This window comes from Sciurus carolinensis, chromosome 5 (genome assembly GCF_902686445.1).
Source record: "Sciurus carolinensis chromosome 5, mSciCar1.2, whole genome shotgun sequence".
NCBI classification, from domain to species: Eukaryota; Metazoa; Chordata; class Mammalia; order Rodentia; family Sciuridae; genus Sciurus; species Sciurus carolinensis.
This window is the reverse complement of record NC_062217.1, coordinates 75,485,687-75,557,775: the sequence shown is the minus strand read 5'-3', so window position 1 is coordinate 75,557,775 and position 72,089 is coordinate 75,485,687. Positions and strand designations below refer to the sequence as shown.

General features: G+C 35.0%; 1 pseudogene; it reads right to left on the bottom strand.

Moving 5' to 3' along the window:
- Nucleotides 1-45,844: 45,844 nt before the first annotated feature.
- On the bottom strand, nucleotides 45,845-47,351 carry LOC124985616 (RNA-binding protein Musashi homolog 2-like; annotated as a pseudogene).
- Between the last annotated feature and the right edge of the window lie 24,738 nt (nucleotides 47,352-72,089).

The following is a 72,089-nucleotide window of genomic DNA, read 5'->3' as shown; positions in this document are numbered from 1 at the left end:
ATTTCCTCAGGCGGTGAGTCACTCTGCACAAAGTCACATACCCCAGGCTGTCTGAAACAGTCTCTCATGACTGCCAGTTCCTGGAAGTCAGACTTCCCTGTCCCATGGCTCAGCCAAGCCTGATTCTGCTAGTCATGCATGACTTCCCACATATACTCATGCATGTCTATAGGGGACGCACCCTATAATGGCGGCTGCACCCTCATGGCAACCTCTTCCTCATACGTGGCACTGCCTGACCCGCCAACAGTTTACCTGGACTTCCTTGTATTGCCGCTCTCCCCTGGAAACTGAAAAATGTGTTCTTACCCAGCAACCAGTTATGTGTAACTCCCTGATTGGCCTGCTTATCTCCACTCCCTAAGGCCTTATATATGCCTGACCCATACAATAAAGTTGAGATTTCTGCTGTGCCTCCTGCGCTGACAGACCTCCCGGCTCTGGTGTGTTTCCTTTGCCACAGACACTCATCATCCTGGTCGGTCCTGTATTCTCCTCAGGCGGGCCCTGAGGAGGTACATCGGACCTTGTTGCCCATCAGGGAGCAACACATGTCTGTGCATTTCTGTGGATATTAACATAGGATATGGCTTGGTGGTACACAGGGTATTTGGTTAAGTGACTTTGGTAGACAGTGCCTAGAGCCTTCTCAACCATTGTCGGGGTACCCGGGACCCCTGGCCCTAGGTGTGGCTAAGATGGCGCCTGGCAGTGAGCCAGAGCAGTTAACTTTTGCACAAACATCTGACATCATTTTAAGGAAGTCTTTATGACTGGTTCTCTGGTCTCATGCACAACGCATGATCTCGGTATGCCCTGCTTGGCTCTCTGTATCTGTCCACGCTTTTCCCTCGTGTGCTCTCCTTTGATTGGTGGTTTTACCTATATAAGGTCTGTAACTTCCCTGCTGGGGAGGGAAATAGGATAAGAAAAAGAAACAATAGAAGCAGAAGGACAACGTGCAATAAAGCATTGAAACTTCAACCAGGTGTCGTGTTTCTCTGCGGGCAGGGAACGCAACAAGTGGTGCCGAAACCCGGGAACAAGTAAGTAAATCATAATTAAAAAGATATAAAGGGATCAAAGGGAGGCAGCCTCGACGTTCGCGGTTGAACGACTTAATGGGACACGTGAAAGGCGGTCCACCAAAAGGAAAAAGAAATAAATATTAAAAAGTACTAACCAGAGGGGCACGTGAAAGGCGGTCCATAATTAAAAAAGAGATAAGAAGGTAATAAACAGAAGGACACGCGAAAGGCGGTCCATAAATAAAAAAGAGGGATCAATTAAAAAAAAAAAAAAAATGGAGTGGACTAGCGAAAGGCAGTCCGGAGACAGAGCCAAGCGAAACGAGGCTCGGAGTGGACTAGCGAAAGGCAGTCCGGAGACAGAGCTAAGTGAAACGAGGCTCGGGGTGGACTAGCGGAAAGCAGTCCACCTTAAAAGTATTAAAGTGAAAGTAGCATGCGAAAGGTGGCTACACCCTGGACTAAGCGAAAAGCGGTCCACATTAAAAGTATTAAAGTGAAAGTGGCACTCGAAAGGGGGCAAATTAATCATGGGTTCTGAGGTGTCTAGAGTTCACATGGAAGGACTATTAAAGGCTTTATTAAAGGCTAATGGAGCACCTTTAAAGGTTTCCTCAACTAGGAAGTTTTTAAAAACTGTAGAAGATAAAGCCCCTTGGTTTTTAAATGCGGGATTGTTGGATCAAGAGAAACTATCACAAGAGACAGAAAAAGGCCCCCCTCCTGATCCCTTCCACGCAGCTCCATGGCCACCTAGGGAGGGAACACCCGTGTCCTTGAAGCAGTCCTCCCCCTAGGCAGAGATCTCAGCAGCTCCATTCCTCAAAAGTAGTAAGAAATAATGTTTTGTGATTTTCTGCATTCAAACCTAACCTGATTTCTCAACCAGGAAGAAAAAGGGTTAAAAAGTCCTGGGTAATCCTCCCTCCCCCTGCCTGGCCTTGCTGAAGCCTGCATTGGAATGTAAACTGCAGCAGTCTCAGCGGGAAAGGGGGGTAACCTGAAGATAAAAAAAAAAAAAAAAAAAGTGTCTGTTTTAAACTTCTGGGCTGCTACACAGAACTAACTCATTTTCCAGGATTCTTGTTTTGTTTTGTTTTTCTTTAAAGCTGTATTTTTGAGCTCATAATTTTGATCCTGCATACCTAGGTTAATGATTTTTTTTTCTTTTTGATCAGTTCTATTTTTTATTCAACTAGAGTTTTTGAACATCTGTTACATTGCAATGGAGATTCACCTATAAAGTTACAAGGCCTTTGATTTTGTGTTATGTGTATGTTGTGCTGTCTAATGTCATGTTTTGTCTGTATCAAAACTGAGCGCTCCTAAAATTAAAATTTAAAAATGGATCCAAATACTTTTATTCATGTGATTTAAAAAGGTTCAATTTAAATTGAGTAAACTAATAAAAGTGAAATGTCTTTAAAAATAACTTGCAAGTCTCTAGGTGGTCAAACTAATGGAATGTTGATGTTAAACAATGTCTAATATCAATTGTTTCTAGGACCTTTCTTCAACAGGAAAGAGACAGCAAATACTGTTCAGGACACTTGTCTAATATCTTGACTAAAAACAAGGTTACTAAGAGTTATGTCTTAACAAGTACAATTCTATATACAAAGGGTTCTAAAGGTTTCAACTGTGTTTCAGTTAGAGTACTATAAACAACAAAGTATTTTATCTTGTTAAAATGGTGTAATTTATCTAAATTCAAAAATTTCATAAGAGTTGTTTCAGAATGTGAACAAAAGGGGGTCAACACATAAAAAAAAAGGTTCTAAAAATACAACTATATTTAGTAAAGAAAAAAATCTTTCTGGATAAGAAAGTGTTATATAATGAAATACATGAGGGTCTAAGTAAGTGCTAGAAAAGTCTGTGTGTAAGTGAAGGACAAGTTTCAACAAGTCTGTGTGTAACTAAGTTGGTTGTATGTATGTAAAACAGCTAAAGCTATTTAAGGTTTTTCCTAAGGTGAAATACTAATGTTCTGATATAAGCCAAAGTTTAATCTATATGGTAAAATGACATGGTAAAATAACAAGGATTTCTTAGAAACACTAATTTACTCTTAACTTTGTGTCTATTAAGTTTTGTTCTTTAAAACAATTAGTCTTAAAAATTGGGGTTTATACAATTATGGTTAAACAACTGTTAAGAGTATTGTACTATGTTACAGAGTCTAAATTTTTCTTTAAAAACTAAATTTAGTAAGATTAAAGTGTCAAGGTAATTGTGAAATGGTCACTCCTTGTATATTAAATGTATTCATATTTTCCAAGTATACGAGTTTTAAAGCAGGGTATTTATCAAGCTGCTATTCTCCAAACTTCTCTCTCAATGTTGGAATGCTTCTAGGTTCTCATGAGCAGTCTTAATGCCTATTCCTACCAGCTAAAATATTACAATCATATCCCAAAGCTGTTGCTCAAGTAATATTTAAGGGAATAGAATCTTGCATTACTGTCTTTGGAATCCATCCTTCTATCATTATAACCCCTTATTCCACTCAGCAAATTAAATGGCTAAGCAATAATGATGATGATTGGTCAGTATTATATTGTTCCACCTCAGCTCAGTTTGATAACCATTATCCCCAACATCCTTGGATTCAGTTTTGTAAAGTTACTCCCATAATTTTTCCAAAAGTGACTAGTGCCCAACCTATTAAAAATTGTATAACTATATTTACTGATGGATCTAATAATGGAGTAGGCGCTGCACTTGTTCATGATCAACTTCATACTATAATAGTTCAATCCAACTCGGCACAAGTTACTGAGCTCGCAGCTGTGGTGTTGGCTTTTAAAATAGCAGATAATCAGCCGTTTAATCTCCTATCTGATAGTTCATATGTTGTTAATGCTTTAAGTGTTCTTGAAACTGTGCCATGTATTTCTTCTTTATCCACCGTGGCTTCCTATTTCACTACACTGCAAAACCTTATTCTGCAGCGTAAACATCCATTCTCTATAGGACGTATTAGGGCTCATTCTAATTTACCGGGACCTTTGGCTAGAGCAAATGATTTGGTGGATATGGCTATCAAATCCGTTTTTGTTTTTTCCATAGAGAAACAAGCAAAACTCTTTCATGAGAAATTCCATGTAAATTCCACTACCTTGAGTAGAAAATTTCCTATCTCTAAATGTGTGGCTCGGCAAATAGTAAAAATTGTCAACACTGTGCTCCTTTGATCCCAGTACAATCTTTTGGAGTCAATCCCAGGGGATTGTTACCTAATCATGTTTGGCAAATGGATGTAACTCATATTCCTGAATTCGGTACTGTAAAGTATGTACATGTGTCAGTAGACACTGCTTCAGGGGTCATCATGGCTTCCGCTCACTCTGGAGAAAAGGTAAAAGATGTCATTCAACACTGCCTACAAGCGTTTGCTTGCTGGGGCATACCTAAAGTTATAAAAACAGATAATGGTCCTGCTTATACCTCCAAAAGCTTCCGGCTATTTCTACAAACATTTAATATTCAATTGATTACTGGTATTCCCTATAATCCACAAGGACAAGGTATAGTCAAGAGGACGCATCTCACCTTAAAAAATTGTCTTAATAAACAAAAAGGGGGAATAGGAGCCTCCTTTATATCTCCCAAGGACAAAATTAATCTGGTTCTTTTTATTTTAAATTTTTTGACTATAGACAATTATGGACACTCTGTGGCTGATCGCCATAGCAACCCTTCCCCGGTCCCTCAAACATGGGCCAAGTGGAAAGACATATTGACAGGTTGCTGGAAAGGACCAGATCCAGTATTACGTTGGGTCCGAGGGTCTGTCTGTATTTTTCCACAGGATCAACAAACTCCAATCTGGGTTCCTGAAAGACTGACCAGACCTATACAACATGGAAGTGATACTACTCCTCCTCACAATAGTGAGCCTTCCCATAACTGCAAAGACACAAGTGGACATCCAGACCCGGAACCTGTGGGCAATAGTTAAAGCTTGGCCATATCCTTTACTGTTAACTAATACTTCCTCTCTACTCCCTCCGTTGTTCACCACCAATGCGGCTACAGGATTACCCACTACACTTTATGATCCAGAGACTCAATCATATAATTCTTCTGCTATCTCCCTCCCTGGAGCCTCATGCTTTGATATACCTGAGGATAATGCTATTAGTAATAATAACTCTAGCCCTTGTATTGTTCTCCAAAAGCAGGTACAGGGTCTCTTTTATAAGAGTATAGAATCCCCTTATGCTCCACTCCAGGGTTATGCTACGCTTGGTCTTCAGTATGTCAATAATAATTTAATAACCATATCAAGGACATACTGGAAAGGGGAAGCTACTTTGATCACAGGATTTGTACCTTACAAATTACCTCTTCCCACTAATGGGTTTAAAAATCCCAGAAATTTTCCTCCATGTAATCCAAAATTTTCCACACCTCCCATTTGGACAGGTTGTCAAAATGCCTAGCGAGCGACCCCGGTTCAACATGAATTTTTCTTCACACCAAATTTTACTTCCCAGCGTACCACTGATAATTTTGCTGATCATGACGCCAACTTGGGCATGGAGCATGTTAATCCTTTTGATAGCTGGTTGCTATTCACCTCGACTTCAGGATATACTAACTTACAACCTTTTTTTGCTCTTAAAGGAGGATCTTTTAGACAATGCGAATGGAACTCTTCGGCGTGGAGCGGAAAAAATGCTGGAGCTGAGACTACTACTAACTGTACTAGAGACATTACATTCTCATCCACTCCAGCCTGTGTGTTCCCTCCTTTTATGTTTCTACTAACCAATATTTCCAATAACACAACCCTTGATTGCTCTCAATCTAGTTGCTACCTTTCTCAATGTTGGAATGCTACCAATTTCTCCCGCGCGGTCTTAATGCGCATCCCTACCTTCCTACCTATCCCAGTCTCTGTTACAGATGCAGAATTACCAGTGCTACTATCAAGAAATAAAAGACAATTTGGCATCGCGGCAGCTGTGGTTGCAGCTGTTGTTGCGTCGGCGGCAGCCGCCGCAATTGCAGCTGCTGCATTGACAACTACTATACAGACAGCGACTGCAGTCAACCGTTTAGCTGAAAACACAGCTACTGCCTTACAAACTCAAGAGACTTTAAACCAACATTTAAGGGCAGGCTTACTCCTGGTGAATCAAAGAGTGGACCTATTACAAAAACAAGTGGACATATTACAAGAACTTTTGGGACTGGGTTGTGTTTACTCTTTAAGAGCTGTTTGTGTTACCTCTATTGTATATGATAATTTCAGCACTGCAGCTAAGTTATCTAGTAATTTGTCACTTTACCTTACTTCTACTTGGTCATCTCAATTTGATAATCTTACCTCACAACTTAGAGCCGAAATTGTCAAAGTTAATTCTACTGGGGTACATATTGCTTCTGTATCTGAGATGACTAAATGATTTTCTTCTGCTTTCAATTTTGTAAAACAGTGGGCAGGTCTGGGCACTTTGGGACTGCTTCTCCTCATTGGTATCCTTTTCCTCACTCGTCTGTTTGTGCGTCTACGAGCCAGCCAACACAGGGATCGGATTATCTTTCATCAGGCCATGACCGCCCTAGAGGCCGGCAGCTCCCCACAAGTGTGGCTCTCGATGCTGGACCGGTAGTCAAAGACGGGTAATGAAGGAGGTGGCTATGTACCAACCTAAGACAGGAGCTGCAGCATGCTCTGCAGACTCTGATGACGGGTAAGGACATATGCTGACCACTCAACCTAAGACAGGCACGGTCCCGAGCTTTAATTTTATAATAAAAAAGGGGGAACTGTCGGGGTACCCGGGACCCCTGGCCCTAGGTGTGGCTAAGATGGCACCTGGCAGTGAGCCAGAGCAGTTAACTTTTGCACAAACATCTGACATCATTTTAAGGAAGTCTTTATGACTGGTTCTCTGGTCTCATGCACAACGCATGATCTCGGTATGCCCTGCTTGGCTCTCTGTATCTGTCCACGCTTTTCCCTCGTGTGCTCTCCTTTGATTGGTGGTTTTACCTATATAAGGTCTGTAACTTCCCTGCTGGGGAGGGAAATAGGATAAGAAAAAGAAACAATAGAAGCAGAAGGACAGCGCGCAACAAAGCATTGAAACTTCAACCAGGTGTCGTGTTTCTCTGCGGGCAGGGAACGCAACAAACCATGTTGAGTAAGATTGCTAAGACATAAGATTGATAATACTGATTTACAATACTGGTAGTTGAGTTCAACTTTGAATAAAGTTTACAATATATATTAAATATTTTACATGCACTTTTTACATGCACTTTTCAACATGGAAAATTTTCATAAGGAATAAGGAAAGTTTGTAGAATTATTAATAATAATAAAATATTTGTAAAATTAAATATAGTTACTAGAACATTAATTAGATAATTCTGGCTGCAAATGGAAAAATTCTGTATCACGTATATTATGTGAAAGTAACATATATTTAAAAGGGGATTTTAAAAGTAAATGTGTTGCATGATCTTTTTATAAGGTATATGTCTCACAATTCTTGATAGTAAAATATAGGGTAAGGTACACTTAACATATTTTAAAACTTTTTTTAAGGTATGAGATATAGAATATTTGTTTTCTTATTTAAATGATTGGTGCTGTTTCATAAAAGCATACTTCAAGTAAGTTAAAATATTAACATTTTTAATAAGATAAATAAATAAAATGTTTCTTATTGCTTTAAATAAAAAATTATCTAAATAAATTTTAAAATATCCTCTGATTTTGTATTATAAATTGTATTTATACAATGTTACTTCCTATGGACAAAGGATTCATTCTTTCTTCAAATTTCTTTCATGTATGAGGGGATTGGGTGAGAGTTGCTAAAGTCTATAGAAACAATTTTGCTGAAGAATTACGGATTTGGAGGTTGACGTTATACTTTAACTTATGTAATTTTGAATTTGGCATCTATTTTGTGCTTTAATAAATATTGTTGAGTGATATATTGTGTTTGAGTTACTTAATATCCCAGGACCTAAACTTTTTGAGTACAAAAAAAAAAAGAAATAATAGCTTCTTTGTAAAATCATAGTAAGGATTAAAGATGATCTATAAGACTTCCTTGCAGCATGCGGAAGTCAATTTGTTAAAAGTTCAACAAATATTGATTTAAAGTCAATAACAATTACATTTTTCCTGTTTTACATAAATTGCCCACGGAGTCGATATAAAATAAATAAAAACTTATTCAATTTCCCAAAGAGAGATAATCTGGAGAGGACAACACAGGGGATATATTTGCATTGAATTGTAGCCATGTCCGTGTGTGTGTGTGTGTGTGTGTGTGTATCATTGTGTGTTTATAAAATCAATTTAAGTAGTGGCATTTGCTGCTCAACTCAAAAAGTTTTCAAATGTGGGTGACTCTCTCAGCATATCTAACATTTACTATAATACTTCAAAAAGAAATTTTAAAAAGAAATTATAACTAAGAAAAAATAGCCTTCATACTGATGGGAAACCCACATTTTTAGAAGTGTACATATATTTCACAATAGGTTCAGGGTAGAGGTAAAAATATATGTATTTAACTGTTTATATAAAGACCAAATAAATAAATAATTATTTAATAGTACTTATAAAATAAAATTAGCAAAGGAAAAATCTTAAAGTGATAAATAAATTTGGTATCATAAAAACCATAAAATGAGAAAAAAACAAAAGTAGCTTATTCAAAACAAAAAAAGAAAGAAAAGAAATATATAAACAGTTAAGCAATTCTACCTCCATGATGTAGGGGCTGAAAAATAACAGGCACATTTAAAAACCTTGTTTATAGATTATAATTGATCATAATGACATCAAAAAATTCAAATATTAAAGGACAAGTAAGTATACAAGGAATAGTCAGTCATTCCATACAAAATCAGATCAAAACAATTTCTAAGGTAGAACCAAAATTCCCTATATTTTAGAATATATTATTTTAATAATAATTGATATCTTAAAGCATATAATTAAGTGAAAATTTTTGAATTGATTAGATGAAGAAAGCAATTAACTTAAATCTAGGATTTTAATCAAATAATCTATATAGTATTTATTGCATTGGAGATATCAAAATTAATATGTAAATTAAAAAGAAAAGATAATTCAGTAATATATTTTGTCAGTAATATATTAAAAGATTATGGCAGCATGATAAAATTTCATTTTTGTAAACAAGAATAATTAAATATTGGATAGTATATAAATATAATTAGCCCCAATTGGAAATCTAAGAAAATAATTTGTCATCCTGGCATTAGCTGAAAAATCATTTGCTAAAAGGCAATTTCTATTTTTGTTATAACATTTACTATTGTATAAATAAATAATTACAGAACATAGAAAGCAATTATTTGCAAGTGCAAATTTCTTTTATGAATGACAAATGGATCATTGCAAAATTAATAATATACAAGAAATTCAGAGCTTTTTTAAAGGGAGTGATTGATGTAAGAGTTAGGGTTTAATAATGGGGGACCTTAAGAATATGTAGAAGAAAATGAGAGGGAGGGGGATATGAAAAATGGTGGAATGAGACAGACATACATGTATGATTACACGAATGGTATGAATCTACCTTGTGTACAACCGTAGAAACGAAATTATGTACCCTATCTGTGTACAATGAATCAAAATGCAGTCTATAAAAAATTAAAAGTTAAATTAAAAAAATTAAAAATAAAAGAGGGTTTGCTCATTGCAACAGGAATAAGGAGAGCATGTTAGTAAAGAAGTTGAAATAAGGATTCTGAATAAAAGAATTTACAGAGAAAACTGAATTAATGGTTTGGCAATGGTTGAAACTAAAGCAATAGAACTGTTCTCTAAAGAAAGTAGTTCTAAAGAACTTTAAACTCTTTTTCTCATAAATTAACCCACAAATAACAAAACCATCTAAGAATACTGAAATATTTATAGACATATACTCATATTTTAATTAAAGTATTATAAAATCTAATTGACAAAATGAACATAATTTGAATAATACCTATTTGATTAGATTATGCACATACATATTTGATATTATATAAATACAGTGTATACTTACATGGCATCATCATTTTCAAGAAAGCAAAACTTCTTAAAACAAATCAATATTTATCCAAAAAACTTCAGTATTTGATAGAACTTAATGTGACTTGAATAAAGGAGAACTGCTATCAAAGTCATTGTTTTAAACGGTAAATAAAGATAAGTTGGCACAGCCCAGGTGTGGCTGCTGTAGTCACAGCTATATTTCATGCTATTATTTCTTGAATAGATATTTATGTATGCATATCTTACAATGCAAAAATTAAATTATATTACAATTTTTCTTCTAATAATGATCTTAAATTTCTTAAGATCCCTCATTGGCTTTGTTAGATGTTATTTCTCTGACATACTTCATGTTTTCCCTTCCTTGTGGATTAAATTCAGCTTACCAACTCCTCTGCAGGACTTCAATACAGCTCCCTAGGGACGCACATTTCTTAAAATGTCAGCAATGAAATAATAATAAAATGGTCATACTTTAAATTCTCAACTCCTATAGCTACATCAATTCCCTAGTATTTAGTTTGTATAGCAGGTCCACATTATATTATTATTATTTTAAACTCATCCTGCCCAAGAGTTAAGTAAGGTCTGAATTTTGATCCTTATTTTTAATGGAATTCTGACCATTATGCTTGCTGTATAGTAATATCAAGATTCTTTTTAAAAGGCTTAAAAGAGATAATTATTTTTAAGTAATGACAATGTTTTTAAGTTAGAAAAACTTTGCCACTTTGTTGGGCAGATTTAATGTTATGAGCCTTTTATTACAGAATGTGTTTGTTTTATTTTCATCAATATATTCTAACAGTCTGTAGAAGTGGTAGTGAACATTTATGGTTAGTATTTCCAACAACATGAACCGACAATTATTAACTACTTAACTAGAGCACTTTAGGATTAGATAATGCTGAAATAATCATACTTGACATATATAATTCTGCTCATAAAAAGTCATTATTATTTTAAGAGGTACATTTTACAATCGATTATAAGATACGGGCATATCATTTTTCTAATGTTATGGTACAAAGAAGAATCAATTAGAAGATTCAAATGTGTTTTACTGTAGCTCTAAAATATTATATCTAAAAAATTAAAAACAAGTATTTTCGAAGTTACCTGTAATCATAAATATGAATAATTTTATTGTGATTCTAAATAGAATTGATTAATCTGAAAATCAGAGTATTAACATATGGCATGCCTCTCTAAAGAAATTTAGTTTTTTCTACCTTTTCTTTTCCTTTTTTTCTTTTTTTTTTTTTACCTTTAGTCAGTTAGTGCTAAATCTTGAACGCTTGCCTGATAAATCTTTACTCTCTTTGCCACAAATCTTTTCTTGACACTTCCTTTTACACCATAGATAATCCATTTATATTGGGTGAAAAATTGTTCCAAATGACTGGGCTGGTTCCTTGTAATTTTTTTCCCAGAAATGCTGCCGTTCTCTTAACTATACCCTACGTCATTCTCCTTACTGCTAATCACACTATTAACACAATCCCATGTCAGCCTTCTGTGATTCTGTGTATTCAAGTTTCTTCTCATAAAATATTTATGCAGCTCCTACTGAATATCTTAATAATATAAAGAACATAAAATCATGTTATTTTGAAGTATATGGAAGTTTAGTGATTATTCCATTCACACTTAGGAATCCCCCACCCCCTCCAAAAAATAACAGAAGAATGTGTGGAACAAAAAAAATCAATAGTACCTTGGGAAGAATATTTCTTCTCATTCTCAAAGTCTGAAACTAAATACCAAGGCTCTTGGTAGCTATCTTTTATTTTTATTTTTTAACTACATACTGAAAGGATCATTTTGTCTTTTATTTTCTCTTTCTTAGTCATCACTTTCTCTCACTGTGAACAATAAAGCCTGAGTTTAGTAAATCACACATTTAATCCCCCAAAGCAAATTAACATTTTGGCTAATTTTCTTATTTCCTCTATAAAAGTCTTTCCGATTGTACTACTGCAGACATGACTAGGTTATACACGGTTCTTATTGTTTTTTATAATCACAAGCATTTTAATTTTGAGCCACAACTATTGATTAATCCTCATCCCAAATTTAAAAGAAAAACTACAATTGAATCCAGGGAGTTTCAATGGTTTGATGATATCTCTAAAGATTGAGACTTCTAGTATAAATGACTGTGTTAATCAGCTTTATGTCACTGTGACAAAAGGACCTGACAATAACAACTTTAAGAACAAAAGGTTTATTTTGGCTCACAATTTCAGCACATGGTTTACTAGGTTCATTCCCTGGGCCTGAGAGGAGGCAGAACATTGTGGCAGAAGGACATGACAGAGGGAAGATGCACTGCTGGCAGTCAACAGAAGTAGGGAGGAGGGAGAAAGTGCCAGAGAGAAGATAAAGCCTTCCATGGCGAACCCCAGTGTCCTTCCTCCACTTAGGTTCTGCTTCCCAGTAGTTCATTCTACCTTGGGTGAATTAAACCACTGATAATGTCAGAGCCCTCATGATCCAATCTCTGCCCAAAACACCCACCTCTGAATACCTCTGTACTGGGGAGCAACACTGCAACATGATGTTTATAAAGTTTTAACCATGGTATTTTGTCTGTAACATATAATTTGTTTTCAACTAGTGTATTTTAGGACTGTGGATTTGTCAGAATCTTTCACAGATATAACAGTAATTTTAATAATTTTGTTCCATATATTTTTTAAAGTCTACTAGTACAATTTAGTATTTTGCACTATGTTCATAAATTATTTTATTAGAAATATAAAAGAAGGCATTTGTTATGTAAATGTATTTGAAAAGTATTTATAGTCTAAACATGTAATGATTTGAATAGATTTGTGTGTTTGAATAAATCAAGTTTATAGCATATTCATTTCCCATCTGATGTCTGAACTAATATAGAAATAAGGTCAAATAGAAAGTATCTTATTATAAATATGTTGCTTATATGTGATAGCAAAATGGATTCTAAAGACTTAAATAGCACCTATTGGACAAATTCTCCCAAATGCAGTCCCTTTTCCTCATTAGGACCTGACTTTCTAAAATATAGGAAAGACAGAAAATGAATATATGAGTTCTCTTTAAAGGCTGTTGTGAAGAACAACAGAGAAAGAGTGATATAATTAATAGAGAGACTGATAGAGACAAAGATAGAAACAGAGAGCAACAATGATCAAGAGTGCTTAGTTTTATTCTCTCCAAATTTACCAATAAATAAAAGTACTCTATTTTTTAATGAGAATTCGAGGAGATACATAAGCCAGCAGTTTTAAATGACTGGGTTCCTTCCACACAGTCATGCTAGGAATGGAAAAGAAGTAGCAGAAGTTTTATATTTCTCCATCTCCTCTAAACTTCTTATGTTCCTTTTTTTCTGTTTGAGGGAATCCTTAATTTTCAGTGTAGATTTTTACCTCCAATACAAAAAACAAATACGGTCAAGAATTAATTACAAACGTTTACCCTAAGACCACATGACTCTATAAGCTTACATTTAAGTTTAATTGTCTATCTCAAACCATGTTCGACTCCATAAAGTGCTATATATCAGAGGTTCTACAATGACATAAAAGGATATGAAGCTATTTCAAAATTGCTACTTGAAGTAGATACTTCAAATTTGTGTATATATTCTTTGTAACTATCACAAAGCATTTACAAGGTGTGCTTATTCAGGGAGGGATTAAAACTGAATATATGTATACTTTTATTTATAAATTTAAAAAATTAAAAAATTAAATATTAATAAAATTGGACATGTAGGAAATGAAAGTAACATAGGATTTGATTGCAGAAATTACTTCCTTTTGAAATTGACTCTGGATTTGAAACTTTAAGGGAATTTAAAATTCAGTTTTATGTCATTGTAGAACCTCTGATATAAATGTATATTAGGTAACTCACAAGTTAATGAGCTCAGTGTGTGCAATCAAATCCTATTTTTTTAAAGTGAAAATGCTATAAATTTAAACTAATCCTTATTTTATTTTATTCTGTTCAATCTCAGTCTATGGAGATTTGATAATTTATATCCTTTCAGTAAATGTGGCCTGGCACTTTTCTACAGGAATAGGTTTGATTCTGTCATAATTTAAATGTTACTTTCATTTCCTACATGTCCAATTTTATTAATATTTAATTTTTTAATTTTTTAAATTTATAAATAAAAGTATACATATATTTATCTTGTAAAATAGGATGTTTTGAAGTAAATATACATTTTTGTATGTGTGCTGAGAATACTTAAAATCTATTCATCAATATTCAAGGATATACAGTAGGTCATATTTCTCAGTGGTAGAGCACTTGCTTACTACACAGGAGGCCCTAGGTTCAATCTCCAGCACTAGAATAAAGAAAAGAATGTGGTATCCTGTTGCTAACTATAGTAACCATATCACATAATAGATATATTTGATTTAGTCTTCTAAGTGAAATTTTCTATTATTTGAACAATATCTCCCTAATCCACTGCCGGTACCATCCTCAGACCCTAGTAAACACCTTTCCCTTAATTCTGAGTTCAGCATTTTTTAATTCAGCATATAAATCTCACATGCCCAGTTATGAATGAAGAACTAGTTTTCATTTCAAGTTTAGTATTTTGCCTGAAAAATCACTCAATTTTGATTATTCTTATCCATATTCAACAAATATTAAGATAAGGATGAAAATATTAATATGGAGATGCAATATTATTTTTGTGATGAAGGATATATACAGAAAAATATTGTTTTAAGTTGTGAAAGATGTTAGAAAGTTGTGAAAGATGTTAGAAGGTTTACCATTTGTGAACAATGCCCCTGACCAGTCATTTCACTTTAATTCATATATAGTACATTAGGCACATATTCTATGCATGCTGCCTTCTGTCAGTAGATATTCCATGTGCTCATCAAAGTCTGTACCTTCTCTCTAGCCATAGTGATAGATTAAACTGTCCATTCTCACTTAAGTCAGGTGTAGCAATGTGGAAGCAAAGTGAGGTCCACCATCTCCAGAACCAGCCCAGTAAGATTATGTATAGAAATTTCTGCTCTTTTTTTTCCTTTTTTGTCTGGTACTGAAGATACATGTGAAATCCAAATTCCTAAGGGACTGACTCTCTGAAGTAAAAAGTGGAAGGCCTAATGATTGATATATATATATATACACACAATTAACTTAGTAAATGACAACAACTATATACTATACCTTCTATTTTAAGTCTCCAAGATAATGTTTGGATAGCTTATCACACTTTACATTGCAAAATATAGAAGAGAATATCTAAAACAATATCAAGATAAATATAACAATGTAATCCAAAGTACATGACATGCATTTGTCAGTGGGGAAACTAAAGAAACAGATATAGCAAGGTGAAAGCTGAAAAGCCTGTTATACATTGCATCATTTGGTAAAAAGTTAACTGAAATATTGGAAATAATACTGTGAAGTTAGTGAGTTGGCTAAGAGTCAAATATTTGTATAGGCTCACAAAGCAAATGTTTTTATGTTTGCATGCTATATGGTCTATATCATAATTATTAAACTTTACTACTGTAATGAGAAAATATTCACAGAATATGTTCACAAGAATGGGTCAGCCTAGATTTGACCCACTGGCACCAGTTTTTGATTGTCTTCAAGTTAAGTTTTCCAATGCATGAGAATGATCACAAACACTGAGTGGGGAAGGGAGAAAGTCAGAAACCCTATAAGATGTTTAACCATAAAATTAACAAACCACTGTACAAAAATTAACTTAGTGGCATTATATTCTCATCCAGCCTATTGCTTCAAATAGTTTGATCACTGTCACTGTTAAGTTGAGAGATTGAGGCATAGGGTAAATAATCAATTAACTAAATCAGATTAAGAATTAAATCTAGTAGGGAACTTTGTGAGCTGATTGTCTTATAGAACTGACAAGAAATACACAGATGACAAGGTATCTATTAATTTTTGGCTGAAATGCATTACTGGAGTAAATGTAAGCCACAAAAGAGAAAATATAACAACACAAATTTTGGGTTTTTAACGCAAACTATTAAGATTCCCAAATATGCAGAATGACAGGTGAATATCTATAATACCCAAGGCAGATATTCATTGTCATTCCTCAGTATCATTGGGAAATGATTCCAGGGTCACATTAGATATCAAAATCTGTAAATACCCTGTTATGGGGCGCAACTTAAGAACAGAGTGATCACCACTGAGAAGTCCAAATTTGAGAGTCTTTATTAAGCCGGCCCGCTGACTGTCTCACACAATGCCCCAAAAAATGACTATTGGGAGAACAGCCCTGATCACAGGTTTGTAGGGGTTCTTATACCAAAAATTACATTAATCATAAGTGTCTGTTGCTATGATTCAAAATTACACATTAACATCATGAGATCATCAACAGAGGGGGAAGTGGGTCAAAATGACCCTTACCTAGGTACAAACTAAATGATTACTAACATCCACACAATTATTGTTCACATGGTACATTGTTTAGGAGCAATAGGAATCAAAGGAGAGCAATTTTTCTTTACATAGGAATTATCGTTCTGTATTGTTAAACATGTCACACTAAGTAACTGATGTTGGGTACAGAGGTGGGGTGTTCCCATGGGAGAAGCTTATTTCCTACATAACATGGAGTCTCAGAGCAAAATGGAGTCTATTTAGTCATTTCCCTTAGAGAATGGCCTATAACATTCTCATGGAGCTAGATCTGTCAGTCCATCACAGCCCAAGTCCCATATATGAAATGGCATAGTGTTCACATACAAGTACACACAAATTACTGTATTATTTAAATATTCTGTAAGTTACTTTTTAAAAATAACATTGTGTAAATAATGGTTATATTGAATCATTTATGGATTATGAAAAGAAAAATGTTTATATATGTTCAGTACTGAAGCTAATTTTTTCTGATGTTTTTAAAACATGGTTGGTTGAATCTATGGATGTGGAAATATGGATACAGAGTGTTATATAAATGGAGACTAATTTTGAAAGATATGAGACCGATAAGCAAAGGAACGCTTCCAAGAGAGCAAAGTCATGTACTCACCGAAGAATTTCTATCAACAGTCCCGCGATGATAAGGACCATGTAATTTGCTTTTTTCAGTCTGATTTTTCAAAAGGGAGCTTTTGCTTTGTTTTATGGAATTTCTATTTCCATTTCTCTATTGTACTTGAACTACAGGCAGGAATGGGAATTAGCATGGAAGATAACGATTTTCTTTACATCACAAATCACAAGATCAAAGGAAGTTACATGAATACATCAAGTAAATGTCTGCAGATCACTAGTAGATCCTGGACTCTAAATTGGATGCGTCAATTGATGGGACATTGGATTGCCTCTCTAGGAAGGTCAGTTGTCTTAATTCATGGTTGAAAGAGGTAATATCTTTGTGACCACGTGGAGACAGATGAGAGGGAAAAAAAGAAAGACATGTATGTACCCACAGACAATTTCTTTCTTTCTACAAGAAAACATAGATCAATCTTCAAAATTCCTTGTTCCTGTTATAAGCATGTGAATGAGTTTCAACCAATACAGAGTGAATAGAGACAATACAGACTATTCCACACAATAAAATTTTCTTACAAGTTTTTTCATGCTGTCTTTCTCTTATCACATGATGTAGGATATCAAAAGTGGATATCCAACAGAGGATATTAAGACTTTGGGGATTATATACTATATGGGAAAAGGTTGGATATTTTAATCTCCATAAGAAAGGACATCAAAGTTAATATCATTATCTAATCAATAATAAGATGGGATCATTTTTCTGCTAAGTGTTTGCGATAGATTCTAAGTTTTGTGTTTTTTCTGCTGTTATTTGTTTAGTTTTGATAGTTTGTCTAACCTAAATGATACGGTGCTCTTTCAGAGAGTAACATGTCAGAAACATTTTCCAAAATTTAGAGTACAGGTCAATTTGAGATGACACTAATTGATGATATGTATATGTAATTGTTATTTCCCCATTTGTCTAACTCAATGTTCAAGTGTTGAACTTAACTGTGAAATTTATCTTTTGGTGTGGTGTCTGTATTCTTAGGACTAGATACTTTTCATCATCTTTCATGATAGTCTTTGTCAGGTTCCCTCCCACAGAATTGTTTAGGACACAATCTTCTCTTTCTCACCATTGTTGGCTAATTCAAGACACAGGTGAGTTTGAAAGATATGAATGCCTTTTTCAGTATAAACACTTGTGGGTTAAACTCAAGGCCATCCGTAATTTTTTTTAAGTTTTCTTTTAGCTTTAAGTGACATAAAATTTGTAAATATGAATGGCGTACCATATGATGTTTCAATACATGTATATATTTTGTAATGTTCAAATCTCTGGTAAGCATATCTGTCTCCTTAAATATTAATCACTTCTGCCTGATAAAACTTTTGAAATGCTTTTCTTTTGCTTTTGAAAATTATACAACATAAGTGCTAGTGAGGATATGAAGGAAAGGAAGCCCTTGTACATTGTTGAAGGGAATGTAAATTAGCAGAGCTAATTTTTAAAACACTATGGAAGTTACTCAAGAATTAAAATTATAGCTACCAGTATGATCCAGCAAACCCACCACTGTGGATATATATCCAAAATAAATGAAACCAGTATGTCAAGGAGACTTTGCACTCCTATGTTTTTAGCAGTACTATTCTCAATAGTCAAAAAGCTGAAAAAAAAAACTTGATGAATGGATAAAGAAACATGGTACATGTGCACAATGAAACGTATGTACCTATTCTGTGATTTTTGGCGGTGGTACTGGTATTAAAACCAGAGTGATACCTCTAAGCACTGCTGAGTTCTTGCTGAATTATTATATAATAAGAAAAATTATGGACAGTATAAACAGAAAGAGTAATCTTTTAAAATCTCTGCCTTTAAAGTAATATAATCATGTTTTAAGGTCACTTTTTTTTTGCATAGTGCTATTAACATTTTCATGTGGGATAAAACCACAAGTTATTATATGTTCTAGATTCCTTTATATTTCTTTGCCTATTTATTCAAGAAAACAAGCATAATAATTTTTTAGCTATTCTTCAAATATGTTTTGTACTTTCATAACTTTGAAATTATTTTTCTAAGAGGTCATGTGTTCTTGATATTGAGATATAATACATTATGAAGAACTAGTTGAAAATTTATCAACTTTTATTTTATCTACCATCCAAAGAAGGCCTTTCTTATACATCTCTTACTGAATTAAAATTACTAATACACACGTGATTTTGGTACTAGTCACCAACTCACTGTTTTTATTTTCATTGAATTTGATACTTCAAGGATTCGTAAATGATTCCATATCAGTTCAATACTTCATCTTAAAAATATTATCATAGCCAATGTCTGAAACTTACTGTGCAATCAAGAAATATTTAGTAAAAGGATGAATTTGTAAATAGTAATATTAAGAAACTTGAATTTGGCTAGCTGAGTAATCTTCAAAAGGACTAAAAATAAAATAAGTTATTGTGGAAAATAGCTATTTATGTTAGAATGAATCAAGAATAAAATAATACAGATAAACTTTCTTTGATTGGTATTATTGATATTAGAACATAATTTTAGACTCAAAATCTCACATGTACATTGTATTTCTATATAATTGGTTTTCCCTGATTTTATTTTTAATCTTACCCTTTGAAGATAGTCTCTGATTATTAGTAATTAAGTAAATGAAAGTTCAATTTTTTCCTTTTTGTTCCTGAATTTAGAACTTCAATGAATTCACTTGTTTTCTAAATTTATTTTGAAATACTACATCAATAATTAACCATTCCAACTTTAAATTTGTTCCTAACTATTATGTCTTCAAATTAACTCTATTTACAAGTAAATATATTTTTATTTGCTTGCTTTAGAAGAATAAGACTTTCTTATAAAAGCTTTCTCTTTATACTGCTTGAACTACTTTCTTTAAAACATTTCTTTTGCTTTAGTTTCAAACATTACCAAACCCTTCTCTTACTATTATTTATGATTTTACTATCTTTGAATAGATGTAGAAGTGAATCTTTTTTTATTTTAATTTATTTTTATTGTAAACAAATGGGATACATGTTGTTTCTGTTTGTACATGGAGTAACAGCATACCATTTGTGTAATCATACATTTACATAGGGTAATGATGTTTGATTCATTCTGTTATTTTTTCCTTTCCCCCCACCCCTCCCACCACTCTTTTCCCTCTATACAGTCCCTCCTTCCTCAATTCTTGTCCCCCTCTCACCCCCCGTTATGTGTCATCATCTGTTTATCAGCGAGATCATTCGTCCTTTGGTTTTTTGAGATTGGTTTATCTCACTTAGCAAGATATTCTCCAGTTTCATCCATTTGCCAGCAAATTCCATAATTTTATTGTACTTTATAGCTGAGTAATATTTCATTGTATATATATGCCACAGTTTCTTTATCCATTCATCAATTGAAGGACATCTAGGTTGGTTCCACAGTCTGGCTATTGTGAATTGAGCAGCTATGAACATTGATGTGGCTGTATCTCTGTAGTATGCTGATTTTAAGTTCTTTGGGTATAGGCCAAGGAGTGGGATAGCTGGGTCAAATGGTGGTTCCATTCCAAGTTTTCTGAGGAATCTCCACACTGCTTTACAGAGTGGCTGCACTAAATTGCAACCCCAACAGCAATGTATGAGTGTACCTTTTTCCCCACATTCTTGGTGTTGAGTTTTTGAGTTCTTTGTATGTTCTGGAAATTAGTACTCTATCTGAAGTATGAGTGGCAAAGGTATTCTCCCACTCTGTAGGCTCTCTCTTCACATTGCTGATAGTTTCCTTTGCTGAGAGAAAGCTATTTAGTTTGAATCTATCCCAGTTATTGATTCTTGCTTTTATTTCTTGTGCTATAGGAGTCCTGTTAAGGAAGTCTGATCCTAAGCCAACAAGTTGAAGATTTGGACCTACTTTTTCTTCTATAATCTGCAGGGTCTCTGGTCTGATTTCAAGATCCTTGATTCATTGTGAGTTGATTTTTGTGCAGGGTGGGAGATAGGGGTATAGTTTCATTCTGTTGCATATGGATTTCCAGTTTTCCCACCACTATTTGTTGAAGAGGCTATGTTTTCTCCATTGCATATTTTTGGCACTTTTGTCTAGTATGAGAAAATTGTATTTATTTGGATTTTTGTACATGTCCTCTATTCTGTACCATTGATCTACCTGTCTATTTTGGTGCCAATACCATGCCATTTTTGTTACTATTGCTTTGTAGTATAGTTGAAGTTCTGGTATTGTGTTACCCCCTGTTTCATTCTTCCTGCTAACGATTGTTTTAGCTACTCTGGGTTTCTTATTCTTCCAGATGAATTTCATGATTGCTTACTCTATTTCTGTAAGGTACATCATTGGGATTTTAATTGGAATTGCATTGAATCTGTATAGCACTTTTGGTAGTATGGCCATTTTGACAATATTAATTCTTCCTATCCAAGAACATGGGAGATCTTTCCATCTTCTAAGGACTTCCTCAGTTTCTTTCGTCAATGCTTTGAAGTGTTCATTGTAAAGATCTTTTACCTCTTTGGTTAAATTGATTCCCAAGTATTTTATTTTATTTTTTGAAACTATTGCAAATGGAGTTGTTTTCCTCATTTCCCTTTCAGATGTTTCGTCGCTTGCGTATAAAGATGCTTTAGATTTATACGTGTTGATTTTATAGCCTGCTATTTTGCTGAATTCCTTGATGAGGTCTAGAAGTTTTCTGGTGGAGGTTTTTGGATCCTCTAAATATAGAATCAAGTCATCCGCAAATAGTGACAGCTTAAGTTCCTCTTTTCTTATTCGTATCCCTTTAATTTCTTTGGTCTACCTAATTGCTCTGGCTAAAGTTTCGAGAACAATGTTGAATAGAAGTGGTGAAAGAGGATATCCCTGTCTTGTTCCTGTTTTTAAAGGGAATGGTTTCAGTTTTTCTCCATTAAGAATGATGTTGGCCATGGGCTTAGCATAAATAGCCTTTACAATGTTCAGGTATGTTCCTACTATCCCTATTTTTCCTAGTGTTTTGAGCATGAAGAGGTGTTGTATTTTGTCGAATGCTTTTTCTGCGTCAATTGAAATAACCATATTATTCTTATCCTTAAGTCTATTGACATGATGGATTACATTTATTGATTTATGGATGTTAAACCATCCTTGCATTCCAGGGATGAACCCCCCTTGATTGTGGTGCATAATTTTCTTAATATGTTTTTGGATACGTTTTGCCAATATTTTGTTAAGGATCTTTGCATCCATATTCATCAAGGATATTGGTCTAAAATTTTCTTTCCTTCATGTGTCTTTTCCCGATTTGGGTATGAGGGTGATATTAGCTTCATAGAATGAGTTTGGTAGAGTACCCTCCTTTTCTATTTCCTGGAATACTTTGAGAAGTATTGGAATGAATTCTTCTTTGAAGGTCTTGTAGAACTTGGCTGAGAATCCATCTGGTTCTGGGCTTTTCTTGGATGGTAGGTTTTTAATGGCTTCTTCTATTTCATTGCTTGATATTGATCTGTTTAAATCGTGTATGTCCTCCAGGTTCAGTTTTTGATGAGCATATGTCTCTAGAAATTTGTTAATGTCTTCAGTAGTTTCTATTTTGTTGGAATACAGATTTTCGAAGTAGCTTCTCATTATGTTCTGTATCTCAGTGGTGTCTGTTGTGATATTTCCCTTTTCATCACAAATTTTAGTAATTTGAGTTTTCTCTCTCCTTCTCTTTGTTAGTGTGGCTAAGGGTTTGTCTATTTTGTTTACTTTCTCAAAGAACCAACTTTTTGTTTTGTCAATTTTTGAATTGTTTGGGGCATAAATATTTACTATCGTTATGTCTTCCTGATTTATGGTTCCCTTAAGCAGTATGAAATGTCCTTCTTTATCCCTTCTGACTAACTTTGGCTTGAAGTCCACTTTATCTGATATAAGGATGGAAACCCCTGCTTTTTTACTGAGTCCATGTGCGTGGTAGGTTATTTCCCATCCCTCACCTTTAGTCTGTGGATATCATTTTCTATGAGATGAGTCTCTTGCAGGCAGCATATTCTTGGGTCTTTCTTTTTAATCCATTCTGCCAGTCTATGTCTTTTGATTGATGAGTTTAGGCCAATGACGTTCAGGGTTATTATTGAGATATGGTTTCTATTCCCATTCATTTTGGCTTCTTTTTGGTTTTTAAGTTGGTTTTGTTTCTCCTTTGAGTGGTTTTTCTCTAAGGTAGTTCCTCCCTTTGCTGACCTTCATTGCTGTTTTTCATTTCCTCCTCATGGAATATCTTGTTGAGAACATTCTGTAGCGCAGGATTTCTATTTGTAAATTCTTTTAACTTTTGTTTATCATGGAAGGATTTTATTTCATCTTCAAATCTGAAGGTTAGTTTTGCTGGGTATAGGATTCTTGGTTGGCAACCATGTTCTTTCAGAGCTTGAAATATGTTGTTCCAGGGCCTTCTTGCTTTTAGAGTCTGGGTTGAGAATTCGGCTGCTATCCCTATTGGTCTTCCCCTGTATGTAATCTGATGTTTTTCTCTCGCGGCCTTCAAAATCCTATCTTTATTTTGAATGTTAGGCATTTTCATTATAATGTGCCTTGGTGTGGATCTGTTGTGATTCTGTGCATTTGGTGTTCTGTAAGCCTCTTGTATTTGATTTTCCATTTCATTCTTCAGGCTTGGGAAGTTTTCTGATATTATTTCATTGAATACGTTGTTCATTCCTTTGGTTTGTATCTCTGTGCCTTCCTCAATCCCAATAATTTTTAAATTTGGTCTTTTCATGATGTCCCATAGTTCTTGGAGATTCTGTTCATGATTTCTTACCATCTTCTCTGGGCAACTTTATTGTCAAGATTAAATATTTTGTCTTCATTGTCTAAGGTTCTGTCTTCCAAGTGGTCTAGTCTTTTTGTGATGCTTTCCATTGAGTTTTTTATTTGGTTTATTGTCTCCTTCATTTCAAGGATTTCCATTTGTTTTTTTTTTTGTTGTTGTTGTTGTTGTTTGTTTTTTTGAGAATCTCTATCTCTTTGTTGAAATGATCTTTTGCTTCCTGCAGGAGCTCTTTCAGCTTATTGGTATTATCATTCATTACCTGCATTTGCTCTCTTATCTCATCCTTTGCTTCATGAATCATCTTAATCATGCATAATCTGAAGTTCTTTTCTGACATTTCTTCTACCACACTGTCATTGGATTCTATTAATATAGAATCAAGATTTGTTTGAATCATTTTCTTCCCTTGCTTTTTCATGTTGTTCATGTATCTTCCCTCTAGTAGTGCAGATCTGGGGTATTGCTGATTTCCCGCTATAGGCTTATAGTGGACCTATAGGTTTCCAACACCCTTTCTTTAAGGGGAGATCAATATTAGCAGTGCCCAATTCAGACACTATGCAATCCTAGACCAAATAGTCCCTATGAGGACAATATCAATATTGTCATAATAAACAGAATAGGTTCAAATATTATCTTCAGTGTAACAAACAAATTTGCAATAAGGTCTGCAGTTTCTAATGGAGGACAAAGTGGATGCTGAGGGATGTAGAATGTGGCTGTTAATGGGATAAGAAAGAATATACAGAAGTTCTAGATAATAGAAAGTGTGAGATTATAATCAAAAGAAATTGGATGTTAACATGCAAAAAAGGGAGAAAGAGACTCTCAGGGAACAGATAAACAAAAGAAAAAGAGAGCAAGAAATATAAAGAAATAATTCTGCCTATCCAAGAACATGGGAGATCTTTCCATCTTCTAAGGTTTTCTTTACTTTCTTTCTTTAGTGTTCTGTAGTTCTCATTGTAGAGTTCTTTCACCTTTTTGTTAGATTGATTCCCAAGTATTATATTATTTTCAAAGCTATTGTGAATGGGGTAGTTTTCCTAATTTTTCTTTCCAAAGATTCATCACTTAGGTATAAAAATGCATTAGATTTATGAGCATTGATCTACTATCCCACTACTTTACTGAATTCACTTATGAGTTCTAAAAGTTTTCTGGTGTAATTTCCTGGTTCCTCTAAGTATATAATCATATCATCAGCAAATAGGAATAGTTTGACTTCTTATTTTCCTATTTGTATCCCTTTAATTTCTTTGGTGTGTCTAATTGCTCTGGCTAGAATTTCAAGGACGATATTGAATAGAAGTGGTGAAAGGGGGCATCCCTGCTTGCTCCAGTTTTTAGGGGGAATGCTTTCAGTTTTTCACCATTTAGGATGATATTAGCCATGGGTTTAGCATAGATGGCCGTTACAATGTTAAGGAATGTTCCCATTATCCCTATTTTTTCTAGTGTTTTGAACATGAAGGTGTGCTGTATTTTATCAAATGCTTTTTCTGCATCTATTGAAATAATCATGTGATTCTTGACTTTAAGTCTATTGATATGGTGAATTACATTTATTGATTTCCTGATGTTGAACCAACCTTGCACCCAGGCAGAAATAATATTGTCAAAATGGCCATACTACCAAAAGTTCTATACAGATTCAATGCAATTCCAATTAAAATCCCAATGACATACCTTACAGAAATGGAGCAAACAATCATGAAATTCATCTGGAAGAATAAGAAACCCAGAATAGCTAAAGCAATCCTTCGCAGGAAAAATGAAGCTGGGGATATCACAATACCAGAACTTAAACTATACTACAGACTAATGGTAACAAAAACGACATGGTATTGGTACCAAAATAGACAGGTAGATCAATGATACAGAATAGAGGACACGAACACAAACCCAAATAAATACAATTTTCTCATACAAGACAAAGGTGCCAAAAATAAGCAATGGAGAAAATATAGCCTCTTCAACAAATGGTGCAGGGAAAACTGGAAATCCATATGCAACAGAATGAAACTAAACCCATATCTCTCACCGTGCACAAAACTAAACTCAAAATGGATTAAGGACCTTGGAATCAGACCAGAGACCCTGCAGATTATAGAAGAAAAAGTAGGTCCAAATCTTCAACATGTCGGCTTAGGACCAGACTTCCACAACAGGACTCCCATAGCACAAGAAAAAAAAGCAAGAATCAATCACTGGGATACATTGAAACTAAAAAGCTTTCTCTCAGCAAAGTAAACTATCAGCAATGCAAAGAAAGAGCCTACAGAGTGGGAGAAAATCTTTGCCAATCATACTGCATATGGAGCACTAATCTCCAGAATCTATAAAGAACTCAAAGAACTCTACACCAAGAATGCAAATAACCCAATCAACAAATGGGCTAAGGAATTGAACAGATGCTTCACAGAAGATCTACAAGCAATCAACAAACATATGAAAAAATGTTCAACATCTCTAGTAATAAGAGAAATGCAAATCAAAACTACACTAAGATTCCATCTCACCCCAATTAGAATGGCGATTATCAAGAATATAAGTAACAACAAGTGTTGGTGAGGATGTGGGGAGAAAGGTACACTCATACATTGCTGGTGGGGCTGCAAATTAGTGCAACCACTCTGGAAAGCAGTGTGGAGATTCCTTAGAAAACTTGGAATGGAACCACCATTTGACCCAGCTATCCCACTCCTCAGCCTATACCCAAATGACTTAAAATCAGCATACTACAGAGATACAGCCACATCAATGTTCATAGCTGCTCAGTTCACAATAGCCGGACTGTGAAACCAACCTAGATGTCCTTCAATTGATGAATGGATAAAGAAACTGTGGTATATGTATATATACAATGGAATATTACTCAGCCATAAAGAATGATAAAATTATGGCATTTGCAGGCAAATGGATGAAATTGGAGAATATCATGCTAATTGAGATAAATCAATCTCAAAAAACCAAAGGACGAATGATCTCGCTGATAAGTGGATGATGACACATAATGGGGGGTGGGAGGGGTTAGGGTTAGGGTTAGATTTAGGGTTAGGGAGGGGGGCAAGAATGGAGGAAGGAAGCACTGTATAGAGGGAAAAGAAGGGTGGGAGGGTTGGGGGGAAGGGAAAAAATAACAGAATGAATCAAACAACATCACCCTATGTAAATTTATGATTACACAAATGGTACACCTTACTCCATGTACAAACAGAGAAACAACATGTATCCCATTTTTTTTTCAATAAAAAAAGAACAGTTGATGCCATATCGATTTCATGGAAAATGCATAAGTAAAAAAGGTGGAACAGAAAAAAAAAATAAAGAAATAAAAACAAATTTTTTCAATAAGGAGAAAGACGAAAAGCTACTGTATAACAGTCATATAGTAATGAAACCTCCCAGTCTTCAGTAGCCTGATGCATGAGAGGTACCTGACAATGAGCTTCAATCCTCCATCAGGCATCTCAGGATAGGATTTGCCCCACCTAAAGATCGGAGCTACTGCTTCCATGATTATCCACAATGGCTGCTCTGGCTTCAAAATGTGTTGGCAAATGGGGAGCTGCAGTTCAGGGTGTGGATGTGGTCGGCTGGAGGTACTGGAACTGGGGTGCAGTTGGTCAGGCAGGGGTCCTGGAGTTCGGGTGTGTTTGGTGTGGCTGTGGGATCCTGGAGGCCGGGTGCAATCAGTCTGTCTGGGGTCCCGGTGATGGGGCAGTCAGTTGGTCTGGGGGTCCTGGCCGCAGGAAGCAGTCAGTAGATGTGAGGCCCCAGAGGCAGGGAGTGATCGGTCGGGCTGAGGGATCCTGGAGACGGGGCTCAGTCAGTCCGGCCAGGGGTTCTAAGGGGCCTGGCTGTTGTCTCAAAATGGTGGCAGCCATGTGTAATAAAACCTGCAGGTACTGTAACATTGAACTTCCAGGCAGCAGCAGGCAGCTGGTGCTCCACTGGTGGTCGGCGATCAGTTTGCTGATTCAGAAGTGAATCTTAAAATAAGCAATATGTTATTAATGTTCTGTTAATACCTAAACAAATAATCAGATACATTTTTAAACATGTATACTGCCCATTACAAAAAAAGATAAATAATAAGAGTTATGTACCACTATAGAGAGTAATCATAGATGAATCTGTTTTGAAATTGGTAAGTCCTTCCTAGGAAATTTTCATCTTTGAAGAGAAAAGTGAAATAGGCTATTATTTATTCACTTATTTTTGAGTGTCAGATTTTGTTGCTTGTATTGAAGAAAGATCAATTAATGAAACTAGTAAACTTGTTCATGTTTCATGAAGGTTGCACTTTGAAATGAGGAAATCAATAAATACATGTACACACACATGCACACACATGAAAATATTGCACCTACAGCACAAACCATGTCTTAAGGGAGCAAAGGACTCAGAGGAATAACACAGTGTGAGTTGAAAAGTTATATGAGAATTAGTTTTAGCAAGATGACTTTTGAGAATAAACTGTTGTGAGACAAAGTCTGTAGCTAGGAGACCAGTTAGGTTGGTATAGATACAATTCAGAGGAGAGACAACATAGGCTAAATTCATACAGGAGGATAATGTCAGGTGGCAAGAAATTACATTCTGAAGGTGAAACTAACAATATACTGAGAAAAGAAAGAAAGAGAAAGAATACTATAAAAGTTTGAATCTGAGTCTAGAAAAAAATGGGACTATTTATTAAAATATTATTAGTCAACTTTCCATCACTATAATAAACACTTGAGATAATTAACTTAGAAAGGGTATTCTTTTGCTCACACTTTTAGAGGTTCAGCTCATGATCCATTGGCCCCTTTGCTTTCAGATCTGTGGTGAGGCAGTGCAACATGTTAGAGGATTGCCTGATAGAGTAAACTCTCTTCATGTGTAGGCAGCAAAAAAGAGTAAGAGGGTATAGGGTATATACCCAGGAGTAGGATCACTGGGTCAAAAGATGGTGTTTCCATTCCAAGTTTTCTGAGGTATCTCCCTACTGTTTTCCAGAGTGGTTGTACCAATTTGCAATCCCACCAGCAATGGATGAGTGTACTCTTCTCCCACATCCTTGCCAATATTTATTGTTATTTGTATTCTTGATTGTTGCCATTCTGACTGGAGTAACATAAAATATCAGTGTAGTTTTGCTTTGCATTTCTCTAATTGCTAGGGATGTTGAACATTTTTCCATATATTTGTTGACCATTTGTGTTTTTTCTGTGAAGTGTCTGTTCAGTTCCTTTGCCCATTTGTTAATTGGGTCATTTGGTTTTGGGCATTAAACTTTTTGAATTTTTATATATCCTGGAGATTAATGCTTTATCTGAGGTGCAGGTGGCAAAGATTTTCTCCCATTCTGTAGGCTCTCTGTTCATGTTCTTGATTGTTTCCTTTGCTGTGAAGAAGCCACCTCAATGTTTACAGCAGTTCAATTCACAATAGCTAAGCTAGGTTCCCTATAGGAGATGAACAGATAAAGAAAATATTGTATATAAACACAATGGAATGTTACTAAGCCACAAAAAAGATTGACTTTATGATATTTGCCCCAAAATAGATGGATCTGGTGACTCTTGTTCTAAGGGAAATAAACCAATCTCAAAAAAACAAAGGTTGAATGTTCTCTCTGATATGTGGATGCTAACACACAATAAGGTGGGAAAAGGAAGAATAGTAGTTTAGTAAGGGAGAGAGGACAGGGATAGACAACAGAATGATTCTGACATAAATTTTCTATATTTATATGAATATACCACAGTGACTCTTTACATCATGTATAAGACAGGGATTCTAATTAGAATAAGATGTACTTCATGTTTTTATAAGTAAAATTATACTCCAATGTCATATATAACTAAAAGAACAAAAATAATAAATAAAGTAAGTAAGCATAAAAAAAAAAAAGAGCAAGAGGAAGTGGCTGGAATTCCATTATTCCCAAACTCTGAAAAATTCTACCACCTCCCACATGGACATTTGGGAATTTTTCAGATCCAAATCACAGAAGATAGCAAAGACTTTGGAATAATGGACTTAAAAAGGAAGAGAAAAAATTTAGTATAAAAATGTTGACTCTGAATTTTACTTATGTCACAGATTAGGTAATTAAATGCAAAGTTATATGAATATCAAAATATGAATTAAGAAATATTAATAGATAAAAATAAGATTTAGCACAAAGGTGAAATAATTACTCCACTAAGAGGATAATATTGTACATTCATACATAGTTGATTATAGAACTTCACACCACTAACTGAAAATGTTGCCCAAAATACAGAATTGGATAACCATGGAATATATAATTGTGAAACCCTTTATTACACATCTTCCCATGTTCCAAACACAAATAAAATTGTCACAAATTATATAAATTCTGAACAACACAACACTCAACAGTTGCATAATACAAACTCTTCTGAAATATATATGAAATTGTTCAATGTTATAAAGTGAGACTAGATAGAATTATAAAATTGCAGTAATTGATAAGAAGTTCTTTCGAAGCAGACAAGGTAAACTAGACATAAGTCAATACCAAAAAAACAAAGTTCAAATGTTCACTAATAAAAATAACCAACCTCTCTCTCTCTCTGTATATATGTATATATATATATGTGCATGTATAAAAATTCACTTTAAAATAATTCACAGGCCTATAAACATTTTTGAATAAAATATCAATTAAACTGGACTGTATTTAAACTTGCAATGTTCAGTTAAAACCATGTATACAAGGGTAGTTATGCCATGACTACATATACTATAAAAGTATTGTTTTAGTATTGATATCAAGAAATCAGAACTGAAGGTTGAATTTGAGCATATCAAGATTTAAAAAGTGAGCAAGAAAAAGACATAAAAAATGCTTACCTACAGCAATATTTGCATATATAGCACAGTCTAGGCTATAAATTAAAACTGATCCAAAAAGAAAAAGAAAAAACAAAAACATCCCTCATTGTTAAACCAGTATATTAGTCAGCTGTTTATTGCTATGACCAAAATACCTGATAAACACAACTTAGAGAATGAAAAGTTTAATCCATGCTCACAGATTCAGAAGTTCATGGTCAGCTGACTATTGCTTTGGGCCTATGGTGAAGCAGGACATTATAACAAATGGACGTGGTGGAGGAGAGCTGCTCAGCTCATGGCTGGAAGAGAAAGGGAGAGGAGCCAGGGACAAGATATATAATCCTCAAGGTCACATCCCCAGTGACCTACTTTCTTCAGCCCCACCTCACCTGATTAAAGTTACTAACCAGTAATCCATTCGAATTATTAAGCCATCCAATAGATTAATGCACTGATTAGGTTACAAATTTCATAATCTAATTATTTAAATTGTGAACATTCATGCCCTTTCACAAGAACTTTGGGTGGACACTTCATATCTAAATCATAACAGCTAGTAAATTAATTATTGTATATTCATATATAGAGCAGTTTTATCTAATTGTAATGAACAAATGACAACTAGTCAACATAATAAATTTGACAGAGAAAATATTTAATAAACACACAAACACTGTGTTGTTTAGGTAGTTCAGTGACAGAGTACTTGCCTGGCATGTGTGAGATTGTGGGTTTGATTCACACCATAGAAAACACACACATACACATTTGTTCTATAAATACATTTATATGATATTCAAAAACAGACAAATTTCTTCCTGTTAAATGTCAAGATTTCAGTTTACTTAGGAAAGCTAGTGACAGGGAAAGGACATAGAATAGCTTCTGGAATTCTAAAGATGTATTATTTCTTGATTTATGTGTTCATTATATAAATGTGGTTATTTCATGAAAATTTACTCAGCTATGTACATTCAACATTTTGTGACTCAAAATGTCACACTTCAATTAAATATGCTCACTTCATATATTTTATTTAGAAACCAATTTAGAAAAGAATACCAAGAGTCATGTAAAAAAAGTTACACAAGATATCTAAAAATTAATCCATGATTAATAGAGAGAAGGCTAGACCACAAAGAAAAATAAGAACAAAAGTAAGGGGTATGTTTAAAATTTATGAACATGAGAAAGAATGGTAACTATTACTGAAATAAGAAACTTGAATATGTAAGAGTTGATGAAACCCAATAAATAAATATTCCCATTTAGGAAGGATCATGGGTCATTTATTGATAGGAATGGTATTGCAATGAACATGCATAGTCTCATACTGATAATAGATATAATAGTAAGATTTGCAGAACTGTCTGTTTTAAATGTTTACTCTTGGGCAAGAGGAAGTGGGTTAAATTCATGAAAAAATAAATTTTTATTCATATACTCAAAATACAATGACTATAAAATATTTCTTGGAGAAAGGGAAGGTATAGACAAGGTAGTGAAAAATTATGTCATTGCGTAGTTTATTTGCTACCATTAGTTACGTAATTAGGAGTGGGTTCAGTCCGTGTGTGTGTGTGTGTGTGTGTGTGTATTTGCACGTATGTCACATTTGTCATTGTTGTTTTCTACCCACCACAGCATATATCAATTTTGTGACAAAAAGAAAAGAGAACTGAATTTAACCAGGATCATAACATTTCTAAGTTTGGATAAAGGAAGAAAGGAACATTATTGAATGATCAGAGACTTCAGTATGAAAATAAGAATATTGGTTGGGATTCCAAGCTGGAAAGTGACATAAAATAATAATAAGATCTATAACTAGTGTGCACCACTGAAATTGAAAAAGATGAGAGTTAGAGTGACAGACAGATGGGGTAGGTTCAGACAATGGAGTTCAGAGAGTATGATCTTTGAGATGATTGATTTGTTAAATTATAAGTCATTTTAATGGAAAGAGGATGACACAGTAAGTTGCTAAGGAAGGAAGAAGGATAAGTATTTCACAGGAGAGGAGAGTAATCAACTAAAATAATAATGTTTTGGAGGGTATATTATAACATGGGAATCCCAAGAATTCTGACAGAATAACAGTTCCAAATTAGTCACAGTGAACCTCTGTCCTACAGATTAAGGAATAGTGGACAGAGAGACTGTATTTTACTGCAAAGAAGAGAGGTTTTGAGTTATATCTAGATGACATAAAATTTTAAATTTGGTGTTCATAGGTATGTGTGAATGAGACTGGTCTGGAAAAGGCAAATAGGAATTAAGAGGAAATTTAGTTTATTGCCATTCTTAGTATGAGGTCTGCATAAGAAATATAGAAAGTATCTTCCAAAGAGAGCCTAGCATTGGCTAGTGGAAGACTAAACACTAAGACTTAAAACTACTGTTAGTGGGTGTTGGAGACTTTTGTTTTGAGGGGAATGTGAGATCCAGAAGGCATAAGAGAACCAGGAGAGTTCAACAGGCACAGAAGTTTAGATGAGAGAAAGGAATTTACACATATTTATATAGTGACAGGTATGCTGGCACTAAGTGTTTACTAACATGGATTGCTTGTATGTGGTGGTGACTGGCATAATGGTACAATTGTAATTAATTGTATTCCAGAAATTGGCAGGCCTTTGAGTACTGGTGGATACATTTAGTATGATTTACTTACCATGAGTTGACTAGATTTTGGACCTTAACTTGATTGGTTTATGCTATTTTAAGACCAGGAACAGGACAATTTTGCTTTGAGCTGTTATGTTCTCTTTAGCCCCTGGTGGTGGTAGTGGTGTTATATATATGGGGAAGTTTACCAAATTTTAATGGATTGATAATTGTCTACTTGCTGTCTCTCAGTTGAAGAAATCCTTCTGTAAGCTCATTCTTCTTTTTAATGATGTGATTATAATAAAGCTTAAAACTGAATGTAGGTTAGCAATTACAGAGGCACAGTGCATGTACACCAGAATTGAACAATTAAGAAAATGGATGGTAGATGGTGGGAGCCAAATTATTCAACACTGAGATTACAGGTAAGTAAGAGAAATGGCCAGAATAAAACATATGGCAACAGAATAGAGTTGCAGACATCAGTATAAACTCACATTCAGCTTAAAAAAGAAATTTTTATATGTAGAAATATTTATAGTTATGTACACATAGGGGTTAGTATATATACGTCTAGTTCCTTGCACTCCCATTAAAGAGAACCTAGAAACAGTACTCACCTCAGAAGCAATGAACACACCTTATACCAATGACACATACCTAGTATGTACTATGTTGTAGGTTAGTAGTGTGTAACTATGACATGATGTATTGAGAATGATGCTTTACCTCTGTGCCCCGCTACTAAAGAAAACCCTCATGCCTCTAATAAATACACAAGAAAATCAGATGAAACTGTATCGAGAATATTCTACAAAATGTGTGACTAGCACTCCTTAAAACTAGGTTTATAAAAAAAAAAAGGAAAATCTATGAAGCAATCACAGTATACAAAAGTCAAAATAGACATGATTTAGACTTAGATGTGCATTATCCTAAATGGAATACATTAAGAGAAAAAAGACATGAGATTAAAAATAAGGCAATTTGAATAAATGATGGCTCAATACTGGTTGGTTATTTGTAGCAAAGATACCATAACAGATAGGGAAGAGAATGTGGTGGGTGTATAGTCAACTCCCTGCACTATTTTACTATATTTCTGTAAATTAAATGCTATTCTAAAATTATAAGCTTATTTTTTAAAAAATCCCAAAGTATGCTTAAAATTAAAAAAAAAAAATCTGTAAAGATACAGTTAATCATATTGATATATTTGATAATTCAGACTGCAAATAATATTTAAATGTGAAAATATTGAGAAAAAGCACCATACTAAAATAGCATAGAATATGAGATTACATAACAAAATTCCTGATCTCTTAAAAATACTACGTAAAATATATGAATATTTTAATCCAAGTTACCAAAAAATTTTGCCTGGATAATCCCAAAAACTGGTATTGTTGTAGCAGTTTTTTTTCTCTAGTTTGTATTCTTTGTGCTAAAGATTAAATGATGTACTCACACTGCAAATCTGAGGAGATCACTCTTACGCTTAGCTGATGGTCACTTCTATTCATCACAGACACAAAGCCTTTCATGATTTATGTGCTGCCAAAATCAAATAAATATGAGCCACTGGTCTCACACTGGCCTTTACTTCAGTTTTTAATCTTATTACTCCAGTCACTTGGCAGACTTATTAGAAACACTAATTCCTCCTGTTCTATCTGATTATTTTTAAGCACTCTTTATATTTTTACCCAATTATCAATTTCTCAGAGACTCTGTTACTTATTCACCAGTTTAGCACATTGTCTTTGTGAGATACACTTACAGGAATTTACTTTCTTCATAACACTGTTCGTATTATGAATCATTTCACTTATGAAAAATAAAAACATCTGGGGATGTAGTTCAGTGACAGAGCACCCCTCAGTTTAATCTGAGTACCACGAAAAAAAAATTGAATGTAAATGAAATCTAAAGTATGATTGTTGCGATACTTTCAAATAATTTTTAAAAGGTAACAACATTCTAAGATACTATATGTATGGGAATTTTAGAGACAATTTCCCATTATTGAAATAGAAAGGACAAAACGCAAATAAAAATGTTAAAAAGCAATAGGAATTAAGGAAAAGTAAATTGAAACATTAAAAGACAATTTTCTTCATTTAAATTAGCAAAGAAAATTTAAAAAGATAATTAACTAGTATAGTGTTTAGTGTCACATTCACTGATTCCTGCTGAGATAATACATATATTTAAAATATATAAGAAGGAAACAGTTTAAAAATATTTCTATCATTAATTTCATCTCTCTAGAAGCAAGAAACTAAAAACAAATCATCATAAATGCACACAAAATTTTAATATTTATGATGAAATTGACATCATTTTCGGTAATTAAATAAATTTATCCATTTAAAGCAAAATTAAGTCAATTAAGATGTCTCCATTCAGTAAAATGTTGCAATCTGAAGAATATTTATGAACATTTTAAATGATATGGTAGACTTCTTAACATGCTTTATGTGCATATGCATATAGACATTTTTTTTTTTTTTTTTTTTTTTTTTGCGGTGCTGGGGATTGAACCTAGGGCTTTGTGCTTGAGAGGCAAGCACTCTACCAACTGAGCTATCTCTCCAACTCTGCGTATAGACATTTGAACATAAACATGAATATTGATGTAGACAAATGTCTAAATATTGTAAGCAATAAATTAAAGTGTTCAAAGTGAGTGGTAATGAGAATACTGCCAATATTTTATTTTTTATTTTGATAAAACAATAACTTTTAAATTTCAAAAAAATATCCAATTTCTTATTCATCTCTCCTAGAAATTAAACTATGTGTCAGTTGATATTTATTTTCAAAAGTCTATTTGTCTCAGATTAATTATTTGCACATTTGTCCATAAATGACATCATTACTTTCATTTTTCAAATCATATTTTTTTTTTCTTGAATGTATAATAAAAAGGGTGAGACTAAGTACAGGGAAAATGTCATGTGTGGTAATACTTATTTGGAAATGTTTGGCTTCCAGGACTTTCTCTTTGTCTTACAAGTCCTATCCAATCTATCAAAAAATATCATTGCCTCCACTTCCAAAATAATATTCAGAGTTTTGAATAAACATGTGCATTTCTGAATCATGTTTAATTTAGAAATGATCACTCCTTTGCCCTTCCTCCCCCAATGAAGACTGTTCCGAAAGTAGCAACCAGAGTTCACCATATATAAGTAAAAGGATGAATGGATAGATAGATAGATAGATAGATAGATAGATAGATAGATAGATGATAGATAGATAGATAGATATCTTTGCATTTCACTCAAGACTCTAATCTTTGATGCTTCCTCAGCTCACCCTGTATCAAAGCCAGAGGACTTCACTAAGAGAAGGATAACATGGGACAAAGCCTTTCTTCAATGCAGCCTCTGGATAGTAGTCACAGTTTTAATTTTTCCTTCCCAAACATAGGATGGGAGACCACTTCTCTTTGTTTCTTTAAAGGATGTATTTATAAGTTTTATTTTCTTATAAAGCATTTCAAAGTACATAAATAATAAAAAGAAAGTCATTGGAAACTTTAAATTTTCAATCTTTATCAAAATTATCATATCCAGAAGTATATACCCATATTTGCCTATACATTCTGCACAATTCCTTGTCTGGGACAACGTATCAAGAATCCCATATGGTCCTTCAAGACAGCATATATAATAAATTAATCCTGGTCTCTACATGTCCTGTAGGAATTCATGGCTTCAAAGTGGTGATAAATCTAAGTGTTCTAGGCTCTTTTTTCAGTTCATTCCCTTGGCCATTTTTTTGTGAATATCAACTCACTTCACAGTTGCTTCTTTTATCTTAGCTTCATTAGAACCATCTTCTTTTCTATTAAATTTCATTGATATACAATTCAGTATCTATTGTCCAAGCCCCCAGTAGAATCTATACAAACTCCTGTATTTATCGATACAAACTCTGTTTCCCATATAAAATTTGATCATTTTTCCTTTGAATTTTTACATTTTGGTACTCAGCAATACTTCACCATGGGGCTACCACAGTCCCAGTCCTTTTTATTTCTTTTTATTATTTTTTTATTTAGCTTTTAATTTTTAATTTGATTCATTGTACACAAATGGGGTACATCATTTCATTTCTATGGTTGTACACAATGTAGGTTCATACCTTTTGTGTAATCATACATGTACATAGGGTAATGATGTCTGTCTCATTCCACCATTTTTCATACCCCTTTCCCTCTCATTTCCTTCTACATATTCTAAAGTTTCCCCATTCTTCTCTCATTCCCCACTCCCACCCCCATTATGTATCATTCTCTACTCATCAGGGAAAACATTTGGCCTTTGTTTTTTTGGGCTTGGCTTATTTCACTTAGCATGATATTCTCCAATTCCATCCATTTATTTGCAAATGCCATAATATTATTCTTCTTTATGACTGAATAATATTCCATTGTGTGTATATACCAGAGTTTCTTTATCCATTCATCTGTTGAAGGGCATCTAGGTTAGTTCCACAATCTAGCTATTGTGAACTGAGCTGCTATAAACATTGATGTGGCTGTGTTACTGTAGTTTGCTGATTTTAGGTCCTTTGGATATAAACTGAGGAGTGGGATAACTGGGTCAAAATGTGGGTCCATTCCAAGTTTTCTTATCAAGAATACAAACAATAATAGATGTTGGCGTGGACATGGGGAAAAAGCACACTTTTACATTTCTGGTGGAGTTGCAAATTGGTGCAGCCATTCTGGAAAGCAGTATTTCTTTTTTTTTTTTAATTTAAGTTGCTGAGGCTGACCTTGAACTTAAGATCCTCCTACCTCAGCCTCCCAAATTGTGGGATTCCAGGCATGAAACACCTAGTCCTCATAGCGCTTTGATTCTACCACGTCAAACAAGATCTGTAAATCTTTAATCCTAGTCATCTTGACTTACTGAAACTATAAAACCGAAACAGGTATGTTGTGGGGAGCTACCCATGACCTATAAAAAAGAACCAAGCTTGGTTAACTATTAGGAAAATTTGGTTTCAGGAGCTCAGAATTATGGAAAATTGTTGGAGATTGTCTGAAGCATGTGGTTACCCTTTGTTAGTTCACCACTAAAGTTCGAATGCAGGCCCTGGATTTGGGAATGACCCCAGAGCCAAATGGCTTGCTTACCTCCACTCCCCATCCAGTTTTTCAGGGAAGGAGATCCTGCGGGTCCCCTTTTGATCTGCTCCGCTATAAATAAAGAAAACACTGGCTACTTCATTTGTTAGAGACTGACCCTTCTGGATGGCTCAACCGGTCATGCCCCTATTCTAAAGATAATTCTGTCTCCTGTCTATTGGCAGCCAACCCATCTCAGGCAGGAACATTTTCCTCGTCCATGCAGGACATGAGAAAAAAGTATGTACTATGTTTTATTGGCAACATCTAAACACCATTAATTGGTGACTTAAATGACAGAAATGGGGGAGGGAGGAGTCATAATTTCTGCTACTTTTTGTTGTGATTTTTAATTTTGAGGCAATGTTTTTTTATGTTGTGTAGGTTTTGTTAGGACAACATATAAAAACAGAAGCTTTTATTAAACTATTAATGAAGACATAGTTTAGGAAGATTCATTTATTATTGTTTCATTCTAAAATGAAATAAATAATGTAAAAGTGTTATGGGGCGCAACTTAAGAACAGACCAATCACCACTGAGAAGTCCAAATTTGAGAGTCTTTATTAAGTTGGCCCGCTGACTGTCTCACACAATGCCCCAAATAATGGCTATTGGGAGAACAGCCCTGACCACGGGGTTGTAGGGGTTCTTATACCAAAAATCACATCAATCATAAGTGTCTGTTGCTATGATTCGAAATTACAAACTAACATCATGAGATCATCAACAGAGGGGGAAGTGGGTCAAAATGACCCTTACCTAGGTATAAACTAAAGAACGGTTACTAACATCCACACGATTACCGTTTACATGGTACATTAGTTAAGAGCAATAGAGATCAAAAGGGAGCAATTTTCACTACATAGGATTTCCCTTGTATATTATTAAACATGTCACACCAAGTAACTGATGATGGGTACAGAGGCAGGTGTCCCCATGGGGGAAGCTTATTTCTTACATAACATGGAGTCTCAGAGCAAAATGGAGTCTGTTTAGTCATTTTCCTTAGAGTCTGGCCTATAACATTCTCATGGAGTCAGATCTGTCAGCCCATCACATTCCCCACTGGTTTTTTGCACATAATCAAATCATTGATTCATTAGTAGTGTATAGGTGATTGTAGTGAGTGTGCAATGCCATTGGCTTAACAGACTGGATTCTATCTCTAACATATTTAGTTGAACAGTTTATCATGCATGACCTGATTAAAAGTCCCAACATAACTAGGATGAGAGGTCTCACCATTGTGGTTATTAGAATAGTTAACCAGAGGGACCAAGAGAACAGATTTTGGTATCAATTTTTCTTAGGTTTTTAGCTTTTTTTTTTTCACTTTTTTGAGCCTTTTTTTTTTTTTTTTTAACTCAAAGATAAACTATCATGCATGAAACCTGAGAAGTTAGTATAGAAACAATAGGTCTCCCTTAAGGCCATACATAACTTTGTATTTTAAAAACAACAAATTTAACCCTCTTTTGTTTGGTAAAATTATCTCATCAGGTGAATCAAGGGAATTTTCTAAGCGACTTACAGAGTTTTTTAACTCACTTAAGTAGACAAATCTATTTGTCTACTCAAAGTTTTGAAATTCTGGTTTCCAGTATTCAGGGCAGTGAATATATAACTGTGGAGCCCGCTATACCTATTCCCACTAGGAGGGGAACTAAGACAGGGGCCACTTGTTGAGATATTAGTCCCATATGTTTTCTTCTTCCCTCTTTATCATAATAGTACACCTGGGGAATGATGTGAACAGTAACACAGAATTCATCCCATTTGGTAATCTCAAAAAGTTGAAGGGCTAAGCACGGAGTTATTCCTGACATTGTTCAACCAAGAGAAAAAACATGTTTAACATTTTTTTAGTCTTATCTTTAGATGGTGGTTGGGGTCTCTGAGGGCTGTCCATTTATCTGTTGTCTTGACTCAGATGTGATGAGTCCATGTTGTGAGTAAGGTTCCTTCCATTTTAGCCAGTTGTTAGTCCTTTCTGGAACAAATTGATGTAGACATAGTCTTCTGACTGAAATCAGTGTTGGAAATCAGTGGTCTCTTGAGGCTGGTTCTCTCATAAGTTGAACCTGTTAGAGAGACTTAACAACAGTTTAGAACAGGAGCAGGTTCTTGATAAGGGTGGAGGAAGGGCTCTGAAAGCATTAACAATTAATCTCTCAGAGGTCATTTGCCTCCAACTTTCTGGACCCAAACTGGCCCTTATTTTTGTGATTTAACCCAATTTACCTAACTATATTGACTGTCTTTTAAAGTTTTTATTGTTACCCCCTCTAATTTTAGGGACTTTTCACTGCTATAAGGAAAAAGGGTGATGACCGCTCTTCTGCTTCGAGCTGAGAGGGGGTGATGTGGGGTGGGGTAAGCAGTAAGAAGTTCCATTTTAGAAATTGGGTCTTTCTAGTGGTAAAAGTCTTGTTCTATGAAAGAAAGAAAGAAACAAACAAAAAAACCATGAGTACAAAATAAATAGTAACTGGAACATGTCAATGAATATCATGAACATGATAGAAATTAATAATCTCTTACCAGGAGGTGGAAGAGCTGAGAGGTTATTTACATAAAGAGGCCTAACAAAGTCTAACAAGGCTGGAGAGGATAAGGCCGTAATTGTAAATCTTTAACACATCAGAGTTACCAGGAATGCAAACACAATATTGAGTTAAGTTACTTAGTGTCATCTGATTTTTGTAAAATATCTTTTTATTGACATGATCTTTTTGTTTAGTAGAGATCCCTCTATTTTTGTTATTCAGGACTAGAGAATCACACTAGCAAATGTTGATTAAGTCTACCTGTATCAGAGGTTAGAAAGATCTGTAGGCCTTAAACTGACTAAAAACTTATAACTCTGGCAGTTTCTTTTGATAATTACTAGGCCTTTTGTCTAAGAATCTTTCTTGCTGCCTCTAGTTTTACTTATTTTGGGGGGTCTAACACAAGTGTACATTTCAAGTTACATTAAAATAACTATTGTTTAGTTTTTAAAATGTCCAGGAATGACTGTGTTTTAGTTTTAACTGTTTTTGCTAGGTGTTTAAGATCAAGCTGGTCAAATTGACTTTGTTCCTATCTACTGTAAAGAGTCAGCTGACTTGCCACAGGAGTCACTCTTGGGGAACTTGAGGGCAGCTTCTTAGTTCCTTTAGTGCCATTCACCTGGTAGGGTCTCCTTGATGAGGTGACTTCCTTTGGAAGTATTAGAGATGTCTCACTTTTCCAAGTATCCTCCTCTGCGGTAGGTGCACTGATTGGTTTCTCATCTTGTAGTGGTCTCATCAATCTCCCTGATTGGGAGGTTTTATGATCCAGAGTTGCAAAGCTCCTTAGAGAAGTTCTTTTGTTCCCTGGGTTTAGGCTGACTCTGAGGGCAAGAACCAAATATTGATTCTCTTGACTCCTTTATTTTAATTTCAATCTTTAAGTTTTGATTTTAAACATCCAGCAGGTCAGTTTCACCAGTCATACAGTAAGAGTACTGGGTTTTAACTTTAATGTCTATGACTTTATAGTTATTTACCAACTTTTATTAAACCAGGGTCTATATTATCTGTCCTATAGGTGATGGCTTATTATCTCAAATTAATTTAGATTGTTCTTGAAGCAGTACCTCTGTAAAACATTAATCAGTCAACAGTTACAGAGTTTACAAGGAAAATACAAAATGGAATTAACAATAATAAAAACATACTTAGTTGTGTAGAAGTTATCTTAAATTTTGGCTGAACTATATATTATATCTCCTGTTTGAGATGACACTAATTTTACAACAAAAAAAAAATCTTTTGAATATAACTTTAAGTGAACTTAAAGTTCACTTGAAGTTTGACTTATTTTGGAGCCACTGTAACATGTAGTAAGGTGGGAGGCAGAAACTTATCTCAGGCAGGGCTCTTCATAAATATATGAATGTTAGTTAACACAGTATGATATTATACCTAAAGTATGAATCAAAGAAAGCTGGGGAGCTTTTAGCTTTCTTTTTGTGTTGAAAACTGGCAAAATGTTTTCCTGTTTCATGATATTAACCTTTAAACAGATCAGACTCTCATTATCTTTTAGAAATACACTTACATTTTTATCCTAGTGCAGAAGGTAACATAAGGTTCAGGTCCAGTTATAGAACACTAAATGATACAAATAAATCCCGAATAAAATTTCTTACTTTGATAAGTTTAAAATTACCATTACAACTTTAGGTTGGAGAACACCAGCTTGATAAAATGTTCTTTTAAACCTTTTAAAGACTTGTATACCTGGAAGATATGAACACATTTAATATATAAATAAGAGTGATAGAATCATAATTACATTGATTTTTTTTTTATTAACCATGTTTAGCTTTGAAAGAAAATTTAGACTTTGCAATGCAGTACAATACTCTAAAATAACAGTTGCTGTTTAACAAGAATTGTACAAACCCCCAATTTTTAAAACTAGTTATTCTAGAGAATAAAAATTAATAGACACAATGTTAAGAGTAAATTAATATTTTAAGAATTATTGGTCATTTTAGCATATAGACTGAACTTTGGTTTATATCAGTACATTAATATTTGACCTTAGAAAAAACCTTGAATAGTTTTAACTGTTGTGTTACATAACCTTTTAAAATTTATCCTTAATTTACACTTATTTTAATCTCTTAATTACATCTTCTTGCTGTTTATTTAGCTGTATTACAACTTTATTTTGTCACATAAAGATAATTTTACCTAGAAACATTTTTATATCTAAAACCTTTTAATATTTTAATCTGTTGATTCCCTTTTTTAAAATTTATATTCTGAAACAACCCTTATAAATTTCTGAATTTAGATAAATTCCTCCATTATAATCTGTTGAAATACTTTGTTACTTATAGAACTCTATTTAATATAGATGAAACTTTTGGACCCTTTATATAGAATAATACCTGTTAAGATTTTTAGTACCCATGTTTTCAGTGATAACACAAAGTAAATTTAAATCTTCTTTTTATTTACCAATTTATGAAAACACCAAAAATGTTTTAAGTATGTTACCCTGTGGAATTTTAAGGAGTTAAGAGTACTTGATGTTATATTTAACAGTTAGCATTTTAACTCTCTAAACCAATCAGATGTCTCTAATAAACACATCCATGATCAATCCCATATATGTTAAATCTAATTTAGTTATTTTTTTAAAAGACAAGATATCAGAGAATTGTATTGAGCCATATCAGTTGTTTCTTTCCTGTTGAAGAAAAACCTAGAAACAATGGATATTAGACATTTTATAAAATTAACATTTTATTTATTTTTTGACCACCTGGAAACAAAACTGGGTTAGTAACTTGAAAACCATATTTTTGTTTACCCAAATTAAAAACTTTTTAAATCATATAAATCAAAAGCATTTGGATCCATTTTTTAAAATTTTAATCTATGAGCTCATATGTCAATTTTGGTACCAAATATATGTAGACATGACAATACACTGGTGTACATATACATAAAATAAACAGATGGACAAAGGCCTTATAGCTTATTTTTTAAACCCATTAGATTGAGAGTTAACACTTGTAAACTGGCCTTTGAATGAAAGATCATTAAGAAAACTTTATACTGGATAAAATAAGTCTGATAAAAAATTAACCTAAACACACCAGATTAAAATTATGAACTCAAAAAAAAAAATAGAATTTTAAAAGTCTTTTTGGCCTCCATCCTGAGATGAAAAAGAATTAAGAGAATATAGACAAAGGTTATGCCCTATCCCTCCCTGAAGGAGTTTCCCAAAGAGACAGCAAGGGAGCTACTTCCATTGGTCTCCTTGGGAGAACCCCCTCAGGTTGGGGTCTTGTTCTAAACTGTTTTTTCTGGTCTCTTGGATAGCAGTCATCAAAATTTTAGCCTGGCATTTTGGTGGACCAAGTCCAATAGTTGGAAGTTTCTATTGGCAGCAGTTTACATTTTAATGTAAGATTCAGTGAACATGGTTAAAAACCTTTTTAACCATTTTTCTCCAAATTTGACTATAAAACATTTGATCAGATTGTTCATGCTGCCCAAAGACAATTTGGTGGTCCCCTGAGGGGCCATCTGACCTCGAAATTTGATCATTCTCTCTCACAGAATTTAGAGAGAAAAGACATTGCAACTAGTTCCGTAGTCACTGGTTCTCTTCTGGAATTCCTGGAAATTAGTTAACATGCACTGGAAGGGAGTACATGACTGATGTGAGGGAGACTGACCCATACTTACACTTAAAGGCAACAAAAAAACAGAAAAGGACAAACAAACACAGAACAGATAAAACACCAAAGACACAGACAAGTGGCCACTCCAGATTCCAGACCAGAGGGACTGAGCAACGTCTTGCCAGTCCCGGAATCGGGAAGTAATGCTGTGTCCAGCCTTCCTCAGAGTCCCCAGATGTGGATCTTGCCAGAAACAGACTTACTGGTCCCCCAGGGGTCCAGAAACGGGTGACTCTCTCGGAGAATTTAGCTCAGTCCTGGGGCAGGGCTCCACAGACCGTGCAGCCTGGGGCTGAGGAACGTCTCAGAGGCCTCCCCCTAGGAGCAATGTTGTGGCCTCTCCCCTCCACAGGAGTTCCCAGGTCATGGTGAGCAGTGGCTACCCACCAGGCAGCGAGGATCTCCCTGGGGCCTCTAAATGTTATGGGGCGCAACTTAAGAACAGATCAATCACCACTGAGAAGTCCCAATTTGAAAGTCTTAATAAAGACTTAATAAAGACTTAATAAAGACTCTCAAATTTGGATTTCTCAGTGGTGATCGGTCTGTTCTTAAGTTGCACCCCATAACAGATGAACTATTTACAGAGATGAAGAAAATTCACAATGGCTGGAACATTTGTGAGACAAGCAAATGAGGATAAGTTCACCAAAGCAAAGTAATTCTTAGCAAACCAAAATAAGAAGTGGGAGGAGGATCCATACAAATAAAAAATACTCATGAGAAAACCTGTGGGAAAATAAAAGGAAACTAATCAATTTTTACACCAAGCATCTTTAATGACATGAGCCAAATGACATGAGCCAAATGCCATGGCTCTCAAGTACACTGACATTCAAATGTATGGATTTGCTCTCATCAGATGCATCAAATGGAAGTACATGGGTCACTTCCCACAAAATAGGAGCACAAAGGGGTGACTCTTTAGGGTCCAACCAAGGTGTACACCCTTACCCCAAGAGAGTGGGTATGTATCAAAGTGAGATGTGGAGGGGGTTAGGATCATGGGGAAAAGATCCTTCTGGGATTGACCATCAGGGATACGGTACCAGCCCTGAGTTGTGGTCTGATCAGGGTGAGCCCTCATGACCCCTCTCTTCCTAACATAGTGGCATCACCAGGGAAGGCAAGGCCAACATAGTCAGGGAGAAGAGACTACGAAGTTGGGGAGAAGAAGCCCAGTGTGACTTGGTGCCCATGTGCCCCACATATGGCCGTGCCAGGGTAACCCTACTGTCTCTTCTCAAACACTTTTTATGGTGACAGACACTGAGAGACTGGCCCCAAACAACAAAGACAATTGGATGACCTGTTACCAGATTACGTTTCTCACATCTTTTCATAGAGGGGTGTGTGTGTGCTCACTTCTGCTTTGGTCCACCAGGGACCAAAGTCACATAGCTACAACCCTCTGGTCAACAGTACATAAGAGTTCACTCCATGAAATGTCCCAACAAGCCTGTTTTGTCATTTTTTGAAACTTTGACAACTTCTTCCTGGATGTCCCTGAGGAGTCTCTACTCCTGAGAAGTCTCAGTTTGTGAGTAGTTCCCTCGGCCCATTACATTCCAGGAAGCTGGGGTGCGGTTGGTCACAATGCATACAGGGGCAAATGAGAAGGGACTGGAGAACAAGTGTTTTAAAAAACAGAGTGACGGAATGAGATCTTTTCTAAGAATTAAATACAGGAAAAGACTATTCATTCAAACAGTCAGCAGGGACAGTGTGTCAGTGGGCACTAGCAGCAGCAGGGGTGGCCCAGGCCCAGATTGTGTCCTCACTCTAGAAATGATGGTTAACCCCAATATGCTATGCCTCTCTTAAGAGCTTGTTGATTAAAATTATGTCTTGTGAAACTGGCATTATAGTCTGGGAACTGATAACTGAAGCTAGGAGCAAATCTAGGGTACCCTCGGCTCTAAGTTGCCATGAAGCTGGGGTAGTCCTACAGCCGCATGCCAAGCATGAACATATTCATGGTATAAGGCAGCTCCCAGCTTGGCCTCTTGTCCCATGTGAGAACATGACTTCTTTTGACTGATTTTTCTTACATTCCACCATTTTATTATTGATTTTATGGAAATGAATCTCACAAACTTTCTCCACAATATCTTCATTCTCAAAAGTGATGAATCCAAGCCCTCTGTACCTGTTGGTGGTTTTACAAGCATCAGCATGGCATCCTCTAACTTGCCAAACTGCTCAAAATATTGCTTTACATCTTCCACTACTGTGTTCACAGATAATCTGCCCACAAATATTTTCTTTGTTCTCGTCACCATCTTGGGTTGCACTTGGGGAGGAAATGCAATTTGGGGGTTAATCATCTTGGAATCTAACTCATGGTGGGGCTCACCTAATACTTCATCTATACTTGCTGGGTCTGTGAATGTGAGGAAACCAAAGTCTCCAGAGCATTTCCTAGTGGAATCTCTCATTACCATACATTCTCTAAGTTCTCCAAATTTGCTAAAATATTCTCTAAGGTCATCTGGTGAGGACTTCGAGCTCAGTCCACTAGCATTTTACCAGGGTCATGCTGGGGGTCATTGGTGCTGCCCAAGGTGCCTTGGCTCCCATTTGCCTCCATATCAGAGACCCCCACCTCCCAACCCTGAAACACCAAACCCCACACTGATCTGAGTGGGGACTAACTTCAAGCCCTAATATCTCCATGTTATGAATTCCTATGCACTTTTTCTCCCTCTTTCTATGCCATTCACTTAAAATGTCATTTTGGAAGCCACAAACAGGTGACTTTCATACTCCTTTTATTAATGATAACCTACTTTTGCCCTAGCCAAATCAGGTCAATACTGCCAGGGAACACACTTGAACATTGAAAAAATAAACTTTACCCATCATTTCAATCTAGAAATTAAAGCAGAGAAACTAAGAAGAGTCTCAGAAGATACAGAAGGAGATAGACTTATCATAGGTATTTGGGAGAAGAGACAAATTTAAGTGAATTTAAATTAAGCTGACTTACAGCAAAGCATGTGTGTAAAGAAGCCAAAATCAGCTCTAGTCTGCAAAACTGAACCCAAGGTGCTATCTCCTTGGAAACTCCAAAATTAAGGCTCATGTGCAACTCCAGATCATGAAATCTTTATTCAAACTTTGCAACAGGGCTGTAAATTGAGTTGTTTCTCTAAATGAAAGTAATTTTGATCCTCCAGGTAAGAATATACCTTAGTGATATAATATCAAAGAGCAAAACTTGTAACAATCTGTGAGTGTAGAAGACCAATACTCTCAGTGAGAAAGACACCAGTAGTCTTCCAAAAATGGGGTATTTAGGTATTTATGACATTATGCAGTTGCACCATTTCTTGGTGAAAAATGTTACTTCATGTTCACTTTTCAACTGACTTTTTCTGTCTGTTTTTTTAAACTGAAAAACATATTTTTATTTCTTCATTGGAACTATATGTTCTTACATCTACATGACTAAATAATGCATTTTTAGACTTCATTCTAATGTGACTTTGTTCTTAAGATATCCTTTTTTAAGATAATGCCACATCATCATTACTTCTGAATTTTCATTGAACCAACATAACATGAAATAAATACAAGTAAAAGACAATCTAGTTAAGCCTTGAGAGGTTTAAATAAATATTGTAGAAAATAGATCAGGGAATATAACTGCTTTATATATTATTTAATTGATTATATCATCTGGAGATATAAATAAAATTAAAATGGTTGAGATTACATTGGCATATTTGTTTTTCTGTATAGTTGCTGTTTTCCACTTGAACATTTTTCAGTTGATGTTCTGAATAGCCAATGAGAAAGAATAAACCAGATACACAATTTAATTCAAATTTCAACCCAATCTACTTTGAAAATCTGATGTGTTAGCAATGTTAAAGTATCTAGGTCATCTTTCCTCACTAACCCAAGTAAAAGGGTCATTTTATTATTAGCTTTATGTTACCACCTAAATTCTTCCCCCTTAATGGAAACAGAATGAAATGCAATGATAAGAAATACTAACCAAAGGGAAAATAAATATGCAACACACAGAATATGTTTATAGCAGGTACTATGGCATTGCTAATTACACATTAATCTTTCAAATCCTATTCAAGAAGAAAATTGGAGATTTGAAGTAATTATTTCAAGTTCTCAAAAGCAAAACCTCATTCTATGTCTATTAATGAAAAAGCTACACAGGATACTTATATTAGTAATACAGTCTACTGGAACTCGTACCAGTAACACATTTGTGAATTTGTTAAATTAAGAACTTAACTTCACAAAGTTAATTTGGTTTTATAACATTTAATTAGGAAACAGAATATTTTCAAATAAAATATTATTTAAAACATTTAAAGGATTGATGTAAATCTAATTTATTGAGATTAGGTTTATATTTCTGCTCTTTCCTGGAAAATGTTTTCTGGGATCTAGTAATATACAAAGTAATAATTATACTTCGATATGTATTATTACTATAGGTTCATAGCTATTTATTTTTACTTTTATTGTCAATAAATTTAAATTTCTCTTTGCCCAAAAGAGTACTATATTAATAACTCAAAAGAGAACTCTGAGGGTATATTTAATTAATCCCTGAGTGCCTCACATGTTTCTGAAAATTTACTGAATATTCTACAAATAATAGTTAATTGTTATCAGGCAAGATTTTGTTGTATAAACTACTAGTCTTGAAAAGAGGTATTTTATATGTTTTTAGGTGAAAATATTTTTTCCCATTCTGTGTTCAATGTGGAGATGTCAGTGACCCCATTTCAAAAATATAGTTGTTTTAGTTAAGTAAATCCTATTTGAATAGGCATACATAAATGTTTTTTGCTTGAATATACATCCATCTACCTACTTATTTAGTTTTCTATCAACAATATGTTCATATCAAAAACTCTGATTTTCTGATTTCAACTTAGAATAATAGAAGTCATTCTTGCCTTCCACCCTTTCATACTAGTCAAAACCTGGCAACCATTAATCTCAATGTATCTACTCATTTTCTAACTCACACTGAAATATAAATTCATTCTGAAATTTTTGGAAAAAGAAATGAAATAGAATAAATGGTCAATATTAGTATATGTCAAACTTTGAGTATAAACTTTATTTCAGTTTATTTGGGTTGATATTTATCCCCTTAAGTGTAAACATAACTTTGAAATAATAACAGATTCAAAGGTTCTTGTGTTTCACTGTATTTTTCATAATTATTGATTTTTACTTCATTTTATTTTTATGTAAAATATAAACATGATCATGAAAATTAAAACTAAACCAAATGCATTATAATCACTTTCTGAAGTCAGCCACCCCAATGTCATCCATTCTAGTAGGTACCCATTTATTTATTTACCGTCATTGTTTAACATTAAAGTATTTGCTCAGAATGAATATTAGTGGTGTCTACATTTATTTTCTACCTTATCTGCATGCTCTAAATGCAGCAAAAATAATGTGTTCCGCAGGTTAGAAGGACAGTGAGTTCAAACCTTGAATTGGACAAAATTTACTATCAGTAGTATCTTAATTGTCCATTAACATCAGTGGCGCTGAAAACTGTATTATTTTGATGTTATTTCTTTTGAGATATTTTCTATTATATGTCTAAATATATTCTTAAAATTTTATAATTTTTACATTGAAAAACAGGTCACTCTGCTACAAGCATCAAAATTGCAGTTATTTCATAGAATAAAAATAGAAATAGCTCACGTTCATCAACTGCAACTATACTCTCCATGTTTCTTTTGATGCTAGTCTTTTACTAAATCAATTTTGGCTTGATTCTTTGTAGAATCAGTCTTCTTTCATTCCCTTTATTGAAGGTCAAAGTGTCCACATCTTCTCTGAATTTCTCACAAATTTTAAATAGCAGTTCAATTTAGTCATTTTCTTTGGACAGTGTAGCAATTACTATAAAAAATCTTCCTCTATTTAGAATTAAATTATACTAAATGCAATCTATTAGGTATTAGTCTTTTGACACTATTTAACCTGTACAAAAACAAAGCTTCATATTTGCTTCATAGTTGTGGCATTTTTAAAAATTTCTGGTTTTCTAAAGTATTATGCCTACATACTGAAGTAAAAATGAAAAGATTTTCACTTTTTCTTCTAGAGTAGAAATACTCCCATTTTTACCCTCAATTTCATGCTTTTTACCTTAATTAAAATAACCTGAAAGAGTAGAAAAATAAAGAATAAAAAGTATGTGAATCACACTTATCCTTACACTTTAGGATAAAATTCAGGCTAGAATTATATGAAATTTCACAAGTTTTTATTTTTATTTTTTGTCAATAAATGCTGATCAAATAACTGCTTTAAAATATGTGTCAATAATAGTTGTCAAACTTACACACAAATGCACACACACACACACAAAATCACACATGCACAAACTTAAGGGAAGCAGGATTTAATGTATAATGAGTAAGTTTAAAGGATCAGGAAGGGATTTTGAAGTGCTCAGGTACTAGCCACAGAAAAAAACCATTATACCCACAGGCCTGAAGATCAAAGTAAATGGTGTTATCAGACACTTTGGCTCCATGAAAAGGTGCCCATTCTGTTGTTAAAATATTTTTATCATTTTTTTTTTGTAATGTTGGTTGGTTTTTTTTTAAGGTACTGGAGATAAAACTTGATATATATATTCCAAGATTTTCTAATTATGATGAATTCTACATTATTATTAAAAGCACATTATGCTATCACAAGCAAATGTGACAATAAGACTTTCATGCTGGGCACTCCTATTATTCCAGTTACTCAGGCGACCGAGATAGGAGCATAGCAAGTTTTAGCCATTCCAGGGAATTTAACAAGATCCTTGCTCAAAATAAAATTTTTCAAAAGTGCTAGGCATGTAGCTTAGAGGTCAATCATTTGCCTACCCATAATACAGCAAAAATTAAACAAACAAATAAACAAATGAATGAATAAGTAAATGAAGGAGGTGGAAACTTATAACCCTTCAGGGGAAGAAGGAGACTGAGGACTCTGACCTTTCATAATTTCCCTTATCTGCCAAAATTCTCCTGCCTGCAAAAAGGAAGCCCACCAAAAGTACCCAGCAAACTCCTTCCATGACGTGACCCTGCTGAACCCTATAACACTCGGACCCTTGTTGTAGCCAGTCACCATTTTTCTCTTGAAAATATGTCCTTCTGTTGTTTAATAAAGCATAACTGATCCATTGAGGTCTGTCTCTCTTTCTTTTTCTTTTTGTATTCTCTTTAATTTGCTGTTATTTGGTGTTGAAATCCAGTTTGGGATTTGGGGTTCCCCACCCCTCTCTGTCCTAATGAACCTCTATCATCTTTCTCTTCCTATTTCCCCTCTATTTATTTCATTCATTCTGCCTAATAGAGGGAGCCTCTTCAAACCCTCCAAGTCTACTATAGCTGGATGGCAGCTAGTATGCAACCCGAAATCAACCCCATTCCTGGAAAGCATTTTTGCTGCCTCAATGCCATGTGGACTAGAGCAAGGATCTGTATTGGGTCCTTTATTGGTTTTGAAGGCAACCTCCTTCTAACCTTATCCCCTCCAATTCTTTTCCTTTCCTATACACTGAGACTTCCAGATCAGTGGCCACTTTCTGCCATTTTGTTCCCACATGCAATACAATCTCCTCAATTTTTGAAGAGGTAAGATCTCTTTCAGTCTCTCACAGAGCTGCCCTGCACCAGACCTTCCACCTTTCAGCTTATCCAGACCCTAGGGGTCCTCCATAGGAATTGCAGAAGGAACACCCTCTCATTCTCTGGTGGAACTGTACTCTCAGGTGATGGGAGACATAAAGGGATGCTTTGATCTCAAACACCACCCAAGTCAAATCCAACATGGGGGCTAACCAGCCCATCCCATGGGACTCCCCCTTAAGTTGTCTCATTAAAACTTTTTAAAATTACTTACAATCTAATCTCAAATGTAAATGCTTATTAGTCTGAATACTCAGATCTGGCTACAATATAAATTAGACAACCTAAGTCAATGGCCCAAATTCAGAACTTGGGATCTTTGACCCCCAAAATTCTCTGAGACATAGACAATTTTCTTCAATAAAATTACAAATAGCCTGAGGTTCCTTACCTCCAAGCTTTCTTTTACAGTCAATCAAGGCCCTCATTATGCCAACCTTGCTCTTTTCTACAATTAATTCCTGCTGACTACCTGCACCATAGGCTCCCTACATCAGGTCCTAATCCCCCAGCCCTCTTCTTCATTTACTACTCCCAAAATAGCATGTGAACCCCCGACAAAAGTAAGTAAAATTGGAGGTTATAAAGGAAAGTGTTATCAACAAATGGTACTGGGGAAAATGGAAAGTCACATGTAATAAATGAAATTCAGCCTTCATCTCTCAACTTGAATGAAATTCAACTCAAAGTGGATCAAAGACTTAGGCACCTGAACAGAGACACTATAACTAGTAGAAGAAAAATGTAGACCCAAATCTTCAAGATGTCACCCTAGGATCTGACTTCCAGAACAAGACCCCTAAAGCACAAGAATTAATAAATGGGATGGAGTCAAACTAAAAAGCTTCTTCTCAGCAAAAGAAACAATCAATAATGTGAAGAGAGAGCCTACAGATTGGGAGAAAATCTTTACCACATGCATCTCAGATAAAGCATTAATCTCTAGGATTATCAAAGAACTAAAAAAACCTTAACAACAGAAAAACTATTCAATCAATAAATGGGCTAAAGAACTAAACAGAAACTTCACATATATATCTCACATATATTGATCAACAAATATACATATATACATACATATATAAAATGAAATATTACTCAGCTTTAAAAAAGAATGAAATTATAGTATTTCCTGGCAGTTGGACGGAGTTGGAGAATATCATGTTGAATGAAATGAACCTAACCCCAAAAACCAAAGACTGAATATTTTCTCTGATATGTAGACACTAATTCACAAAGGGTGGCCCTAGGGAAAAATAGTTACTATAGATTAGGTAGATGGGAGTGAAGGGAAGGAAAGGGGTATGGGGTTAGGAAAGATAGCAGAATGAAACAGACATTATTACCTCATGTACACATATGATTACATGATTGATGTGATTCTACATATGTATAATCAGAAAAATGAGAAATTATGCACCATTTATTTATGATTTATCAAAATGTATAAATGCATTCTACTGTCATATACAACTAATTAGAACAATTAAAAAATTAAAAATAATATATAAAGGAATGTTTCAAAGACAGGAGTGCCTGCTAACTATCAAAAGAGATTGTCAGCATAAAGAGCTTTATTCTGAGTCAATTTGAGACCTACGGATCTTCCTAATCTCCTACATAGGCAGGTTTGATCTGTGTTTGTGTTGGCTAGTATGATTATCATATTTATCATATTATCATATTTATCCCTCATATTGGTTCAACAGATGTAACGTGGCACATAAAAGTCCTAACTAGCTTTACCAAGAAAGCTCTAACTCATACAGATAGAGGGATCTCTACTAAATGCAGAGTAATGTCAAAAGACAGGTATTTTGCAAAAATCAAATGGCATTAAATATCCTAACTATATCTCAGGAGGGCATTTGTGACATTATAAAAGCGAAATCTTGTGTATAATGACTCTATCAAATGAGTCCACTATTCTGACCTTCACATGCTTTCTTTTCCATGAAGCAATTTACCTGCATCCCTGCCTGTCCTCTGTGGACAGGATATGTAACATTCCTTAGCAAAATACCTATTCACTGCAGTCAAAATGCAGCCCCAAAAAAATGTTGATATGAGGAACCCAAGTTACCCTGAAGGAGACTTTTGTGACTAGATCTGGAAACTCTGGGAGATAAGGATAGTTCCTCCTAGCCATAAAATATGTAAGCAAGTATGGTTAGGAATCCAATTAGAACCTATCAGCATGGGTCAAGATGACCTAGAGTTGCCATTGCAGTGGGTACTTCAAAGTCTGATGTCACCCTGTTTTCAGTCAAAAAGTCAAGAGATGGGTTGGATCCCCCTTCACCAAAGTGTTTGGAATGTCAGTCCTGACTTGTTTCGATTTCTTTCCTGTGGAAAAATTTGGAGCTTGAGACAGAGGAAGGCTTGAGACAACTGAAGGCAGCTAGCCTGGGCCACTTCCTGGTGCTGCATGAAGGTCTCATGTCCTGAGTCTGATCCCCACAGCCCTTAGGGTACCAGATATTGACCACTATCTGCCTTTCTGTTTTTTATTGACTTGGCCCAATGGTAGAGGGCACCCTCATCCAATGAATCTTACAACCTGAGGTGAAATCTGATCTGTCTTTTTTTTTTTTTTATTGTAAACAAATGGGATACATGTTGTTTCTCTGTACATGGCGTAAAGCCATACCATTTGTGTAATCATAAATTTACATAGGGTAATGTTGTTTGATTCCTTCTTTATTTTTTCCCTTCCCCCCACCCCTCCCACCCCTCTTTTCCCTCTATACAGTCCTTCCTTCCTCCATTCTTTCCCCCCTCCCTAACCCTAACTCTAACCCTAACACTAACTCCTCCCACCCCCCATTGTGTGTCATCATCCACTTATTAGCGATATCATTCGTCCTTTGGTTTTTTGAGATTGGCTTATCTCACTTAGCATGATATTCTCCAATTTCATCCATTTGCCTGCAAATGTCATAATTTTATCATTCTTTATGGCTGAGTAATATTCCATTGTATATATATACCACAGTTTCTTTATCCATTCATCAATTGAACGACATCTAGGTTGGTTCCACAATCTGGCTATTGTGAACTGAGCAGCTATGAACATTGATGTGGCTGTATCTCTGTAGTATGCTGATTTTAAGTCCTTTGGGTATAGGCCAAGGAGTGGGATAGCTGGGTCAAATGGTAGTGCAGGCTATATAGCCCATCTCATAAAGTGCCTGCCTCTCATGCTGGAGGCCTGGGTTCGAGTCCCCAGCACTCTGCGATTGTGGAAATTACAAACTGATCTGTCTTTTGAAAGAAGGCGACCCATCAATGCTGAGAGCATGAGCCAAGGAATCTCTGCCTCTTCAGAAATGCTTTTGCCCTAATTCTGTCCATACTTTCTGCTTCTTAAACATGGACTCATGAGAGATTCTCAAGATAGAGCTTCTCTAGTTTTAAAATTAGACTATTTTCTCTAGACTGTCATAAGACACATTATCTTTTGTATTCTCCTCATCTGGCATGAAAAAAGATCAGAAAATGTCTCCCTTAATTACAGTAAAATTACCTCTCCTCTTTTCTAGTTCAAGAAACCAAATTATTATTATTTTTTTTTAATGGAGATATCATCCAGAGCACTAACATGCTTGCCTCCCATTTCAAATTGAGGAGTATAATATGAAATCATGGTCCTGTGAGCATGAGGACCCAAACAAACAAAGGAAAGAAATTTTAAGGGCATGACTAGCTACTAAGAATTTAGTCAGTATCCTCAATTATGAGTGAGACCCAGCCAGTGGTCATGGAAGAAAAGGCAGAAACTTCTGGCTACAAGAGGCTCCAGGAGCTACATGCTCAAAATTGCCTCACTTTCTTCTGCTGTCAGGGCTGGGAAATGACCTAATCACAATTTGAAAAAAGGAGATGTTTCATAATATTCTGCATCCAACCTGGCCTGATTACCAACTGGGGAAAGGAAAAATGGTCTCCAGAGGAAGCAAACTATAGGACCACACCTTAAGAGACTGACTTTACAAAAGATAAAATTGTTACAATGCTCTATGCCTGAGGTTTTGCTCAAAACAGCAGTTTCCCATACTTAGTTTCAGCCAGATCCCTATCTCTCCAAGGCTAACAGAACTTGAAAGACTTACAAGGCTTGCAGAGGTAATCACCCAAAACCAGTATAAGAGCAAAGAAGGAACGATATAAGTGTCACTTTTAAATAAATGCAAGCCACTTTGGATCCTAAATGACTTGTTCTACCATCCTGCTTTCTTAACAAGTTCTTCCCTAAATGTTACAGCACAGGAAGGGAAAACTGGAATGATCTCATATATACAAGTCTTCATTACCTTGAAAATCTTTACCTAAGAATTTCAGGACTCTCATGTTCTTTAAATATTTGGACTAATTCTAATCTGACCCAAAATTGCACTTTAATTTGATAAAGATGTTCTTCATGCTCTTTTATGATAGTAATTATGGCCATGTCATTTTTTTTTGAGAACTTTTGTTGTTTTTTTTCATTCTACATTTTGAGCTCATGGTTTTATGGTAAATTCACATTTGACATGTATGACTGCATGACTAACGAGATCCTGCAATATGTATAATCAGAAAAACAACAGATTACACTCTATTTAAGTATGTTCTATCAAAATGTATACATGCATTCTACTGTCATGTACAACTAATTATAACAAATAAAATTCTAAAATTTTAAAAAGTTCACATTAGATCCTGCTTGCCTAATAATATCTTTCTGATCAGTCTTATTTTATCTAACTATAGAGATTTTTAATTCTGTTTCTTTTAGCTGCCAATTTTCAAGGGTAACCTCTCAAGTACTTTGTAAAAATCTCAATTTTAACAAAATTCTGGGAAGGACATAGACATCATGATGTTGGGGATAATGTGGTAGCCATCGAGGACTAGTGGCTTCCTGAAACTTTGATTTCAGTGTCCATCATAGCTTCTGCACTTTACATCTAACATTTCCAACTCTGCAGGCCTGCCCTATATTTAAGTTGTAATTTAAATATCTGATAGGCTCTATTTTAATTTCTAACAGTTTAAATTTAATAGAGGCTTTAATAAACACCTTTAGCATTTTCTCCTACCTGTGGAGATCTACCTAAAAAAAGGTACAAGATCTTTGCTTACTATCTGTTTTATATTTGTGTGTACACTTGTGCACTGTATGGTTGTGTCTACATATGTGCTGGTACGTGATGTCATGTACATGATAATAAAATTGACATAAATAAATGAGTGTTCATAAATTAAAATTTAAAGGAGAAATGAATCCAAATCTTTTAGTTCATGTGATATAAGATGCTAAATTTAAATTAGGTAAACAGATGAGAGTAAAGATGTCTTTAAAACTACCAACTCACAAGTTTCTTTAGGTGGTCAGACAATTAACAGAGTCTTGGTTTCTATAAAATATCTAGAATATATCATCCATTGCTTCTAGGATTTTCTTCAACAGGGAAGAGATGGCTAGTACTGTTAACTAAACTTGTCTGATATCTTGGTTTTTATAGTTAAAAATGAGTAAATTGGATTTAACCTCAATGGGATTAATCAAAAATGTGTTTGGTAAGGAGATTATCTGATTTATTTACAGTTAAAGTGTGAAAACATCAACTACTAAATATAAAATCAAGTACTCTTAACTTCTTAAATTCCATAAGGTAATATGTTTTAAGCATCATGTGTTTTCATAAATGGGTAAATGCAAAAGTTGTAGAATGTCTAAATATGTTGTAGAAGGTTTGTGCAGGATAAAATTTCAAAAAGTTTGTGTGTAACTGAGTTGGCTATAATTAGCATAATCATAATAGGCCATTACCTATAGGACAGACAAGATTTAAGGCTGACTTCCAGTACTAATCCTGACTCCAAATTAAAAGAAGGAGTAAAATAACTATAAAGTTATAGACATTAAAGGTAAAACCCTATACGCTTATGTTAAGACTGGTGAAACTGGCTTTCTGGATGTTTAAGACCAAAATTTACAGACTAAAGGAAGTAAAAGACCTAAGAAAAAACAGTCAATATTCAGCTCTTGCCACTTGTTCCTTGAGTCAGCTTGAACCCAAGGAACAAGGAGACTTCTCTATGGGCTTTGTTACTCTGGGCCACATGACCTCTTAATCAGGGGACCAATGAGACTGTGGTGAACAGAAAGCCAACCAGTGCATTTACTGCAAAGAGGAGGATCACTGAAGAGGGAGATGTTCCTGCTGCTTACAAAAGAAGTCATGTGGTCAATGAGATGCTGACACATCCTGGCAGATGGCATTAGTGTAGCTAAGATACTTCTCAAGTTCCCAAGTGTGATCTCCTGAGGGAACTCAGATGACTCTTAACAATTTGACCAGCTTGGTCTTAAACACATAGCAAAAATAGTTACAACCAAAGTACAACCAAACCTGGGCATTTATAAGAAAATACAATATAGGTATTGAGACAGAGATCCTGCTGAGGGTGAATGATGGAGGTGTCTCCCAATAAACACAGGCATCAGAGACGAGGCTTGGAAGGCACAGACCTAATTTTACTTATGATTGTACAAGACATATCCAGGCACATTATCCAATCAGGTTAAGACGCTCGTTAAAACATAACAGAACCAACATATAGGTAAGCTATATGTTGTACTAATGTAAACAAACCAAGTATCCCTAAGTGATTCTATCTGGCAACAAGTTTGAGACAAAGGACAAGGGGAAGAGAAGCTCTAGCACACAGCATGAGGCGAGGTAGCACGAGCAAACTCACACCACAGCTTACTGTGATGCTTGTTGAATGAGACTTTCCCTCAGTTTGTAGCTCAGCCTCAGTAACTGCAAAAGCCTACAATCCATGGTGAGTCTTTATCATTTCCTCAGTTTCACCATCCGGACTGTTTGGTTTATTTAAACTATGGTGTCAGCAACTGTTGTCAAATAAGCTTGAGGAATGTTCCCTACATTTCCCCCTTCTTTACGAATTGAAGCAAGAAGGGTCTTTGCAAATACTTGTTGTGATTTGGCATAGTAAACTAGTTGCTTAGAAAGAAGATTGAATATACAACAAAACCCACATATGCATAAGAGTATGACAAATTTAAGTATGAGAACAGTTACAAAAAGTTGCTTTAACCAAGACATGTCTGGTAACCAAGAAGTCAGCCAATGTAGCAGGCCTATATTACCAGGTTCTTGATGAACATTATTAACAATATCCTTTAAATGACTTAGCTCTTTGGAAATAGAAATATCATGATCAGTTAAGTTGAAACAACACATATTATTAAGTTCCTTACCGCTCTTATGGTGTAACAGCTACAAATAATCAACGGCAGCTCTATTATCAAGAATAGCTTGATGATGTTGCCTTTGTTCCTCATTGAGCATTGCAATAGCCATAGAGGTATGATTAATATTTTTTACCATGGCACAGGCTAATTTCATGACTCCTTTATATGCCCCTACAGCCAGTGTGGGAATTCCTACTAAAGAAAATGTTAATGCATCATACTCTGTCTTAGATAACAAAGTTACAGAGTCATCACAATTTTTGTCAAGAGGAATGACTCACTGATTGATTCTCTGAGAGGAATGGTGTCCTAAAATATCATGAGACGAGAGTAAAAGTACAGTAAGTCTGCTAATACAACAATGTGTACCATGTGACATATTCACTGAAATATAATTAAATATGTAAGCTCCACAGGAAAGAACCAGCCAGAAGGCAAAGAAACATGTGCATATGCATAACTAATTGGCTCACTAGAACTACAATTAAAAGAAGGACTTCCTACATCCCTACATTTCCCAGTACAATTTTGAATTTCAGCACATATCTGTCTGATTAAAGGCCACTATGGGAGTCAGGAATTCCATAGCATTAAAGGGTTTTTTTTTTTTTTATTGAAGTCAAATCCCAGTTATAGCAGTTTTATAGGAAAAATCTTGTTGAAGACTGGAAACATTGTCATATTCTTTATCTCTAGAACAGGATGACAAAAAGGTAAAAGGCAAGATCGTAGCACCATGCTCATATGTGTATCTTGATGGATACAAATTTCAGAGGAATTAACAATTTCCACCAACCAAACCCAAATATTATAATGAGTACGATTGGTCAAAGTAGAAGATGATAGAGCAGAAGCATGAGCAGTGGAATTAGCAGTGATTATAGCACATATTAATAGGAATAATGTCCCTTACCCTGGATTGGCCTTGGGTGACATCTGCTCCGCTTGATGCATCAGATTCTTCATATCTCCCCATGTTATGGCATGATGTCTTCTGGAGCATAGGTGTCTCAATCGTCGTATTGGTCTTGGCGTGGATGGAGCATCTTCATCTTCAATCTTCAATTGCGCCATCTGTCTTGTCAGTGGTGTCATCTGCTTTTGTTGTTGTGACTGGTCTGACATTTCTTGCTGGTACCCAGATGAGCAAAGTTGCTGATTCTGGAAAGACACAGCAAAACCTCAGCCTTGAGTTGGAAGAGGATGAAGACCATTCCATTCACTTGTCAAAGGATCTTTCCATTTAACCAATGGTAATGGTGATGGAGATGCTAGAAGTGATCCCCAGTGTTTATAGGCAGGGGATATTCCATGCAAATTGAAAGTTAAAAAAATTAAGGTAAATAAGGAAGAGGTTTATATATCTCCAGGGGAGGATGAGTTCCCCCTTTCCTTTTCTATTTGAGTTTTCAAAGAACGATTTGCACATTCTATGATTGCATAGAATGCAATGTGGGTTATGAGAAATACCAGTAAGATGATGAATGTTCCATGATTCACAAAATTTTTTGGGAACTAACAAAACATGGCCCATTATCTATCTTCAAGGACCAAGGTATTCCCATTTTCAAGAATGCTTGTTTCAATGCCTGATGGTATGTTTTGTTTTTCCACCACTTAAAGCAGTAGCATAAGTATAACTTGAATATGTATCTATAATTACAGGAACAAATTTTGATTTCTCAAAAGAAGGTACGTGTTTTTTTGTAGGTGATATGATTAATATCACCCAACAAGTTCTATTTGCATTAGTAAAAATTACTGGGGTTTCTGGCAAGGGTTTAGACTGAGTAAAAACTTGTTGATATCAATAAATAAAGTGTTCAAAGTTTGAAGAAGATTGTCTTTAGGCATATGATTATCTATTTCTCCAGTAAATCTTTCCATTAATATTTGACAATTTAAATTGTTAACTAGTAATGAAGCAAATTGGTCATGTGAAGAAGGAAGAAGTATAGTATCAGGTTCTCGTCCATATTGAGAACATGTTATATTTTGTAATTTTTGAGCTAAGAGTAACAGTGTATCCACCCATGAGTGTATCTTAGATAATTTACTTCTAGCAAAATGTACCCAATATAAAGGTTCTGATTGACAAATTAACCCTATAGGAGTAGATCTTGTAGATAGGACTATACCCAGAAGTGGTTGGAGGGGATCATATCATCCTAAGCTCTGATTGAATTTGTTTATTTATTAATTTTATAGTCTTCTTAGCTTCTTCAGCCATAATTCTAGTGCTATTAGGATCAGATGAGCCTTCCAAAAGCATAAATAATGGTTGTAATTGACTTGTAGTGATTGGCAAGGCTGTAAAAATCCAATTAATTTTCCCATATAATTGCTGTAATTCAGCCAAAGAATAAGAGTTTGCAATCTGTAACTGTGGCTCTAGAGGGTGCACTTTGTCTGACAAAACATACCCCAGAAACGAGTAAGATGGCACCTTTTGAACTTTATTAAAAGCAATATTAAGGCCCAAATCTAATAAATTCTGATGTAGTTGGTTGAATAACTTTTTTAATATATCTGCATCTTGATGAGCTATTAGGATATCATCCATATAATGAATTATGTAGCACAAACCCTGTAGGGTTTATGACACATTGTAGGGCTATTTTTTCATCCCTTGAGGTAAAACTGTCCATTGAAGTCTCTTTGAGGGCAGACTATGACTAACTGTAGGAATAGTAAATGCAAAATATGGTTTATCTTCCAGATGCAGGGAAATCGAAAAGAAAGTCTTTGATATCTATTATTATAATATGACAATCCTTTGGTATACAGGACAGATATGGCAGTCCTGGTTGTAAAGTTCCCATTTTTTTCATGTAAGCATTAATGGCTCCCAAATCATGTAATAATCTCCATTTATTTTTATCTCTTTTTTGAGTAATGAATATAGGAGTATTGTGAGGACTAACAGAAGGTTCAATATGACCAGCTTTCAATTGTTCTTCAACTAATAAATTTAAATGATTGAGCTTTTCCCGAGTTAATGGCCACTGTTGTTCTATTTCTTTCTGCTTGTTCACATTGATCCATATATGCAGCTTTCCAGAGTAAAAATTGCACTCCAGACAAACAGACACACTTTAATTGCATCCAATCAAAAGGACAAATTAAATCTAAACTAATTTGTCCTATCATCTGATCAAAGTATGGGGATCTTATGCCATTCTCCAAGGCAGCTTTTCTCAATGATTTTATGGTTTCAGGTGGATGTAGATACCATCGTTTTGACCTTTGAGCATTTATTACTGGATTAGCTGGAAAAGTTTGAATTATATTATCATTAAATTCCAAATGTGTTTTGAAATCATGAGACAGAGGGGTTGGCCAAGCATTAGAACCTGCAGTAAGGTCCCTAGAATTTCATAAGTCTTTGTAAACTTCCTCCATGGGAACTTTCCTTTTCCACTAGGGGGAGCAGTTTCTTCACTCTTTTGTTCTGGATAGGGTGACGGGGCCATGAGGGACGCTACCGAACAGGCTTCTCGGATGAAATTGATTGCGGGGTGTTTCCTGTTCTTCTGGTAATTGCAGAGGACAAAGAGGAGTAGCCAGAGCAGGGCTATCTTCAACTATATCTGCTGCGTGGTCTCCATCATCTTCCCCAGGCGCGACTACAGGTTTTGTTTCACCTTCCCATATAGTCTGAGGGAGTAAAATTTCCGGATCTACATTCTCTGTTGGAACTCCCTTTAAACAAGCATAGATCACCACTAGTACTGGATAAAACGGTGCGGGTAGGACTAAACCTTCTCTCACTTCTGCCTTTCTAGCAGCATATAAAACTCTCTCCAAAACATCAGGCTCCCAGACATGAGCCATGGAAACCCAAGGAACTATTTTTTGAACCTTTTCCCAACATGCTAATAACTCTCTTTCAGATGCTTTAATCTGCCTACCACATAATAATTCTTTCAAAGCATTCACTTGAGGCTCCTTCACTGAAGGAGGTAAATTACCCATTATGGAGAGTCACTCACCCAACCTGAGGAATGTCAGCACATCCCTGTCTTGGGCACCAAGTGTTGTTATTCAAAACAGGGGTCCTGCTGAGGGTGAATGACACAGGGATCCTGCTGAGGGTAAAAGACTCTGCCTCCCAATAAACACAGGCATCAGAGACACATTTTACTTATGATTGTACAAGACATATACAGGCACATTATCCAATCAGGTTAAGACGCTTGTTAAAAACAGAACCAACCTATAGGTAAGCTATACATCATACTAATGTAAACAAACCAAGTATCCCTAAGTGATTCTGCCCAGCAACAAGTCTGAGACAAAGGACAGGGGAAAGGGAAGCTCTAGCACATAGCATGAGGCGAGGTAGCATGGGCGAACTCACACCACAGCTTGCTGTGATGCCTGTTGAGACTTTCCCTCAGCTCATAGCTCAGCCTCAGTAACTGCAAAAGCCTACAATCCATGGCGAGTCTTCACCATTTCCTCAGTTTCTCCATCCAGACTGTTTTGTTTATTTAAACTATGGCATCAGCAACTGTGGTCAAATAAACTTGAAGAATGTTCCCCCAATAGTTCTTTTAATGGAACATAAGGTATACTTGTATCAGCTCCACAGCCCTGGTGCCCCCTCAAATTCTGAGGCATTTTTTCCTTTGCAAGACTCATATTTACTCCTGTCTACCAAACAATATTGAACTGTCTTCTGTACCTTGGTCTTCCTTACTCCTTGTTGACATTTTACCTAATAACCAAAGTTTGCTTATCCCGGTAACAGCATAGACCAGACACAAGAAAACCATATGTTTTATTCTTTTACTGATAGGGCTAGAGATATGCACTGGGATTGGCACAGGAGCAGCAGGATTAGGAATCTCTATTCACTACTATAAAAAAGTTGTCAGAATAAGTTATTGAAGATATCCAACAGGTCATTGCTTTGGTACTGACTTTACAAAATCAACTGAATTCCCTGGCATCTGTCAGACTGCAAAATTGTTAGGACCTAGATCTCCTTACTGTCAAATGTGGTAGCCTCTGTCTCTTCCTTGGGGAAGAATGTTGCTTCTATGCCAATAAATCAGGACTGGTAAGTGATAAGGTTAAACAATCACAGGACTGATTGGAATAGCAGAGAGGAGAAATAGCTGATTCCTTGTGGACCTGATTGGGAGCCATAAAATAATGAACTTCCTGGTTTTTCCCTCTTTTAACTGCTATAATGCTCATTCTTGTAATAACCTTTCTTCCATACTTTATTAATCTTATACAGAAGCAACTTTTTAACAAGTTGACCTGTCTGGCTCAGACAACCTCCCCAAAACATGCAAAAGCCATTCTCCTTCACTCACAATTTGACTCTCCTGAGCCCCATTAGGAAGGAATCACCCACGAGGACCTCGAGGTTCTCTCCCTCTATGCCCCAGGTCAAAACTGCCAGGACTGTATAGGCACCTAAAATACTCCCACCCACTTATCCTCTTCCAGATCTCTGACAGGTGATCCACTACTTTGCCCTTCTTCAGCAGGAAGTAGCCAAATACAATCCTTCACCCCAACCCATTTTATCCCTTTTAGGCTCTGAAATGAAGGAGGTGGAAACTTACAAGTCCTTGGGGAGAAAGGAAACTGAGAACTCTGACATTTCACAATTCCCTTACCTGTTAAATTTCCCCTGCCTACCAAAAGTAAGTGCACCAAAGTATCTGACAAACTCTTCCCATGATGTGGCCCTGCTAAACCCTATAAAACTCAGACCCTTGTTGTAGCCAGTCACCATTTTCCTCTTGAAAATGTACCTTTCTGTTGCTTAATAAAGCATCATTGATCTGTTGAGGTCTATTTTTCTTTTTCTTTTTGTATTCTCTTTCATTTGCATTCAGTAAGTAAATGCATAAAAACAAAGACTTTCTTACAAGACTTTCTCTTACTGACAAATTACCAATAAGATTGGTTGTTCATGCTTTAAGAATAATAAAGCATATGCTTTAATTAATGATGAATTAAAAATATAAAAGTAATCAATCTAAGAATTTAACTTTTTTCTACTGTAGGAATGAGGAAGAACACTTCTATAAATATTATCATAAACTAGAGTCATTTAAATTACTTTTGTGTAGAAAATAACTTTGACTCTTGCAAAAGTATATATTTTACTGTTTAATTAGTAAAGTATGAGTAATGTTATAAGATGAAGCAATATTTATGTATATATGAACATGTATTCTACCATGAGCAAGCAACACATGAATACCCTAATTTGGTCAAATAATTCCAATAATTACTTTCTTGCAAGATAATTTTTTGTTATGTTAAAACTTTGTCTAAGATTCTCTTAATTTGCAAGAACACTAGAATATTAAAAACCCAATTAGTTTTACTTGCAGCCTAAGGAACTGTATTTACCATGTAATGTGTTAGTTACTCACTTTTCAGAAGCTTGTTCAATCCAAGTTAGACTACATATAAATTTCTCTTCCATATATCATGTTAGACTATACCAAATTGTATTATTTACCATTTAGGGCCAGTGCAAAACACAAACACAAATATAGACTTAAAGAGACCTGGGATGTTCCTTCTCATTGGACTATATTACTGCTGTGTAATAGAATCAAGTCTGATCTAAGAATATATGGATGATGTGAATCCCACAGTGCAGAGCTCAGTTCTCCAGACCATGCCAAACTTGATTAGCCTGATCAGTTTACCTGTTGCCAAATAGTACCTAGCCAAGTTCAGCAGAGTCTCCTTCTAATCTGCAAAGATACATGAGTTAACCAGCATAACCATCCAGTCAATCCATAAATTTGTGAGAAATAATAGTTATCATTTTAAGACACAAATGTTGTGATCCATACTAAGTACTAATAGCTCACTGATCTGTATCAGTATCTATGCCAATATCGACATTCATTCTGACTTCATAGATGGTGTTTTGAGGACCAAAACCCAACTCTCATATTTATGTACACTGCGTAGTAAATATAAAAGAATGAATGATAACTCCAACTATAAGAATTATGGTTTGTCTTTGTTTTTATTAATTGTATCTTCCTATAACTTTATTTTTGAAGGATATTTTCACTGGGTATATAATTCTAAATTGGAATTACTTTAAACCAGAACATCGAAGATAATATTTTATAATTTCTAGTTCCTATTATTTAGGATAAGAAATCAATCATCAGTTACCTCTGGAAGGAAATTTTTCTTCTTATATTTTCAGGATATTTTTTCTCTTTGCTTTCACTTTGTCATTGGTGCTACTACCTTTTGGTTATATAGTGAGAATTTATTTTCATTTCTTTGCTAATTGTTAATAATGCTCCCAAAATTGATAAATGGTGCAAATAAAATTTATCAATAAGATTGATAAATGGTGATAAGACATAAACTATCCCCAAATACTGGGCTTGTATGTCCATATTTCCAACTCCTATATTTTGTCCCATTAATTCTTTACATATTTCTATAGTTTAAAATAATGATAAGTAAATATTTTATTTTAGTTTTTCTAATTTTTGTCAAATAGAGAATTGTTCCAAGTACTTTAATCAGCAATAATCAAAGTAATATTTTCATGATAGATTTTATAATTTTATTATTATGAAATATTTATTATATCTGTATGGGTACTATATATTCCTATAGGGTACAGATAAGACATGAAGGATTATCAAACAAAAAACTATGTACTAATTATCCTGCTGAGCATATAGAATCTTATCAGTGCTATTGAACTGACATGAGACCACTGAATGTGCACAAAAGCCAAGACTATGGCACCACTTTTGCAAAAAGAAAGAACTTTATTACTTGGTTAACCAGCAAGGAGGCCAAGATCTAGGAGAGGAAAAGTTCAAATCCATCACCAATATGAGTTGGTGATGGGGAAATTTATACAAAGGCAGTGTGGAAAAGTTGTTTTTGAGTTGGAAGATGAGAAGGGGGTATGTAGATTCTTTCTGCAGGCATACACAGTTATCCTGCCTCTTCACAATTCATACGCATGTCCAAAGGTCGATGATCTGATGAATCAGATCTTCTGTGCATGCTCGTTCATGAAAATCTGCTTTAAAACCATCTTTGAGTGGATTCTGGAGACTTTCTCTGAAAGACAACTTAGGTACTTTTTTTATGTAGAGAACTCATTTCCAGGAGTCTTGCCATAGTCAATTTCTGAACTGCAGCCCTTGTAAGCTCCTTACAAATTGATGGTGCACCACTGTAGTAAGCAGGATTATGGCCTAATAAAGATGTCCAAACCATAATCCTACAATTTAGCAATAACTTTATATGGAAAAAAGGAATTTGCACTTAAGATTAAATTCATATCTATGAAACAGGCAGATTAACCTGGAACATCCTGGTGGGCTCAATTTAATTTCATGAGTCTTTAGAAACAGACAACTTTTCCCAGATATCCTGATAGATTTGATGAGAGAAGAGGGTAAGATGTGATGTTGCTGCCTTTCAAGAAGGAGAAAAGGAACTGAGTCATGCAGTGCAGACATTCTCCAGGATCTAGGGGGGAAAAAAAAGAAAGAAAGAAAAGAGAAAAGAAAAAGAAAAAGCAATCCCCAGAGAGTATCCAGAAAGGAATTCAGCCTTGCAGAATCTTTGATTTTCATCCAGTGAGGACTGTGTAGTTATTCTGATTTGCCTAACTCTATTTTGTGCTATTTCAATTCACTAAAATTGTACTAACTTGTGTGGTATTATAGAAAAGTAATGAATCAGATCTTCTGTGCATGCTCGTTCATGAAAATCTGCTTTAAAACCATCTTTGAGTGGATTCTGGAGACTTTCTCTGAAAGACAACTTAGGTACTTTTTTATGTAGAGAACTCCATATGCCTACCATATGTATTCCTTTATACCAAGTTCTTTTGACTCAAGTTTATGTTTTTATAATTATCCATGATAATACAACTATTTGTACTTCATAGGTTTTTACTGTTTTATTATATTACTTGAATATACCACAATTTAGTTATCATTTACTTGTCAAAGACTACTTTAATATTTTCTTTAAAAAATTGCTATTAAAATTAAGGAAAAAAGAAAAAAATATTCAGGTACATAAAAATCTATTTTGTGTGTATCATGAAATACAAGAAAAACTCTCCCCCAACCACCACTTCACGTTGACATTTGTCAGGAGTTGCCTGAGTGTAGACATAAAAAATAATGAAGTATTAAATATGAAAGTAGAAACTGAGTGAAACATAAAATATAAAGAAGCAACAACGAGAGGTATTGACCATTGTAAAGATTTGCAAAATAAAGAGCTAATTTTAACAATCAAGAAACAAAAAAACATTTGGGCTGAGTGTATAGTTCAGGGATAGAGCTCTTGCCTAGTATGGGTGAAGTCCTGGTTTCCACTCCCAGGAACCTACACCCTCCCCCTCCAAAAAAAAAAAAAAATCAACAATAAAAAATACAGAGAGAGGCATAATTCATACTTGAAATAAACTAATGCAATTTTAGACATTAATCAACAAATTCATCTGTAGGTAAATACCTCACATTCTTTTCATTAATATAAGGCTCAGATTTGAAAATTGATTTACTCTAATGACAGGTATTATCATCTCAAGAACTGTAGAAAATAATTTAACAAATTCGAAAATTATCAGAAAAAGCTTAGAAAAGTTAGAAAGTGAGAAGGAGAATTAAATAGCTGACCTACGGTTTATTATTTATTTAATGCTTTTTTGAGGTGATGCAGCCAGGGAAAGAACAAAAAGCACAACATTGAACCCAATCACCCTGTTAACTGGACCTCCTCTGAGTAAACAATTTTAACTGTTAGAAAAAAAGAAAGCATATCTTTGAAATGCCATAAGCTGTGTCCCTGGCTAAGGATTTTCCATACTACATAGAACACAGGCTCTGTGATGTATGGTATCTGTAGGAAATAATCTAGCCAAACAAAGTTTAGAGCTTTTAAAAAGCAGTCTTATGCTTAAACTCTCTCAGTTTTAAATACTAAGATGCAGTAATGAAAACATATTTGTATCTACATTTGATGAGTGCAGTTTACTGAATAAATGCTATGTGTCCACACATTTTAAAGGCAAATTCCACTTCATTAATGTTCAACATTTCTGATAATATTTTATTATTAGGAATTTTTCACATATTTTTCTGGTATGCGTACATTTACAATGTAAATATTAGATGATGACATGGATATTAAAGTAGTGCATTTCTTTTTTTTTAATTCATTTTTATTGTAAACAAATGGGATACATCTTGTTTCTCTGTACATGAAGTAGAGGCACACCATTTGTGTAATCATACCTTTACCTAGGGTAAAAGTTTTTGATTCATTCTGTTATTTTTTTCTCCCCCCCAACTCCTCCACCCCTCTTATCCCTCTATAGAGTTCCTCCTTCCTCTATTCTTGCCCCCCTCCCACCCCCTATATGTGTCATCATCCACTTATCAGCGATATCATTTGTCCTTTGGTTTTTTGAGATTGGCTTATCTCACTTACCATAATATTCTCCAATTTCATCCATTTGCCTGCAAATGCCATAATTTTATCATTCTTTATGGCTGAGTAATATTCCATTGTATCTATATACCACAGTTTCTTTATACATTTCTCAATTGAAGGACATCTAGGTTGGTTCCACGATCTGGCTATTGTGAACTGAGCAGCTATGAACATTGTTGTGGCTGTATCTCTGTAGTATGCTGATTTTAAGTCCTTTGGGTATAGGCCAAAGAGTGGGATAGCTGGGTCAAATGGTGAAAAAATAGGGATATTGGGAACATACCTTAACATTGTAAAGATCATCCATGCTAAACCCATGGCCAATATCATTCTAAATGGTGAAAAACTGAAAGTATTCCCCCTAAAAACTGGAACAAGGCAGGGATACCCTCTTTCACCACTTCTATTCAACATTGTCCTTGAAACTCATGCCAGAGCAATTAGACAAAACAAAGAAATTAAAGGGATACGAGTAGGAAAAGAAGAACTCAAACTATCCCTGTTTGCTGATGACATGATTATATATTTAGAGGAACCTGGAAATTCCACCAGAAAACTTTTAGGTTACAAGATCAATGTTCATAAATCCAATGCATTTTTATACATAAGTGATGAATCTTCAGAAAGAGAAGTTAGGAAAACTATCCCATTCACAATAGCTTCAAAAAAAATAATATACTTGGGAATCAATCTAACAAAAGAGGTGAAAGACCTCTACAATGAGAACTACAGAACACTAAAGAAAGAAATTAAAGAAAACCTTAGAAGATGGAAAGATCTCCCATGTTCTTGGATAGGCAGAATTAATATTGTCAAAATGGCCATACTATCAAAAGTGCTATACAGATTCAATGCAATTTCAATTAAAATCCCAATGACGTATCTTACAGAAATAGAGCAAGCAACCATGAAATTCATCTGGAAGAATAAGAATCCCAGAATAGCTAAAGCAATCCTTAGCGGGAAGAGTGGAGCAGGGGTATTGCAATACCAGATCTTCAACTCCACTACAAAGCAATAGTAACAAAAATGGCGTGGTATTGGCACCAAAACAGACAGATAGAGCAATGGTACAGAATAGAGGACATGGACACAAACCCAAATAAATACAATTTTCTCATACTAGACAAAGGGGCCAAAAATATGCAATGGAGAAAAGATAACCTCTTCAACAAAAGGTGCCTGGAAAACTGGAAATCCATATGCAGCAGAATGAAGCTAAACCCCTATCTCTCACCCTGTAAAAAAATCAACTCACAATGGGTCAAGGACCTTGAAATCAGACCAGAGACCCTACATCTTACAGAAGAAAAAGTAGGTCCAAATCTTCAACTTCTTGGCTTAGGATCAGACTTCCTTAACAGGACTCCCATAGCACAAGAAATAAAAGCAAGTATCAATAACTGGGATAGATTCGAACTGAATAGCTTTCTCTCAGCAAAGGAAACTATCAGCAATGCAAAGAGAGAGCCTACAGAGTGGGAGAATATCTTTGCCACTCATACTTCAGATAGAGCACTAATTTCCAGAATATATAAAGAACTTGAAAAACTCTACACCAAGAATACAAATAATCCAGTCAACAAATGGGCTAAGGATGTGAACAGACACTTCACAGAAGATCTACAAGCAATCAATAAACATATGAAAAAATGTTCACCATCTTTAGTAATAAGAGAAATGCAAATCAAAACTACCCTAAGATTCCAGCTTACCCCAATTAGAATGGTGAATATCAAGAATACAAGCAACAATAGGTGTTGGCGAGGATGTGGTGAGAAAGGTACACTCATACATTGCTGGTGGGGCTGCAAATTAGTGCAGCCACTGTGAAAAACAGTGTGGAGATTCCTTAGAAAGTATTGCATTTCTG